This window comes from Giraffa tippelskirchi, chromosome 13, assembly GCF_054371585.1.
Source record: "Giraffa tippelskirchi isolate mGirTip1 chromosome 13, T2T-mGirTip1v1.2.pri, whole genome shotgun sequence".
NCBI lineage: Eukaryota > Metazoa > Chordata > Mammalia > Artiodactyla > Giraffidae > Giraffa > Giraffa tippelskirchi.
The window spans coordinates 88,727,339-88,799,427 of NC_137287.1; the positions used below are offsets into that span (position 1 = coordinate 88,727,339).

The 72,089-nt window shown below is 38.2% G+C and overlaps 1 long non-coding RNA gene across 1 annotated transcript; it reads left to right on the plus strand.

Annotated features, from left to right (window-relative positions):
- The first annotated feature begins 15,685 nt into the window (after nucleotides 1–15,685).
- LOC145531306 (uncharacterized) lies at nucleotides 15,686–54,090 on the plus strand. The gene is made up of 4 exons (XR_014072349.1): nucleotides 15,686–15,934; nucleotides 29,625–29,691; nucleotides 53,392–53,483; nucleotides 53,603–54,090. It is a non-coding gene; the product is annotated as an uncharacterized LOC145531306 (long non-coding RNA).
- Nucleotides 54,091–72,089: the final 17,999 nt, after the last annotated feature.

The following is a 72,089-nucleotide window of genomic DNA, read 5'->3' on the forward strand; positions in this document are numbered from 1 at the left end:
TATGCCCGGTGCGTAAATACAGTGTTCAGGGGAACCTCATGTTCCTACTGCAATCCAACTGCCTCAGACTTCAGACAGCAGTCACCAGATCTGTAATAACAATAACACCATGGCCGCTGCAGCCAAAGCCATGACTCTCCACAGGAGCAACTCATAAAAGGACGAAGTGAGCAGCCACGGGTGGGGAGACGGGCTGTTTTAAAAGATTTTAATAATACTTCTCCAGCTCTTAACATAATTGTACATTACCATTCATGCCACTCTAGTTAAGTAAATGTCACATTTTGTTGGGCTCCTTTTGAAAGCCCAATGGGGCGTTTTATCTCCCCTAATGTAGCACGGCTATCATGGCTATTCTTCATCACTGTTAACACACACAGGAATTGTGAGTTGTACCAGAACTGGAGGTGTTATTACTGAACGAATTATATTAATAACACTCTGATGAAGTTTTCCCAAATAGCAGGGAATCATATGTTTTATAAAGGACACCTCCTAAAACTGAACCCGGCCACGTGGATCCAAACGAATGAAATGTGACAGATAATAGCTCCAGAGGAGTGGTCGAGCCTTTAACACTGTAGTTGGTTCAGACACATAGTGAAAGACTATATTTGATGAATTTGGCATAAATTACATATGAAAACTAATTGAATTTTTAATAATGGAATAATTTCACCCAAATCATCGTGAATATGTCTTGCATTTCATCTTTCTCTTCAATTCCTTCAGACTACTGTTAACAATATTTTAACATTACTGCGTGCGTAAGAATAAAAACCATCAAACAAAGAGAATAAGACAGCAACATGAGGAGGAAATGGAGATGCTGAAAACAAGTCTCATCTTCAACAGCAGCCAAACACACAGTCCTGACCTGGCCTGTGAACACAGTCCTATGAACACAGCAGGAGTGTTTCCAGTTTGAGGCTTCAGCAGCCCACAGGTGCATGTTACCAAAATGGCCACCAGAAGTAAAGACCACAAAATGGAGGCACTTTGTGAGACCTCCACGTTCTCCTGTCTAACACATTATGCATTCTACCACTTCACAGGGGAAGAAAAATGTCTTCAGGGCACGATTAATATTTTTTTCAAAGACCGAGAAAGACTGTCAAGATGGTCTTAACTAAAGACTGGAATTCATGAAACAGGAAAAGGCACATTTGAGGAATGGAAATTCGAGCCTCCTTTTACCATACGTAGTTCAGAGCATCCATCTGGGGCAGAATAATCAGAAAAACATTGGGTTTGAAACAATCATAAATGAAAGGACACCTCTGTTCTTTAGGGAACTAAAATAATGTGTCAGTCAATACGTGCATAGTCAGCTACAGTAACAAAAATCTCCAAATCTCAATGGATTTATACAACACAAGTATATGTATGTTCAATATTTGCTCTCCACTGTCAAGCAAAAGAAAAAAAAAAAAACATGGAAAAATCTTCCTGGTTCTAACCTGACCCCTTGGAAGTGATGTCTTTTATATTTGCTCGTGTTTTCATTGTTCAAGCAACTCACATGGCAGCCCCCAATCTCAAGGGTGACAGGTGTCATGGTAAGACCCGAATTTAAAAAGGAAGAACAATATAGGCATACTTAGCCTTAGTGAGGAGATACCCCACGTCCAAGGTAAGAGAAACTCAAGTAAGATGGTAGGCGCTAAAAGAGGGCATCAGAGGGCAGACAGACTGAAACCACAATCACAGAAAACCAGGCGATCTGATCACATGGACCACAGTCTTGTCTAGCTCAGTGAAACTAGGCCATGCCATGTGGGGCCACCCAAGATGGATGGGTCATGGTGGAGAGGTCTGACAGAATGTGGTACACTGGAGAAGGGAATGGCAAACCACTTCAGTATTCTTGCCTTGAGAACCCCATGAACAGTATGAAAAGGCAAAAAGATAGGACACTGAAAGATGAACTCCCCAGGTCAGTAGGTGCCCAATATGTTACTGGAGATCAGTGGAGAAATAACTCCAGAAAGAATGATGGGATGGAGCCAAAGCAAAAACAACACCCAGTTGTGAATGGGACTGGTTATAGAAGCAAGATCTGATGCTGTAAAGAGCAATATTGCATAGGAACCTGGAATGTTAGGTCCATGAGTCAAGGCAAATTGGAAGTGGTCAAACAGGAGATGGCAAGAGTGAATGTCAACATTCTAAGAATCAGCGAACTAAAATGGACTGGAATGGGTGAATTTAACTCAGATGACCATTATATCTACTACTGTGGGCAGGAATCCCTTAGAAGAAATAGAGTAGCCATCATGGTCAACAAAAGAGTCCGAAATGCAGTACTTGGATGCAATCTCAAAAACGACAGAATTATCTCTGTTCGTTTCCAAGGCAAACCATCAATATCATGGTAATCCATGTCAATGCCCCTACCAGTAATGCTAAGGAAGCTGATGTTGAATGGTTCTATGAAGACCTACAAGACGTTTTAAAACTAACACCCAAAAAATATGTCCTTTTCATTATAGGGGACTGGAATGCAAAAGTAGGAAGTCAAGAAACACCTGGAGTAACAGGTAAATTTGGCCTTGGAGTACAAAAAGAAGCAGGGCAAATGTTAATAGAGTTCTTCCAAGAGAACGCACTGGTCATAGCAAACACCCTCTTCCAACAACACAAGAGAAGACTCTACACATGGACAACACCAGATGGTCAACACTGAAATCAGATTGATTATATTCTCTGCAGCCAAAGATGGAGAAGCTCTATACAGTCGGCAAAAACAAGACCGGGAGCTGACTGTGGCTCGGATCATGAACTTCTTATTGCCAAATTCAGACTTAAATTGAAGAAAATGGGGAAACCACTAAACCATTCAGGTATGACCTAAATCAAATCCCTTATGATTATACAGTGGAAATGAGAAATAGATTTAAGGGACTAGATCTGATAGACAGAGTGCCTGATGAACTATGGACAGAGGTTCATGATATTGCACAGGAGACAGGGATCAAGACCATACTCAAGAAAAAGAAATTCAAAAAGGCAAAATGGCTGTCTGAGGAGGCCTTACAAATAGCTGTGAAAAGAAGAGAAGGGAAATGCAAGGAAGAAAAGGAAAGATATACCCATCTGAATGCAGAGTTCCAAAGAACAGCAAGGAGAGATAAGAAAGCCTTCCTCAGAGACCAATGCAAAGAAATAGAAGAAAACAATAGAATGGGAAAGACTAGAGATCTCTTCAAGAAAATCAGAGATACCAAGAGAACATTTCATGCAAAGATGGGCTTAATAAAGGACAGAAATGGTATGGGCCTAACAGAAGCAGAAGATATTAAGAAGAGGTGGCAAGAATACACAGAAGAACTGTACAAAAAAGATTTTCATGACCCAGATAATCACGATGGTGTGATCACTCACCTAGAGCCAGACATCCTGGAATGTGAAGTCAAGTGGGCCTTAGGAAGCATCACTACGAACAAAGCTAGTGGAGGTGATGGAATTCCAGTTGAGCTATTTCAAATCATAAAAGATGATGCTATGAAAGTGCTGCACTCAATATGCCAGCAAACCTGGAAAACTCAGCAGTGGCCACAGGACTGCAAAAGGCCAGTGTTCATTCCAATCCCAAAGAAAGGAAATGCCAAAGAATGCTCAACTACCACACAATTGCATCATCTCACATGCTAGTAAAGTAATGTTCAAAATTCTCCAAGCCAGGCTTCAACAGTATGTGAACTGTGAACTTCTGTATGTTCAAGCAGATTTTAGAAAAAGCAGAGGAATCAGAGATCAAATTGCCAACATCGGCTGGATCATCAAAAAAGCAAGAGAGTTCCAGAAAAACATCTATTTCTGCCTTATTGCCTATGCCAAAGCCTTTGACTGTGTGGATCACAATAAACTGTGGAAAATTCTTTAATAAATGGAATATCAGCCCACAAGACCTGCTTCTTGAGAAACCTGTATGCAGCTCAGGAAGCAACAGTTAGAACTGGACATGGAACAACAGACTGGTTCCAAATAGGAAAAGGAGTACGTCAAGGCTGTGTATTGTCACCCTGCTTATTTAACTTATATGCAGAGTACATCATGAGAAATGCTGGGATGGATGAAGCATAAGCTGGAATCAAGATTGCCGTGAGAAATATCAATAACCTCAGATATGCAGATGACACCACCCTTATGGCAGAAAGTGAAGAAGAACTAAAGAGCCTCTTGATGAAAGAGAAAGAGGAGAGTGAAAAAGTTGGCTTAAAGTTCAACATTCAGAAAACTAAGATCATGGCATCTGGTCCCATCACTTCATGGGAAATAGATGGGGAAACAGTGGAAACAGTGGCTGACTTTGTTTTGGGGGGCTCCAAAATCACTGCAGATGGTGATTGCAGCTATGAAATTAGAAGACACTTACTCCTTGGAAGGAAAGTTATGACCAACCTAGACAGCATATTAAAAAGCAGAGACATTACTTTGTCAACAAAGGTCCATCTAGTCAAATCTATGGTTTTTCCAGTGGTCATGTATGGATGTGAGAGTTGGAGTATAACGAAAGCTGAGCGCTGAAGAATTGATGTTTTTGAACTGTGGTGTTGGAGAAGACTATTGAGAGTCCCTTGGACTACAAGGAGATCCAACCAGTCCATCCTAAAGGAGATCAGTCCTGGGTGTTCATTGGAAGGACTGATGTTGAAGCTGAAACTCCAGTATTTTGGCCACCTGACGCGAAGAGCTGACTCATTGGAAAAGACCCTGATGCTGGGAAAGATTGAGGGCAGGAGAGGGGGACGACAGAGGATAAGATGGTTGGATTGCATCATCAACTTAATGGACATGAGTTTGGGTAGGCTCCGGAAGTTGGTGATGGACAGGGAGGCCTCTTGTGCTGCAGTTCATGGGGTCGCAAAGAGTTGGACACAACTTTGTGACTGAACTGAACTGAACTGAAGCCATCAAAGGTCTGCAAATTGATCTGAACATGTCTATAAATGCCTAGTGCTGTTTACTTGACTCTGTAACTCACTTGGTGGGTTGATTTTATCACCACCATTCGTTTTGGGTAATTCCTCCCCCAACAATTTCTTGTGACCAGTACTATCTTACTGCACTTATACTTGCAATGGGCAATGGCCACCTACTGCTGCCTCAGGTTCCCTCCTCTATCTGCGCTGAAGATGCCCAGTGAGTCGGGTCCCTCTGAGCCTCTCACTGGTTAGCACCACTCAGTGTCCTGCCAAGTCTCCTCAGAACTGGATTCTCTCTCTTGCTCAAGGCACGTTTACCAGCTAAAACAGTATAAAACTTCTGTTTATGTTCGAATCTGTGATGGTTGCACTAAGCGCATTAACTATATTTAGCATTTGTGGTTGAGGTTCAAAACAATCTAACCTCCATAAAAGTTCAAGACCACAAATCATGCTAAACCACTTACACAGACTCAGAGTGTGGGAGGTTAATTAGAAATAAACTGACAGCATCACATGCCTTCACTAGAAAAGCTGGAAAAGTGTCAGAGATGAAGAGCTTCCCCCCCCCCCTTTCTTCTTCAAAATCTTTGAGGAGAAAAATAAAAATAAAAATAACCCTACTGCTGGCAAAGAGAAGAGTGCTAAGCAGAAAATAATTTCAGTAAGAGTCAAGAGCTGAACCATATGAACTCAAGTTTTGTTTCTTAGTAACTGCACCTAGAAATGCCATGCCATTATGTGTTGACACTGGGACTTTTAAACTGAGCTAGAAACAAGATAAATTATATTGAACAAAATTACAGGTTACAACAAATGTTTTTATTAATGAAGAAGAAAATGGAGAAGAAAGTGGAGATGAATCTAGGCCAGGAGAAGCTTGTGCCCCATCTTTATAAATATTGACTCTGGAGTTGCTGGTGTGTAGATAGCCAAATTCTTCAAATCCTGGAGCCAGGAGTGAGGTAAGAGGGAACATAAAAAGAAGTAATGCACTGATGTGAAAAAATAACTGGTAATAAGTAAATGTAGGTAACAGAATAATAAATGGCATACAGATGGCGAGCTAGAAGGAAACGTTGCCATAGAAACAGAAGTTAAGAAAAGAAACTGCTGATAACTCATCTTGGAAAGTATAGAATGATCAGGCTGAAAAGTGTGGAGGTCACTAAACACAGCCATCTTCATCTCAAGAACTGTATTTCTTACACCTGGTATCACCACAGTTCTCCTACACAGATTTAACACGAGTAAGAACAGACATGAACTATAAGGAAAGAAGAAAAAGGAAGACTCCATGACACACTGACAAGTACAAAGAGAGGAAAACAGAATTTGTTCTGAAATAACTCACTTTATGCTGTACACTTACTTACTCTTAACTGCCACTTAATTTTAAACAGAATGGTAATCTTATTATCTTTGGAGAAAGGAGGTGAACTGTTTTTAGAGATTCAAGCAAGGTATAATATATATATAATATATATATAATGTTTTTAATATATTTATTATATATATTAATATAATGTTTTATATATATAATGAACTGTTTTTAGAGATTCAAGCAAGACATTATGTGTATATATATATATATATATATATATATATATATCCTCTATTATTTCATATATATAAAATAATAGGGGATTCCCTGATGGTTCAGTGGGTAAAGAACCTGCCTGCAATGCAGGAGGCAAAGGAGATGCAGGTTCTATCCCTGGCCTGGGAAAACCCTCTGGGGGAGGAAATGGCAACCCATTCCAGTATTCTTGCCTGAAAAATCCCATGGACAATGAGCCTGGTGGGCTACAGTGCAGTCATATTCAGACATGACTGAGTGACTTATTCAAGCAAGACATAATATATATAAGAAATAATAAATTATCCCCAATTCTAGTACCAGTTTTACAGTTTTTACTGTTATTCAGACACTAAGTTGTTTTCAACACTTTGCAACCCCCATGAACTGCAGCACACCAGGCTTCCCTGTCCTTCACTATCTCCCGGAGTTTGCTGAAATTCATGGCCATCGAGTCAGTGATACCATCCAACCATCTCATCCTCTGTTGCCCCCTTTTCCTCCTGCAATCTTTCCCAGCATCAGGGTCTTTTCCAGTGAGTTGGCTCTTTGCATCAAGTGGCCAAAGTATTGCATCTTCAGCATCAGTTCTTCCAGTGAATATTCAGAGTTGATTTCCTTTAGGATTGATTGGTTTGATCTTCTTGTTGTCAGAGGGACTCTCAAGAGTCTTCTCCAGCATCACAATTCGAAAGCATAAATTCTTCAGTGCTCAGCCTTCTTTATGGTTCAAATTTCACATCTGTACGTGACTACTGGAAAAATCATAGCTTTGACTAGGTGGACCTTTGTTGTCAAAGTAATATCTCTGCTTTTTAATATACTGTCTAGGTTAGTTATAACTTTTCTTCCAAGGAGCAAGAGTCTTTTTAATTTTGTGACTGCAGTCACCATCCACTGTGATTTTGGAGAACAAAAATATAAAATCTGGCACTGCTTCCACTTTTTCCCCATCTATTTGCCATGAAGTGATGGGACTGGATGTCATGATCTTAGTTTTTTCAATGTTGAGTTTTAAGCCAGCTTTTTCACTCTCCTCTTTCACCCTCATCAAAAGACTCTAGGTCATCTTTGCTTTCTTCCGTTAGAGTGGTATCATCTGCATATCTGAGTTGTTGATATTTCTCCCAACAATCTCGATTCCAGTTCATGAGTCATCCAGCCCAGTATTTCGTATGATGTACTTTGCATATAAGTTAAATAAGCATGGTGACAATACACAACCTTGATGTACTCCTTTCCTAATTTTGAACCAGTCCATTGCTCCATGTCCAGTTCTAATTGTTGCTTCTTGACCTACATACAGATTTCTCAGGAGGCAGATAAGGTGGTCTGTATTCCCATCGTTTTAAGAATTTTCCTCAGAATATTGTGATTCACAGTGAAAGGCTTTAGCATAGTCAGCGAAGCAGAAGTAGATTTTTTTTTAGAATTTCCTTGCTTTTTCTATGATACAACAGATTTTGGCAATTTGATATCTGGTTCCTCTGCCTTTTCTAAATCTAGCTTATACAGTAATTGATATTAAAAATATAATATCTGGGGATCTAATTCTGAGAAATGTGCTGTTAATTAGACAGCAAAACACCCAAATCATGGAATGAATGTTTGGGATAACTGTGTTTGGTGGTGGGTATAGCTGTTCTTTTTAGTTTTACTTTTTGAAAAGACTCTACCCTGAGTTAATGTTCAATACAGTATAATAGTTTATCTAGAATTCAAGCTAGTAGTATTTATGTAATATTCAGTCCAGGGGTCACAAAGAGTTGGACACAACTGAGCAACTGAATTGAATTGAGTCTGCATGGAAATATCACTTCCAGTTAGAGTAAAAGATTACAAAGATGGGTGAAGCATTGGATCTGTAATTGCAGAAAGACCAAAGTGATACACATATCTTAGAGAAGATTTCAGTTCTGCTGCAAACATTTTGTTCAGGTAAAGCTTAAGAACCTTCAGGCTGGAATATTTCATTGCTGCTTTTAAAATATGTAGAATGATGACCAACATAATATATAGTGATCAATAATTTAGTCTTGTCTTAGGAAGAAATATACACATAACTGCTTACCAGACAACTTTTAAGTCCCTACAAGTCTAGTATTTCAAAATATAAAAATACTAACTCACTTTCAATTTTCCAGTTATGTATAGACTAACTCAAGAATCAGTGGATGTCCACATAGTTAACCACAAATATTTAAGATTATATGGGACAGCTTGTTCTGGTCTTCTGGGTTGGGCTTGGTGGCACATCTCTGTCCAGCTCTCTGGTCACTAGGAAGAGTTACCTAGGAGGACCCAACTGAGATGATCTAACCATAGCCCATGTGAACACTCACTCTCCAGTGAACCATCTGGAAAGTTTTCCAGGTGAAATCAAAGGAACCGTGCAAGTTGGCTGGCAGAAGGAACAAGACCTGAAGGGCCCCCATGCACCATTCTACCTTCTACACCTGATTCAGGGCTGAGAAAACAGCATCTGGCTTGGGGTGGATGAAATGCTTATGCTGAGAAGGGCATGGAGCCAAGGAGGCCATTCATTGTTGCCATCAATGCAATCAATCTACCATCACCTGCTCTGGCATCAATTATTCACTCTACCTTGTGTAAAATACACTCCTAAGACCTTCTAAAGTCTCATTCAATCACTGTGTCAGGCTTGAAGTTGAAGATGTTATCATCTTTATCAGGTTCAAAAGTGGCTCTTCTTCATCTAGATGTAGTGAGTGGTGTGCTCATAAATATTTAACAACTAATTCTTCTGAGGAAAACAACCCTGATTTGTAGCAACGGTTGATCTCTGTGATGGAAATATTGCTGCCATGGCCAATTTCAAGGCACCCATGTGAAGCTCCTGAAAACAAGGTTGAAAAAAGGTGCCTAGCCCACTGTCTGAAGACAGTCCATGGTTTGGAGAACTGAAAGCTGAAAAAATGATGTATTCTGCCTCCCTCCTCCCAAACACACAGTGAGGAGACAACAACCATGGACAGAGGTCCGACTGAAGACTGCCTGAAGGGGTAGAGGGAGGAGAAAAGAAAAAGCACAAAGCAGTTTCTGGTCCTTAGAAAGTCTGAAATCATGCAGGGCAAATGCTGACATGATTCCCTTTCTGGGAGGGCCTGTGCCTTAGTCAGATCCTGTTTGCCCTGGAAATGGCCCCTTTGCTGCTTGGATTCAGTCTTCGAGACGTCTGTCCTTCCTTCACATCACCTTAAAAGACTCATTCTGCAGAAATGCTTCATGTTGGCAGCTGAGCAGATGCCTCAGTCTGCTTCCTGTCCAAGGAAAGCTGGAGCCCAGAGCTCTTTCTGTATCTGGATAATTTCAGTGCCTTTCAGTCCATGTCTGTGGCCTGTGAAACTCCCATGAAAACCCTGCAGACATCTTTGTACCTGATTCAATTTCAATCCATTTGAAAAAAAGGACAAACTCACAATTCTTTCCTAAACAAACTCTCTCTTTAGTCTTGATCTGTGTTCTCCTGGACCTGTCAGGCTATTGGGGGTCAGCCTTTGAGGTCCTTTGTTTAGTTCAAAGCATCTATTAGGCACTGCCTCACATCTTCCAGCGATCCTAACAAAGGTTCTTACTGCCACACCATTGATTTGATCTGTGCCCCAGGCTACATATTATTTTGAGAGCCCTTTGCTGGCTGGAGAGAGATGAAAGATGAGAAACAGCTTTATTTTCCAAACCCACAAGAGCAGACCTCTATACATCCCCTCTAAATTTGAATTAAAAACTGGCCAGCTTTTTATTTCACTCATTTTTTGCTTTTCAAACCTTCTAATAGTCACGTGAAATCAAGCTCTTTCAATACTTTGGTTGGAGGTCCTGTTAGCCAACTCTAAGAGTTCAATAGTGATATTTTCCATCTTCCACGTTACTGCAAATGGCAGAACAGTAATTATTTCTCAACCACATAACAGGCTCATCATTCTGCAGCCTCCAGTGACACTTTGCTCAGTATCTTTTCCTCAATCATTTCCAACAACTTGTTCATAGCTTTTCTTACACTCCCATCTCCAGCCCAAATGCCAGGCCTGTGCATGAAGGATGTTTGTTGTGTCAACACCTTACTCCTTAGAACCAGCTTCTGTATTAGTTAGTTAGCTAGAGTGTAATGATGCCACACAAGCAGCTACAAACCCCACATTAGTACACAACAATCAACACTCACACTTTCTCCCAAATCTAGGAGGAGGCTGTGTGAGTTTGCTCTTCTGGACTGGGAACAATTTATAGTAAAGCTCAATTTTAACTTGTGAGACAGAGTTTAAGAATTTAAGTATTAAACCACCAAGAAATTTCTCAGTATTTAGGGTGTGGGGTCCTCACCTCCTCCCTCTCTCCCCACTGCAAAAAGACCTGACTTCAGGGTCCGAGTATGTAGGATTCCAAGCATAAGTCCCTCTCTACTCAGCTTCCATGACTCCACAAACACCCAGCAACCTTGGGTTAAGTGGAATGCTTTCAGAAGCAATAAATGCATGTGAGGAAGGAACAAGTGATTAGTAATCGCCAAGTTATTTGCCAGCGAATGAGCTGAGGTGTAGTGAGCTGAGATTGATGGCTGGTGGAAAAAATGACCGCTAGATAAATGTGGGATTCTGGGAAACCCTACTGTTACGGGTTTAATTGTGTCCCATCAAAAGTTGGATGTGAAATTCTAACTCCCAGGAGCTCGGAATGGGACTACGTTTGAAGACCAAGTCTTCAAGAGGTGGCTGAGTTAAGATCAGGTCATTGGGGTGGGGCCCTAATCCCATATCACCTGGGTCCTTATTAGCAGAGATAAGGACACATGAGGACATGCAGAGAGGGGGACCACAGGAGGACACAGAGCGAACATGACCATCTACACACCACAGAGAGAGGCCTCGGGAGATAGCAGCCCCACTATTGGCTTGGCCTCAGTTTTCGGCTGAGGATGGTGAGACAGTACCTTCTGACGTCTAAAGCACCCAGGCTGAGATAGGAGTCACAGCAGCCCTAGGGAACAAACCCTCCTAATCTAAGAAGGATAAAGGCTGAGGGGCACATCCTGTTAGGGCGATTCACAGGTGAAGTCACCATGGTTTACATACTGAGATAAACAGATTGAGTTATCTTGATTTGGGTGCTGGTTTTACTGACCAAACTGTACAGCCTAGACATGTGCAGCCAAACATACTGCAAAATTCCAACTGATGCTGAAGCTGAAGCTCCAATACTTTGGCCACCTGATGCAAAGAGGTGACTCACTGGAAAAGACCCTGATGCTGGGAAAGATGGAAGGCAGGAGAAGAAGAGGGAGGCAGAGAATGACATGGTTGGATGGCATCACTGCCTCAATGGACATGAGTTTGAGCAAACCCCAGGAGATAGTGGAGGATAGAAGAGGAGCCTGGTGTGCTGCAGTCCCTGGGGTCACAAAGAGTTGGACATGGCTTACAGGCTGAACAACAACAACAAAAATTGCATACAAATAAGAATAAAATAGACTTTATTTCATATCCTAGTGAGGTAAAACAAAATACTAATAATATTTTGTACTATTGTCTTTGATACATAAATTAAAAGATAATTACATCCTTACATGGAATACTCATATTATAAATCCTATTTCTTTACTTAAAAAAATTCTCTTTGTAAAATATTTTTGTACTAGGACTTATTCATGGCATATTTTATATATATATTTTTAACATTTCTTCATCATTTTCTTTATCTTGCTTTGACTGAGTTGTTGAATGTCTCCATAAATGGTCTCTACTATTTTTATTTCACTATTGGACTGCTTTATGAGTGAAGCATAATTAAACAAAATATTCCCTGGCGGCTCAGATGGTAAAGACCCGATCCCTGTGTTGGGAAGATCCCCTGGAGAAGGACATGGCAACCTGCTCCAGTATTCTTGACTGGAGAATCCCATGGACGGAGGAACCTAGCGGGCTATGGTCCATGGGATAGCAAAGAGTCAGATACAACTAACGGACTAACACTTTCACTTTTTTCACTTTATAATTACAAACTCAAGAAATACATAATATCTCGTCGTGAGACCTTCAGTAAGAGGTTATACTGTTACTCTCTCATACCTATATACCTATTTTATTAACTTATCCAGACTTTCAGTGCTAGATGATGGCTCATTTTAATAATATATTTATTATGAAAATGCCATAGCACATTACTAACAGCTTCATTATGCCTAAAATTACTGTTATCAATTTTTCTAAATTTAACATCAAAAATGTACTTGTTTCATCACTCTTATTCTGTCATGTCAGCCGTTGCCTTTGGCTCTTTTTCCCGATTCAATTTTACTTTGACAGATTTCAGATGCTTATTTCACAAGTATCTTCAGTTCTAAAAGTGTGTCTGTTTAATGTTCATCTGAAATGTCTTTTTTTTCCCCTGAAAGACATGAAGAACACTGTAACCCGTCCTAAAATGCTCAGACCACAACTCAGTAATCTCCTGTTGGTACAAACACTATTTTACTCTACTGTGGCAATTACCGTTTGTTAATGACAGTAATAAATACAAAACTTACAGCCTTTTTTTTTTAACCAATGAATGAACTAGGATATTTATATAAATTCAACCTTCATAGTTTCCTGCGAGGTAAGTGCTAACCATTATCAGAGTTAATAATTACGAAGACTGATGCTAGTTTGATCTTCTTCCCTTTGTACATAATGTATTTTCTCTGTTTGGAAATAGAGATTGTTGATTCTCTCTTCATCCTTAAAATTACACATTTTAACAGAATATGTTTATCTTATTTTATTTTCAAATCTCCCCTATACTCAGTGAGACATTTCAACTTGGAAAACTGAGTATACTTTCACCTCAGAAGAGTGTTTTTTTCATTGTGTCTTTGATTACCATGTCTCTGTTTTCATCTGGACTTCTTGTAGAGATTTACATGCCTTGGTTTACACTATTCCATGGCCCTCACATTTTTTCTCATAACCTTCATTTTTCTTAATCATTTTATTCCATGTCATAGAGCAGTCTCCCAATATGGTCTCCTAATTCAGTATTTAAAAATCTTATCACGGTCCTTACGTTAATCACTCTCTTGGATGAACTTTTAAAGTTTAATTATTTTCACTTCCAATTATTCATGTTTTACAGTTTTCCTTTTTTTCCCATAGTTTTCTATAGGAAGATTTTTTTTACCAAATGGAAAATATGTATGACAGGATTCCCTTCATGGATTGAGGGCAGCAGCAAGAGATGGAGTAGTTAGGTCTCACTGCTTCCAGCTGCTTATTCATGTAAATGTCCAGAGTTTTCATCAAGCGCTCAGTATTAACAGCAAAGTTACAGAATGGATGCATCTGCACGGTGTTAGCAGACAAGAGGACAGTCGGCTACAAGTCAGCCTGCGGAAAACAAATGGGAGGAAATGATTCTCATTTGAGTTACACCCATAGTAAATTGGCTTGTAAGTCCGCTCTTTCAGTGAAATGAAAGCCCACTGGGTTCCCGTCTTCTCCCAGACATGGCACAGGGCTAACGCCAGGCTTTTCTGAGGGACTTGGGGATACTCGTTGGCTACTCAGTCTGGTCACCTATCAAGGGCTGTAGCTGAGAGAACAAGGGCCCAGCTGCAGAACCAGCAGGCAGAGGGAAACTTCATAGAGCTGTTGCTAACTCAGGACTAGACATGCTGTGCCTCACAGAGCTCTTGGTAATGCCATCTCCACGGGGGACCACAGCTTCCTGCATGTGCAGAGCGGCCTTGCTGCATAAGGAGTCTCGAGGGGCGGAGGATGAAGTGAGAGCCACAGGGGTGCACTACCATCCTGGGGGACCCTACACGAGACACTGGAGTGTCTTCTCAGCACTGTTCCAGGACAGAGAGCCCTGCATGAAGGCATCTGAAGGGGATGCCGTGTAGGATAAAGGAGATAAAGAAAGTGTATGTGTGTGCTAAGTTGCTTCAAATGTGTCCGACTGTGCGATCCCATGGACTGAAGCTTGTCAGGCTCCTCTGTCCATGGGATATTCCAGGCAAGAATACTGGAGTGGGTTGCCATGCCCTCCTCCGGGGGATCTTCCTGACCCAGGGATAGAACCGACGTCTCTTATGTTTCCTGCAGGCAGGTTCTTTAGCAGTACCACCACCTGGGAAGCCTGAAAGAAGGCATATAAATAGCAATTAATTTCAAAGCAAAACTTCACAATTTTCTGGATGCTTCACCTTCTCCATGTGAGTATCCGTGAAAAGGACATGAGCATGGATGATGAGGATATCACGACGTTTTCTGGTGGTATTTGCTTCTTCAGTCTGGGTCACAGCACCTTAATCAACATCTGAGAATCTGCCTGCAATGCCGAAGACCCCTATTTGATTCCTGGGTCAGGAAGATCTGCTGGAGAAGGGATAGGCTACCCACTCCAGTATTTTTTGGCTTCCCTGGTGGCTCAGCTGGTAAAGAAGCCGCCTGCAATGCGGGAGACCTGGGTTAGATCCCTGGGTTGGGAAGGTCCCCTGGAGAAGAGAAAGGCTACCCACTCCAGTATTCTGGCCTGAAGAATTCCATGGACTGTATAATCTGCAGGGTCACAAAGAGTCGGACACAACTGAGCGACTTTCACTGTCACTTTTCACTGTGACTTTCCAGATCCCAGATTTGAACTCCTGAGGTTGCTATCAAGGTTTGAGACCAGGCTTATTCCTGAGTCATACAGACACTGAGGTCTTTGACACACCGAAGTTTCAGCAGGACACAGAGTGAAAAGGTGCCCACTCTGCAGATCCCTAAAGGACTTTCCTGGAAAGGTTCGGGGACAGAAGCGGGGCACACCCGGAGGGCTCCAGGAAAGAGGGCACAAGCCCCTGCTTTTCTCTTTATGGGCCTTCTCTGAATGCCAGTTACTGCTCAGAAGTTGTTGAGGAATGAAAGAGGGCATTGATTTCAAACATTTGCTGTTGGTTGGCATGGATATGTATAATTTTTGGCTTGCATTACTTTGAGTCATTCTTAAATTTTAGCCCTAAACAAAGTACTTTCACCAAGCTATTTCTATGAGAATTGAAATAGCTATCTAAATGTGGCATCTCATTTTGCATTCTGTATGGACTTATTTCTTATTGAATTTGGCAATTCGATGACATCATAGTACCTATTTGACTGCTAAGTTCAAAGCTTAGAATTTCACATGCTTAAAGCACAATGACAAGAATGGTAAGGGTGTGTTTTAGTCCTTACAGCAGGATTCTGTATGTTTCAACCTAATCATATTTAATTCCTTCTATGCAGTATTATATAGTGCAGGACATTTGGAGATATCAGAAACCTAGGATAAAATGTGCTTTAAATGTAGACAGTGACATAACTGAGCTAAAAATGAAGAGTTTGGGTCTGTTCTGTGTCCACAGACAGAAGAACTGAAGCTGGCAGAAACAGCATGGTTTCAAAATGTAAGCTAAATACTCATTTGTGTCATGGATTTTTCATCTCTTCCTCCTCTCCCTCCCCCTAATCTCCTCTCACAGCATGCTCAAGCAGAAGATAATAATTAAGCTCATCTGCTTTGTCTTTCACTGTCTTTGGGAATTTATGAAACGAAACAGAAGAATAGGCCCCCAAACGCTCTTTCGAAAATGTGATATGATATTTATGTCTTGTGAATTTAAATACATCTGCTGACATCTCTACCCCAAGATGGAACTTTTTGTTTGCAGTATCAAACTTGTGTTTCGATCTTTCCAGGTGGGCAGGATAGAGCTGGGAGGTGATAATGCTCAGGAATTTAATTTACAAGGCTGGTGACACACGCTGTCACACAAAAGGACCCCAGTTCCATCTCAGGGCATTTCTAGAAAGAAAGTCAGAAACTTGGAAGTTTTGAATCTCCACAGTATGGCTTCAACAATGCAAATGCTCTCAATCTAAAGTCACCTGACTCTCAATCTATTTATTTGACTCAGACTGATAGAAACCTGGGCAAAAGAGAATGATGATCTCTGTCCATGTAGGTATCAACTCTTTCCCTGGCTAGAAAATACACTCCTAAACCAGAAAAGAGATCTGTATGACCACATGCCTTTGTAAAGACAGCTTCTTTAGGACTGTATTAGGACATGTATTAGAACGGATTATCAAGTCTTGCTTCTATAATAAATTCATTACCACTTAAGCCAACATGTATATGCCTTAGAACCTTGATAGGTTCTTCTTTCCCTGTAACAAGTCAATGTCTGCTAATGGAAACATGCTTAAATACATAAGGTCTCACTAGGTTTTACTATATCACTTCATTAATTCAATGAAGAGAAAATTCATTAGGAAACTGACATAATGTATCATCAGCTTAGTTTCAAATGTGAACCAAAAAACACAAATATAAAAAATCATAAACTAAGCTTTGATCCTTAGAAAAATTTAAATAATTTTTTTAATTATATGGAAAAGATTTTGTTAAATTTGAAAAATATAAAAACAAATTCAAATATTTCTATTGCTAGAATTAGCAAGTTAATATTTGTTTCTAGTCATTTTTATAAAAAGAAATGTGAGGAAGTGAAAGATCTATACACTGAAAATTACAAGACACTGATGCAAGAAGTTTAAAATGACACAATAAACGGAAAGATATCTCCTATTCATGGAATGGAAAAATTAATATTATTAAAATGCTGATACTACCCAAAGTCTTCAACTGATTCAATGCAGAAAAGTGAGAATGTCTCAAATATGCGCAAATATGTGAAAATTCAAACTAAATGGAGATATTCTTAGAGAAGGCCACAATTTATTGTTTGGTGTACAGAGAGGGTAGAGATGGAATCAGGATGGTTATTTAATAAGTGGATTATCTGCAGAAGGGCTGTAGAAATTCTCTTTTACTAATACACTCATGACTATCAGTCCTCAAATTCAAGCAGCTTGTACACACATGAAGAAGATGAGTGTTCAAAATGCACTGGCTAATGTGCTGTGGAGGCTCTGCTCCCAGCAGAATGGTTGGCACACCAGGTAGACCACACCTTACTTTGGCATGAGAGAGGAGTCTCAACCAATTTACCAACCCCCAATGCCGCCAACTTGAACAAAAGCTTAGCAATCCACACGGCAATCTCCCTACAGAGAGAGTTCCCACAGCCTCCATATTTATTATAAACAACTGATTTACCAGAATGGGTAGAAAAGGAAAAAAATGTCATTATTATATATCAATCAATTTTTTTCACGTTAAGGTATAATCACACATCTATCATCAGAATTTTAGGGTAATAAGCATCACAAAGATAAATATGAAAACAACAACAAAAAATACTGAAGTCGAAAAACCTGTCACTAAGGAACCAAGAGAATTCTTCAAAATTTAATTTAATATTTCATGGAAAACTTGAGGAAGATAAACATACAATAAATAAAAATGATTGCTCTAAGAAAGGAAATATGCAGAGATTTTAATAATCAGTGAGAAAGCAAAATGTACACTGTTACCTAAAATAGAATTATTAAAATTAAAAATCAATAGAATATCAAATTATAAACTTAAAAACAACCATAGAATTGGTACAAATTAAACATAGAAAACAGGTGAGAAAAATCTTAGGAAGGAAAACAATTAACTGAAGAATGGCAATACACATTTTGTAGGAGAAGCAGAGAGAGAGGGAGAAAATATAATAGAGAATAAACTATGGTTAAACTATTTTTTAAAATAAAAATTACATTTTTAAATACTGAAGAAACATGAGTTTTCAGTATGCTGAGTATGTTGAGTACAACAACAAGCATCATGAATTAATAAGCTATATTTAGAATGTCAATGACAAAATGATGCTCTTAAAAACTCAGAAAGAAAAAAAAAACTCACCTTCAAAAGAGTAAGGGTGTCCTTGGTGGCTCAGATGGTAAAGAATCTGCCTCAAATGCAAAAGACTCAGGTTCAATCCCTGGGTCCAAAAGGCCCCCTGGAGAGGAATAGCAATCCACTCCAGTATTCTTGCCTGGAGAATTCCATGGACAGGGGAGCCTGGTGGGCTACAGTCCTTGGGGTCACAAAGAGTCAGACACGACTAAGCAACTTTCACAAGCTATACTCAGAATGTACATGACACAGTGATGCTCTTAAAAACTTCTCAGAAAGGAAAAAAAACACAAACTCACCTTCAAAGAGTAAAAAAGGGGCTGACAACACTGACAATACTCATTCTTTAAGGCAAAGAAACATTATCTCAATTTCAGAAGGAGGGTAATTTTCAAGATAGAATTCCATATCAAACCAAATTATCATCCATAAGAAACACAATTTCAGACATAAAAGGCTTCAGAAAATGCATTCATTATGGAAAGTGGGGTATTGAAGTTTCCTACTATTATTGTATTGCTTTCTATTTCTCCTTTCAGTTCTGTCAATGTTTGTTTGATATATTGAGAAGCTCTGATCTTAGATGCATATATATTTAGAATTATCATATCTTTCTGGTAGAGTGATCCTTTTATCATTATATATTGTCCTTTCTTGTCTCTTAATGGATAGAACATCAAAACATAAGATCAATAAAGAAACAGAAGACAACACTATAACTCAGTGGACCCAATAGACATACACAGAACAGTCCACTTAACAGCAGAAGAATATATGCTTTTTTCAAATGAACAGATAATTTTTCCAGTATAGATCACATGTTAGGTCAAGAAACAAGTGTTAACAAATTTAAGGAAATTAAAATCACCCCAAGCATCTCCTCTAAACACAATGGAGTGAAAGTGGAAATCAAAAAAGACAAATTGGAAAATTTACAAGTGTGGGAATTAAATAGCAAACTCTTGAAGAGCCAGAAGGTCAAAGAATAAATTAAAGAAACAATTAGAATAAAGTAAAAACCTTAAGAAAATGAAAATGATAACACAATATACCAAAATCGATGGCATGCAACAAAAGCAATACTCAAAGTTTCTTGTGATAAAAGCCTACATTAAAAAAGAAGAAATATATCCAACAAACAACCTGACTTCACACCTCAAGGCAATAGTAAAGGAAGACCAAACTAACACCAAAGAAGCAGAAGGAAGGAAATAACAAAGATTAGAGTAGAAATAAAAGACAAAGAGAATAGACAAGCAATAGAAAAAAATCAACAAAACTGACTTGTTTTTTTTTTTTTTGAAAAAATAAACTGACTTTCAACCCCTTAAGTGGACTAAGTAAAACAGAGAGAAGACTCAAATAAAACTGGAAATGAAAGAACTGATATTACAACTTATACCAAAGAAAAAGAAAAGATCCATAAGAGACAACTATAAACAATTGTATACCAACAAATTGGACAACCCAAAAGCAATGAATAAATTCCTAGAAACATACAACCTACCTAGACTGAATCATGAAAATAAAAGTCTGAACAAATCTACAGACAGTATAGAAATTGAATCAGTAATCAAAATTTTCCAAACACAGATAAGCCCAGGACCATCTGGCTTTACTGGTGAATTCTAATGAACTTTTAAAGAAAATTAACAACAAAACTTCTGAAACACTTCCAAAAATTGAAAAGAAGGGAACACTTCCAAAATCCTTTCATGAGGCCATCATTACCCTAATACCAAAGCTGGAGAAAGACACCACAAGAAAAGAAAGCTCCAGGCCAGTTTCCATGATGAACAGATGCAAAATCCTCAACAAAATACTAGCAAACTGAATCCAAGAGCACATTAAAAGGACAATCAACTTAAAATTTATCCCTGTGATGCAAGGATAGCTCAACATATGCAAATAAATGAACACAATACACTACATAAACAGAATCAAGGATAAAAATATCTCAGTAGATGGAGAAAAGACATCTGATGAAATTCAACATCCTTTCATGATAAAAACGCTTGACAAATTGTTTGAGGAAAGCAAATATATCAACATAATAAACACCATACATGACAAGCCCAGAGCTAACATCTTACTCAACAGTGGAAAAAAATAAGAGCTTTCCCTCCAAGATCAGGAGAAATGCCAGGAAGTATATTCTCATCATTTCTATTCACTATAATATGTGGAATTTTATGCAGAGCAATTAGGCAAGAAGAAGAAATAAAAATCATCCAAATCAGAAAGGAAGAAATAAAACTGTCCCTGTTTACACAGTGTGATGTTGTAGGTAGAAAATCCCAAAGACTCCACACAAAAAAAGGACACCTGTTAGAACTAATTAAAAATTCAGTTAAGTTTCACCACACAAAATTAATTTACAAAAATCAGTAGCCTTTCTACATACCTATAAAAATTATCTGAAAAGAAAATTAGGAAAACAATCTATTTACAACAGCATTAAAAAGAATTAAGTAGAAATAAACTTACTAGTAAAAATTACTTTTAAAAAATGATATAAAGTCTTGGAAAATGTTCTAAGGGAGCCACTGTCCCCACCCCAGCTCAGATCAATGGCTCATAGGTTTTGCCCAGGAAGAGGCAAGCAATAGCCTAAAGAACTCACAAAGAAATTGACCTTACTGACAACAGAGACTGGAAAACTATGCAGAAATAGAATTAACTCTCACTCCTCTCCAAAGCCTATCCTGTGCTAAATGAATACTTATTCCTATAGGCTGCATGTTATTGCCACCCCACCACGAGTGCTGTTGTGTTGAAGCCCTACCATCCTTTGTAATGGTACTAGGAGGTCAGGTCTTTGGGAACAGGATTGGATGAGGTCATAGGGTGGGTCCCTAACAATGAGATCATGGACCTTATGAAAAAAAGACACCAGAGAGTTCACTTGCTCTCTCTCCTCCCTGTGGGAGCACAGCAAGAAGGCAAACCAGGAAGAAAGCTCTCACCAGAAGCTGACCTCATTAACACCTTGATGTTGGACATCCAGCCTATAGGATTGTGAGAAATAAATATCTGTTGTTTAAGGCTTATGGCTGCCTAAGCTATTACGCCTATATATTCATATATCAGAATAAAGCTTAAAATCTCAGATGAAAAGTTTAATAGCATTAGAGAAATGTGGAAAATAAGAATCCATGATCATTTTGAAATAAACATTAATTTTGTTAAGTTCTTTTCTGCTCAAATGTAGCACAACAGAAATATAAAAAGGGAGCCTCCCCCCAAAAAGGCTAGGGTATTAAGAGATAATCTATCACAAAAAAGCATGATGAAATATATCATACTGTTGTTCAATATTTACATTAAACATGTGGATAGCACCTCTCTGTACTCTCTTAGGAAGGAGAGTGGGCTCAATGAAACCAGAAAGGACAGGTTAGCTGTAACAGCAATAGGCTGCGGTGAAGAGAGATATGGTGGTCTTGAAAGAATGAAGGGAAAATATGCAGCAAAGACTGAAATGGCATCAAAGATGAAAAGAGATTAATCCACATTGAAGATGCTCAAATCAGTGACAGGAATATCAACATCATAACTTTTTTAGACTAGACGAAGCAAAATGAAAAAATTGTAATAAAATAACAAAGAAAACTTTCTTGAACTGAAAAACAACCTGAACCTATAAAACAAGACATCTGAAAAAACAGATCTCCTTGAAATTTGGAGTATCACTGAATGGGAAAATTGACCCCTTTTCAAAGCAGAATAAACTAGGAAGCAACTATACCCATACACGCAGATCATAAATTATTTTTAATTATGCAGGTTATACTTTTATGAAGATGTTTTAACAAACTTGCTTTATAAAATCAATTACTTCAATTGGAAAGTTGAGGTTAATCCTATCAAATTTTAGACACACAAATCCACTTTGTAAAGCAGGAATTTCAATTAAAAACAATTTAAAGCTAAACTACCTTGTGTTTAGTCACTCAATCATGTCCAACTCTTTGTGACCCCATGGACTGTAGCTCGCCAGGCTCCTCTGTCCATGGGGATTCTCCAGGCAAGCGTACTGGAGAGGGTTGCCATGCCCTTCTCCAGGGGATCTTCTCAATCCAGGGATTGAACCCAGGTCTCCCCAGTTGCAGGTGGATTCTTTACCATCCGAGCCACCAGGCAAGAATACTGGAGTGAGTAGCCTATCCCTTCTCCAGGGGATCTAAACGACCTTCCAATGCCAAAAAACCCTGTCTTTATGTACATGTAAGTTTTGCTCACTCTAGACGTCTTTTCTAGTCTTCTCACTGCCAGGTCACCAGTACTGTATGTTTTATATTTTCTTTCAAAATCTGTGCCAGTTGTTAGGATAAGTACAAATCCACTCAGTCGTAGCAGCTGTGTTCCACGTACAGAAGCTTTTGTTTCACGGTAATCGAGACTGGTTCCAGATGGCAGTATTAATTACTGATTTCAATTGCATTTTGACTAATAGCTGTTCACATTATACAAGTCTCATTGCCTAATGAATCGACAGACAAATACATTCAGTCCATGTTGTGGAATTGTGCTCTCTTAACTAAAGCTGTATTACAAAACCAAAAGAGAAACCCTCATTTTTCTTTGTTATTTTAAGACTTTGGATAGTTATTAATACCCTAGAGAAAAAAAAAGGAAGTTTAGCCTCAGTTTTTTTGCACATTTTTAGATGATAGGATACCATGGAATAATATCTATAGAATCATGAGAAATAATTGTGACTGCTGAAGTAAATAAGGAATTCATAGCTCATTACATCAATTATAATAACAAAAATTATACCATGTAAAACCGTATGAAACTATAAACATTTTAATATCTTCATTTTAATTAACTTTTTATTGTATAAAATATAGTATAAAATACATTTTTAAAGCTATAAAAAGAACTATTCAAACTATATATTAAACAGTATAAACAACACCAGGCTTCATTTGTCTGCTATGCTTAAACTTACTCTGGAAAACTTATCAGAAGTCATTCTCCAGTAAGCTGAGGGATAAACAGGGAGCTTATTATTGTTGTTGTTCTTATTGTTTGTTAACTGGTTGGCTGATTTTTAGTGGCATTATGAAACTAAGTTACTGATAGTGAAAAGTGTAAACAAATTCCACATATGTTTATTAATAATAGTTGTCAACATCTATTGAGTTTCTGCCCTGGAAAGCTCTTGTTGTAAGTATTTAATGAAGATCAACTTACTTGCTCTTCAAACCAGCTCTTTATAACAACATAAATGTTTAAAAATAAAAACTTAAGTATATAATGCCACTATGAACAATTTCATAATTAAAATAATTGAGGAAAATTCAGATCAGTTCAGGTTCAGTCGCTCAGTCATGTCCGACTCTTTGCAACCCCATGGACTGCAGCATGCCAGGCTTCAGTCCTGAGGAAAGGCTTGAGAAAAATTACAGTACATATTAACAGGAGGTAGGCTGGCTATAAGTGTTAGTATGAAAGCATCTCCATATTTGATAGGAATTTAATAGCTACAATTTTATTTCCTATATTGAACTTAGAGTAATATAAATATTAACATATATTAATATTATAATACTATAACACTATATATTTATAGTATTTGAATTCCCAACTATAACTCCTTGAAAATTATTGGAGAAAAAATACAAAGCAAAAGTATGTCAGACAAAAAAAGAAGATATTAAAATATAAAATATGAGGTAAGTTTACAAATTACAACCCAATATTTCTTGCACTGCAATGGATAGTAATGGGTTTGACTCACTGAAGAATAATCTAAGATTATTTTTTAAAATTCCCAGATATGGAATATTGTGTTTTTATGTATTAGCAATGAACAAGTGAGAATCAAATTTAAAAACACAACACTACTACAGTCACTCAAAAAAGAATGAAATATTTAAGTGTAAATCTAACAGAACATGTTAAGGATTAATATGAAGAAAATGCAAAATGCTAATGAAAGAAAGGCAGAAGATGAAATTAAAAGATGCTTACTCCTTGGAAGGAAGGTTATGGCCAACCTAGATAGCATATTGAAAAGCAGAGACGTTACTTTGCCAACAAAAGAACGTCTAGTCAAGGCTATAGTTTTTCCAGTGGTCATGTATGGATGTGAGAGTTGGACGGTGAAGAAAGCTGAGCACCAAAGAATTGATGCTTTTGAACTGTGGTGTTGGAGAAGACTCTTGAGAGTCCCTTGGACTGCAAGGAGATCCAATCAATCCATCCTAAAGGAGATCAATCCTGGGTGTTCATTGGAAGGACTGATGTTGAAGCTGAAACTCCAACACTTTGGCCACCTGATGCGAAGAGCTGACTCATTGGAAAAGACCCTAATGCTGGGTAGGATTGGGGGCGGGAGGAGAAGGGGACGACAGAGGATGAGATGGTTGGATGGCATCACCGACTCGATGGACATGGGTTTGGGTGGACTCCAGGAGTTGGTGGTGGAGAGAGAGGCCTGGCATGCTGCAATTCATGGGGTCAAAAAGAATCGGACACGACTGAGCGACTGAACTGAACTGAGTGAAAGAAACTGAAGAACATCATAGAGAGGACCACTACATTCACAGTTAGAAGACTCAGAACAGTAAAGACACCAGTCCTCTCCAAACTGAGACACAGTTTCAATGTAGCCCTATTAAATTCCAACCACAATTACTGCAGACATAGATAAAGCTTATTCTGAAGTTTGTATGAAAAGACAAAGGGACTAGAGTAGACAAAACAATTTTGCAAAATAATAAAATAGGAGATTTCACATCACCCACTTTTAAGACTTCCTACCTAGATACAGTAATCAACATATTTTTGCATTACAGAAGAATTGCAGCATAGATCACAAGAATATAATGGAGAAATCAAAGATAGACAGTTATGACTAACAGATTTTTTTAACCAATTGACTTTTGGCAAATGTGCAAAAGCATTTCAATGTAGAAAAATAACCTTTTTACAAATACTAAAAATTGGACTGCAGATGGTGATTTGCAGCCATGAAATTAAAAGACACTTACTCCTTGGAAGGAAAGTTATAACCAACCTAGACAGCATATTGAAAAGCAGAGACATTACTTTGTCAACAAAGGTCCGTCTAGTCTAGTTTTTCCTGTAGTCATGTATGGATGTGAGAGTTGTACTATAAAGAAAGCTGAGCACCAAAGAATTGATGCTTTTGAACTGTGGTGTTGGAGAAGACTCTTGAGAGCCCCTTGGACTGCAAGGAGATCCAACCAGTCCATCCTAAAGGAAATCAGTCTTGAGCGTTCATTGGAAGGACTGATGTTGAAGCTGAAACTCCAGTATTTTGGCCACCTGACGCGAAGAACTGACTCATTTGAAAAGAGCCTGATGCTGTGAAAAATTGAAGGCAGGAGGAGATGGGGACGACAGAGGATGAGATGGTTGGATGGCATCACTGACTCAATGGACATGAGTTTGTGTGAACTCTGGGAGTTTGTTATGGACAGGGAGGCCTGGCGTGCTGCGGTTCATGGGGTCGCAAAGAGTCGGACATGACTGAGCGACTGAACTGAACTGAACTGAACAGGCACAAAATAAGCATGAACCCTATACCTTACACTTTGAAGGAAAAAAAAGAGCTTAAAATAGATCATAGATTTAAAATAAAACTTTAAAATTTGGGGAAAAAAACATAGGAGAAACTCTTCAGGATTTTGAAACTAGTGAAGCATTCTTAAACATGGCACCAATAACATCATCCATAAAAGAAAAATATCAGTAAATCGTTTAAGATCCCAGTCCATGATATTTTATTCCAGTAGCTGAAGCTAAGACACAAAGATATCTACATTTAAGAATCACATAGTTTTTCCTCCTGAATTCATTCTGTATGTGTACAATTACTACTCTTTAGGGTTTAAATTGATAACATTACTGCTTTCTTTCTATTAACACTATATATGTGTTGTTTCCTTTTCTTTCTTTCCTTCCACTTTTCCATTAATTATTAATTATTTACTATAATTTTATTTTTTCTTCATTGGCCTGCCTTTTTCACGTATTTTTTTCGTGGACATCTTGACAAGATATGCACTCTTGCCTTAGGAAAGTCTAATGAAAAATATAATTTTTAGTACAATCAGAACAATATCCATAGGACATTCAACTCCAACTGCATCGACCCAACTTCTGAAATTCTAAGTATGGTGGTCATATATTTTACTTTACATGCATATATCCCATCAAATATTAATATTATTGTTTTAAGTGCACAATTGGCCAAAAGGGAAATCCAAATACTTCCCTTTTCAAAGATTTTTTAAGCTTTCCCATATGTTCATATATCCTCTGCCTCCTCCAGGGAAAATTTTGGTTCTGTCTTAATAATACACTTTTTAAACCTCTTTTTGAGTAGTTTTTCTGTTGACAAACTCTATCCACTTTCATTTGTTTGAAAATGCTGTAACTTAGACTTCATTTTTAAAATGCATTTCTACTTAGCATATATTTTCAGTTAAAACAACTCTGCCTTGACTGGTTGATCTTGTTTTACAGAAATATAATGTGCTTAGGTATGGTTTTCTTTGTACTATTCTTTTCACTACTAAGAAGGCTATTTTACTCTGACAATTCTGAATTGGGTATCTGTGGAAAGTACAAAATTTTAATTTGCTGCATATTTACTTTGCAAAATAGTCATTCAAAATATCAGTATTAAATCTAATATAGTTAAATTTAATTTACTTGGTTTTATAAACAGAAAGTTAATGTATCATATAATACTAAATTTAAAATAATTTTCTTCTCAGAAATGCATCTTTATAATTTTTATTGTTATGTATTTTTAAGGGGTAGGACAATATTGAAAAAAATACTGCATATCTCTGTTTTGTTCTATGTTCTTTCATTTCATGATAGATTGCCAGAGAATTGTGTATTTTATTGCAATAACAATCTCTTAATACTATAAATGAACTCATCCCCAAATTTCTGCTTTTTCTCTTAAATTAATTCCATTCACTTTTTGCTGTTATTATTTTCTTAAGTTTACTTTTCTTATTATTTTGAATATTTCTGGTCTTTGATTTCTAGGTTTTTTTATTTTATGTTTACTTCAAGATTTTTAAACAGAAATTTATTAAAATATATTCAACATGTTTTTGGATTTATTATTACATTTTATTCTTCATATGTAGGGCTTCCCAGGTAGCGCAGTGGTAAAGAACCCACCTGCCAATACCAGAGACAGAGATTTGGGTTTGATCCCTGGATCAGGAAGGTCCCCTGGAGAAGGAAATGGCAGCCCCATTTTCCCATGCCTGGGAAATCCCATGGACATAAGAGACTGGCAGGCTACAGTCCATGGGGTCACAAAGAGTCAGACACAACTGAGCACACACGCATGCATGCATTGATAGTTAATATAATTATTATCAGAGTTACAAATGAGTCTATTTTCTACTTTGATTAATTATTTTATATTTTCTTTGCAGTCTAGTATAGAACATATTTCAAAAAGTTAAAATTCCCTTTAATTACCATCTAATCTGGGCTTCCTTGGTAGATCAGCTGGTAAAGAATCCACTTGCAATGCGGGAGACCTGGGTTCTACCCCTGGGTTGGGAAGATCTCCTGGAGGAGGGCATGACAACCCACTACAGTATTCTTGCCTGGAGAATACCATAGACAGGAGCCTGGCGGGCTGCAGTCCATAGGGTCCCAAAGAGTCAGACGCGACACAGCACAGCACCATCTAATGTATTTTGACATAAACTCGACATTGTTGTTAATCTTTATGTTTTAAAAAATATAACATCAATATAAAGAAAAAAGCACAGGGAAATATTACAAAAATATCTTGAGTTTACAATTTAGAAAATCAATTTTTGCCTATATATAATGATAACTGTACTTCAACCAGCCCAATATTTATTTTATTTTACCTTCTATTTGCACTGTCCAGTATTTTCAAATGAAAGTAAAGTCAGTGAGATAGAAAGTATTTTTGTTTTTTTATTTTTTTCCCCAAGATTTAATGGTAATACATCCAGTACAGCATTTTCCAAACAGGATTCCTTAAATCACTAGTCCCTTGAGATGCTACTCAAGTAAACATTCCAGGACAACCCAGCTGGATGCTTTAGTAAGGTCCCACTTCTCTCTCCTCACTCTTCCCTTCTCTATCATGGTATGTGTTATTTTCCCTAGGGATGAGATGAATATGTACCTAGGTTTCCATATCTCAAGTTTCATATCTATAATTGTAATTCCTTTATCATTTACATGGATGACTTATCCAACAGGCTGGGTTTTCAGTTTCTTGATCAACTTGCCTCTGAGATTTTCCTTCACCCATTCAGTTAACTGTTGTAAGTTCACAAGAGCAGCTCAGAGCTGGACATACTAAGGGCTGTAAGTGTTTGTGATGCAGGTGGAGGTGCTGAGTAGAGGAAATGGTTTCCTTTCTTGGCTTGTTTTGTCCTCGGTCTGACTCCAGGCTCTGCCTCTGGTCTGTGTTTGCAGTTCAGCCAGGTTTCAAGACTGACCAGCTCTCCCCAGGCATCCCAGACAAGCTCTGCCGCTTCTCCCAAAATGCTCAGTTCCTGGCCACCCATGGATTCACACAATGAAGCTGAGCCTAGTAATGTCCTTACATTGTCTCCTTTTTCCTTTAAGTGAATCATTTTCTAGGTTTTCTGAATTCAACATTAAGGCTGAAATGACAAGATGGAAGGAGCAGAAACCCTCATACTACAGTATATATTTCATTGGTTCTTATAATTAATATTTTACAAGTAATTTTCTATGATTTAGAGTATTTTGTCTAAACTATTACAAGCATGTTTATAATATTTTCTTTTTCCTTTTTGAGAAAGTTTTAATTTGGAATTAAAGAACTGCTATTAATCATACAGGTCTTCAAACTTTATAGTAAAATACAAATACAAAACGCAAAAACATTCTTGTTTTTTCATTTTTTCATTGTGGTTAAATACACATAACATAAAATTTATCATTTTAACCATTTTCAGGTGTACAGTTTTGTGTAGATACAAGCAACCTGTTGTCTGACTAAACTGTTTCATTCTTGAACGTGGCATTGAATATAAACAATCAAGTTGAAAAATATTAACTATCATTTAATAAACTGCTTTTAAAATAACTTGATACTAAATGTAATTGACTAAAATTTTTTCACTAATGATGATAGTGACAACTCATCTTCACCAAATTACTCTTAACTTACCAAGACCACCTCAAAGGGGAAAAATGATTTTAAAATAAATGGAACAAATAGCCATTATTACACTACCTTAATTTTAGTTTTTTATTTACAGAAAAGAATGTTAAAATGTTGAGAGTATTCTGTGTGAGATCTTCTAATATCAGTCCTTCAACTTGCAGGTAAGACCCTTATATATATCTATGTTTTCTTCTCTTGCTGATATTTATTTTTGTCTGGAATGAATTTTTTCATTTGGTTTTATTTTAGGTCAAACATAACAGTAATATTCAGAAATCAATTTTATTTCAATAGGGAAAACCTGTGAAGAAGATAACTGCCATATTCAGATTATTCATGAATCATAATTTAATCTCAGGATCTATCACTGATCTTAGACCTCTTTTTGTCCCCATCACTTGGCGACTTCTTTGCTGTTCCTTCCCCTCATGGCTTCGGGTTATTTCTACTTTGTAATTTATGCATCCTCTAAATGTTCTCTGGTACCCACACTGCTATTTTGTTTTTCCTTTTTTAAAGTGCAGATGTATTAATCATACCATCCCTCCCCAAACTCACAGGGACTGAAATATTTACATATCAACAACTCCTCCAGTCATGATTATGTATTATGTCTAAGAATTTATATATCTACTTAAACATTTGAGACAAAACAAATAATTAAAATTTTTTGGAATCTTACAGTTTACAAAGCTTTTTTACTTGCACTAGTTTATGTAGTTTTCAATACAGTCCCTTAAACAATGTGCTACCAATAGTCTCCATTAGACAGAGAGACTAGGAATGGCCTCTTCAGACAGAAAACGAAGGGTCTGTGGATTAGTAAATTTGTCGAAGACATGTCAACTACAACACTATGAAATAAAGGCTCAAATATTTTTCAGACAAGTGTTTTCTCTTTCCACTGTGAGATGGTAAAGGAAGTTAAGGGCAAAATACAACTGAGTGAGAAAAGTAGGTCAAATCTTTCATCTCTATCATACAGTTGCCATCAGCATCATCATGGCTACTGGTGCTGGCCAACAGGTGGTGGGTATTTACCTGTGCCAGGCTCTGTGCCATGGAGTCTGCAAGCATTCCTGGTGCAATGGGTACAACCACACTTTAAGATAATGAGTGAGGATCAGAGAAGGAAAGGAGACAATGCAAGAATGAAAGTGAAAGTCATTCAGTGGTGTCTGACTCTTTGCAACCATGGTTCATGCAAGCTCTTTTGAACTCTATACAATCCATGGAGTTCTCCAGGCCAGAATACTGGGGTGGGTAGCCTTTCCCTTCTCCAGGGGATCTTCCCAACCCAGGGATTGAACCCAGGTATCCTGCATTGCAAGCGTATGCTTTACCAGATGAGCCACAAGGGAAGCCCCAAGAACACACAGGCAGTAAACAAAAGAGTAGGGACTTGAGTGAGGGTATTTGCTGCCATAATTCTTGTTCCTAATCTATATGTCTCAATGCTACAGAGTCATAAATCAATAGTAATTGCAAAATTAAAATAATAGTTTAACAATTTAATAACCTCGCCTGATCATAAGTTCCAATCAATAGACTATCTGTTTAGTTTTTGTTGTTGCTGTTCAGTTGCTAAGTCATATCCAACTCTTTGTGACCCCATGGACTGCAGCACGCCAGGCCCTTCTGTCCTCCACTATCTTCTGGAGTTTGCTCAGATTCAAGTCCATTGAGTCAGTGATACTATCTAACCATCTCATCCTCTGCTGCCCTCTATCTCCTTTTGCCTTCAATCTTTCCCAGCATCAAGATCTTTCCCAATGAGTATCTGTTTATAGAGATAAAGAGAGTGAAACCAAAGGTGATGGGGTGGAGAAGGGGAGAGAAAATTCAGATGGATTACCAAAATAAATAAATGTATATAAGTCATCAATTGCTTAGGATATTTTAACAAATTCCATTATTTTAATTTTCCAAAGTTTTGTAATTATGCACGTATTTGTGTGTGTTTCCTAATTTTACAAGTGGGCTATTATCCATCACTCTTGATAGCATTCTTATTCCTTTGGTAGATCTTTTCCCTGCCTCATATTTGAGAATACTAAAACATTAAATGCATTGCCGCATCACTCCCTCTACACCACAGAAAAGAGGTATTTCCTACTAAAATCAACAGATAACCAGCAGAATATAAGTGTTCCTGAAGTTATGGAAAATCTGAAACATAGGCATTTTGTTTTCCAACATTCTGAAATGGGTGCACATGACCCAGTACACACACTGAGGTTATGCAGAAATATATTTCAGGACAGAATAAGGGGAGTTAGAGAACACTGTACGGTAATTCTATTGTCTGAAAAGACTTAAATTCTGAAAGAACCCCAGACACTTCTAAAGGTGGAACATGGTTTTAATCTAAAGTCTTCTGTGCCCATAGCAATGTTGTTCCATAATTTAATATTTTTTACTCTCTTTACAGAGAGAATTAGAAATAAAGCCCTCATATATTTCTTCATCAAAATTAATTACAAGAGAACATGTTGTGACTCTAGATGACCATAATTTTCATTATGATTTCACCATGTTGCTCAATTCTCCACTGGGAAATAGTCCTTGTACTGTAGGCAAACCTTCAAGTTCCAAAAATGAGGATGAAATAGCAGAGTTGTGTGCATGTATGTTTGTATAATTGAATAATGATTTCAGACAAGACCAAGGAATTAATTCTTATGTATGTTCAAACATATTTCTGAGTTCCACCATTAGCCTGTGATGATTTATTTATTGAGAACAGATATGCATGTATGTACATTCATAGCTATACCCACATCCATATAATCTGAAATACTTAGAGCAAAAACATGATGTACATGGCTATGTAATTTAAATGTTCTGATTGTGGCATCAATAAAGAGGCCTGGGAGAATCTTCTGCAGCTAAATACTGGACAGAAGGCTTCTGAGAAATCCAGGGCTTGCTGTCAGAAAGCAATTAAGCTGAAGAAATTACATTAGCGGAGAGCAGATGCCATATTCAACGCAGTCGCCTATTTTTCATGCAGTTGGGGCTCTCTGGTCCTTTATTTCCCAGTAAACAAAAGACTGACAAACACCTGTCCCTTCTACAGTCAGGTGAAGTTGTTTATTTGAAGAGCAGGTAGAACACCACAGACAATGTCACCCAGCTCTTTCCAAGTCTGAGTTCGTTCCTGATTAAGGAAGAGAAAATCAAGGAACTTGGAATGCTTATCTCTTTTTAGACTGAGCTTCACTGACATCCTCAAACAATTTTTACATGGTCTTTTTTATTTTAAAATCATTCCAGAGTAGCACATGCTTTGGCAACTAACACTGTTCAATGGTGACAACCAAATTTTCTAGCCCACTTGTGCTTCCTGTCAATGAAACAAGCTGTGTTTTCTTTTCTTTCCACTTTGAAGAAGTCATAACATGAGCAAAACACGAACAGAACCAGACAGAATTATGCTTTTAGTTATGACAGAAATCATATTTTTCTAAAACAAAAAAAAATGGCTGACATAACTTTCTTAATAAATCTATGAAAGCCAAATGGAAAGTACATTTTCTTAAGTTTTGAATTTTACCATCATCAGGGTTCTGAATTTTTAATTTTTTTTCACCAAGCCATATTTTCACTTTTCAGATTTGTCATTCTTGCACTTTCTCTACAGAAATGTGTGGATGACTTTATCTCCTCTTTGACACTTTAAAAATGCCTTTCTGTTTTTCAATTTAAGGATTCATTTCACCATATGGTCTGTTTAGCCTGATAAACCCTCCTGCACATTATGAGGTGAGGTGGCCATGAAACACCATTCATGCTGCTGTAGTGAAGGTTATGCGAGTGTTTTTATGTGTGCTGACCCCTCCTCCAATTCCAGGAATTTATCACTTGAGCCGTCAATTTGTTTCAAACCTGCAACCTGGCACAGATGAACTCTGCCATTATGCCTGTAGCCCAAGAGATTATTTTAGGTCACAAATGTGATGGTTTTATTCAAATTCATTCTTGGGGGAAGTTGAAATAAAGCAAACATCAATGTTACTTATTCATGGTGTCACAAGTAAAAGCAGTGATACTTCCTCTAATTAAAATGGAATTAAGCATAAAATATTTCCAAGAGTCCCACTGGTTGTGTATAAATTCAATGCAACAACACACACACACACAGAGGGCAGACTCTGAGGTTGACGGCTGGGTGGAGACATCGCTGCCTACAAAGAAAATACTTCATTTTTGTGTGTATTTAATTTCCAGCAGAGTTTTTCTGCTATTGCATTGCTAGATTTGCACCTCTTGTAGGATTTTGTTTTTACTCAAGTTCATGTGACTTAAGTCATAAACACACATCATCTAAAAATGTTGTAAAATGTGGTACACAATGAGAAGAAAAGCAATAAAATGCTTTTGAAAATATTCTGCCAACCACCTCACTCTCAGTATCCTGGTCCCCTTTTAAGGTATTTCTTCTCTTCTCTTTTAACACAGACACACATTCCTTCCAACCTCCGCCAAACAGTATATTCTGCCACCTGGAAAAGTTCCATCATCCTGTTTACTGATTCTCCCTGGTTTTTAGAGCCCAGCACTTTATGAAGATGGATCACCTATGAGTTATAATCACTCACTTATTCTCTAGTCTATTGACCGTTATTTCACACTAGTATACGCCAGACCTTCTTCTAGGTGATCCCTCAATAATCATATGTTCTGGTGTTGAGGAAAGGAGGAAAAAATGCAAAAGTAATAGCTTATCTGAAATATTTTCTGTTTTTGCTTCATTAAACACAGTGACAAATAAAACATAAATTAGTATTTCCCCATCTGAAATAAAAATTTGGAAGACTTAAGCAAAAGCTGTGTTCCAATGTGAGAAGCAGCATTATTCTATCCGTTACAACTATGTCCGCTTTTATAATTTCTCATTAGTTGATTTCTTTTTGTTTGTGGCACTTTCTGCATAAGATTGAAATAAATCAACAGGTTGCATAAGATTTAACTCAGAAACTCAAAATATGCATTCAAGGAAGCAAGGTATACTTTGCTGAATATTTAAAATATATAAAACTGCACTTCAATATAAAGCAAACAGATCCTGAGAATTTAAAAATTACTATTTCCAGTTTTGACTACTTCCAAGTGTCCCACAGATACATGGTAGATAGCTTTTTGTAAATTAAAATGAATATAATCTTTTATGATTAGCTAACCACTCTGACCCTGGTGGCTCAGATGATAAAGAACACACCTGTTCAATCCTGGGCTTAGGAAGATCCCCTGGAGAATGGAATGGCTACCCATACCGTATTCTTGCCTGGAGAATTCCATGGACAGAGAAGCCTGGCGGGCTACAGTCCATGGGGTTGCAAAGAGCCAGACACGACTGAGTGACAAACACTACTAAGACTAACCACTCCAACCATCTAGCTTTTGCATTCTAACCTCCCCTCTGCTGGTCATTCACAGGCACCCATATACAATATGTTTGTGAGTAAGTGACAAAAATGGCACAAAGAATCCAGCTGCTAGAGATGGTGACAAAGACAATATCACAGATTTTAGGCAACTGATGGTCCTTCCATGGAACATAGGGAGTTTCAAAGAAATTATGGAATAAAATTTGAAATAACTCATTGCTGAACAGAAATTATTCAAAGTTGAAAAAGCAGTTAAGTCTGGATTGAGGACACAGAGAAGCTCAGAGCAGATGGATGTGTGCTCAGGGCAAGCGGGTTACACTTGGGACTTTCCCAAAATACTTTTAAAAAGAGGAACAGGTTGGTTGTTTGGAAATGTTAAGGAACACTTTTCTTTGCATAATAAATGTGCCAAACCATAGTTCAGTTCAGTTCAGTTCAGTCGCTCAGTCGTGTCCGACTCTTTGCAACCCCATGAACCGCAGCACGCCAGGCGCCCCTGTCCATCACAAACTCCCAGAGTCCACCCAAAGCCATGTCCATTGAATCGGTGATGCCATCCAACCATCTCATCCTCTGTTACCCCCTTCCCCTTCAGCCTTCAATCTTTCCCAGCATCAGGGTCTTTTCCAATGAGTCAGCTCTTCGCATCAGGTGGCCAAAGTATTGGAGTTTCAGCTTCAACATCAGTCCTTCCAATGAACACCCAGGACTGATCTCCCTTAGGATGGACTGGTTGGATCTCCTTGCAGTCCAAGGGACTCCCAAGAATCTTCTCCAACACCACAGTTCAAAAGCATCAATTCTTCTGCGCTTCTGCCAAAACATAGTAAAAAATAATAAAAGCAGTAACAATGAAAACAGTAATAGCAGAAAGTATACTGACAGCAGCACCTTGCATACAGCACTTACTCTGTGCCAGTCGCCACTTTAAGCACCTTGCAGAGATGAATTCATAAAATCATTCATGATTAAGAAAAGACTTGTTATTGTTATTTGAGCTCTGAACATCCAGGAAGGTTTCTATTTAATATAAGCTGTTATCATCAGAAGTGGAAGAAAAGCTGTGACAAACCTAGACAGTATATTAAAAAGCAGAGACATTACTTTGGCAACAAAGGTCCATCTAGTCAAAACGATGGTTTTTCCAGTAGTCATGTATGGATGTGAGAGTTGGACTATAAAGAAAGCTGAATGCCGAGGAATTGATGCTTTTGAACTGTGGTGTTGGAGAAGACTGTTGAGAGTCCCTTGGGCTGCATGGAGATCAAACCAGTGAATAAAGAAAACCAACTCTGAATATTCATTAGAAGGACTGATGCTGAAGCTGAAGCTCCAATACTTTGGCCGCCTGATGAGAAGAGCTGACTCATTTGAAAAGACCCTGATGCTGGGAAAGACTGAAGGCAGGAGGAGAAGGGAACAACAGAGGACAAGATGGCTGGATGGCACCACCAACTCAATGGACAAGAATTTGAGCAGACTTCGGGAGATAGTGAAGGACAGGGAAGCCTGGCATGTTGCAGTCCATGGGGCTGCAGAGAGGAAGATACTGAGCAATTGAACAACAACAACATTTTAATATACTAGTTATTAACATTTGTTGCGAAAAAAATGCCAGATAAGCAAAGAAAAAAGTCACCTCTAATCAGGACATCTGGAGATAAAATCTGTTAACATTTTTAGGTGTGAATATGTGTTTATGTGTGCGAAAAGTTTTTATTACCATTAAATATATTTCCTAAATCTGATTTCAATAGCTATTTAATGTTCCATTATACATCATAAAAAATAATTCATTTATTGAGTTATTTACTCCTACTTGGAGCATTTGAGTTGTATGTAATTATCACCAACTTTAAATAATGCCATAATGAATACTATCATAGAAAAATACAAATGAAATCAAAATTATTTTGCCAAGGAAAATAAGCCAATTTGGAATTTAACTGAAACAACATGTAAACTCTAGTGTAACATTGGAAAGACCTGCTCCAGTAGGACTAATGAATTTTCCTTTCCTGTAGGACTAATGAATTTTCCTTTCCCTTTATGTTTATCAGAGAATTTTTTACTGTACAAATCTCCCATCCTTCACATCAGCACATTTCTTTTCTTTTACTAGAATTTAGGTAATTTATTTTTTCATTTATTGGCAAACATCATCAAAGCAACAAATTGTAAACACTGCCCTCTCTCTCTCTTTCTTCTCATCCACCTCCCTCAAGAATTTTCCTCCCGAGCTCAGCTGGTGAGCTCAGCAACAATTACAAACTATATAATTTACATATTTTCTAAAATTAAATGGTATTATGTAGTAGATATGTTCAGCAATTGTACTGAAAGTGAAGCTAACAAATGTCTTTTGTTTTTAATTTTTTATGGGAGTATAGCTGATTTACAATGTAGTGTTAGTTTCAGGTATACAGCAAAGTGAATCAGTTATTTAGATACATATATCCAAGTCTATTTTTAAGATTCTTTTCTCATATAGGCCATTATTGAGCACTGAGTAGAGTTCCCTCTGCTGTACAAAATCTGTACATTTGAGTCTCTTTCTCTCTGTACACACCTCTAGCTGTATCAATACTACAGTTGTCATACTGAAGAATTAAGAATGAATGTCAAGTATATAGTCCCTTGCCCCTGGTCTTTCTGTATCAAAATTTTGTAGTTATTCTTGGCACTGATTTTTAACTTGCTAAATTAAACACATGTGCTCACACATCTTATAAGCACATTGGGATTCTGATTGAGATTTTACTGAATCTATAGATAAGTGGATAAAGTTGAATATTTTTACAAATTTGAGCTTTTCAAACTATGAACATCATGTATTTTTCCATTTATTTCACCTGGTTTTGTTTTCTCGCCTCCTTTCAAATGACTGTTCATCTGACTGTCTCAACCCACTGAGTGAGTGACAGCACTGACCTCTGTTTGCGCCATGTGGTGCTTTCAAGGGGTAGTCAGGTCTACAGGATTTCGTTCCTTCTTTCTTTCCTTCTTCAGTCAGCTACTCAACATGAACTGGTCCTGTTAGCAACAATTGCATGAACTAAGTCTTGTGTTTATTGTTGCTTCAAAATATCACTGGGGATTTTACAAAAATGAAAGAATTCAATAGCTTTTCACACAAAGGAAACAACCAATTAAAGCACATCAGACAACTCATTTACAAAAGAAATAAAATGAATGGGCTAGCTAGGAATAACTTCGGCAAGCTATGGCAAGAACCATGCAAAAATACTACACGATGTGACTTAATTGAAATTTATAAAATAATACACAAATTAAGTATCATCAATGTTTAAATTCAGAAAGATCAACTATTTTAAAGAGGACCTTTCCTCTCAAATTTTATGTATATGTGTATATATATATTTGAAAAAGAAAACCTTATTCTGACAAATAGAACAAAATAAAAGTATGAAAAAAGTTTAAAATCTTAAAATATTATATTGTTAAAGCAAACACAGCAGAGAAAGAAGTGGAAAAATATGTAACAAAATCTTTTCAATTTTGTGTTACAATAAAAGTGAAAGTCAGTCAGTCATGTCCAACTCTTTGTGACCCCATGGACTATAGCCCAGTAGGCTCCTCTGTTCATGGGATTCTCCAGGCAAGAATACTGGAGTGGGTAGCTATTCCCTTCTCCAGGGTATCTTCCCAACAAAGAGATTGAACCTGGGTTTCCTGCATTGCAGGCTGATTCTTTACCGTATGAACCACCAGGGAAGCCCCATTTATATATAGACCTTACTTTAAATATGAATTCCATTTCAGACATAAACTGCAGCAGCACAAACCAGTGCAGGGCTTGAATGATTTAATAAATGTGGCTAGAATATTAGCTTTATGAAAAAATAGGTACTCACACCATTCACAATCTAATTCTAGATAGACTAAGGAGATAAAGGGAAATCAAACCATAAAAGAGAAGGAAATGTTGCTTAATGTTTATCTGATTTCTTCCTGGGAGAGCCCGCTAAGTATGAAGGAGGAAATCTGACCCAGGGCAGGTTTCAGGGGAGGTTATCCTGGCCTCTCCGGAAGAGCAGAGCCTGGGCCTGGGCTGGGGGATGGGGAGGGCAGACACCTGCGGCGCAAGGGCGGCTCTCCCCCTGGAACTGTCGGAGGTGTGTGCAGCCCCTCCGCAAAGTTCTAATTGCTGAACGAAGAAATGCACAATATAACTTCCCACAGGCATCACTTTTAAGTAGCAGATTAGCAAAGATTGGTTTTTAAAAACATATGATGCAAATGATGTGAAGAGGAATTGAGTAGAATCGATGGCAAAGAATTCTGATAGATTTGATAACATTAATCCGGGAAAGCAACACATTCAAAATGCAGTTTGTCTCTGTGTGATTTAGGGTCATTCTTTTGCACCCAAAAAATTATCAGCTAAAACATATGTATCTTGAGGCAGGTCATTTCTTTTGTCTAAGTCTGCAGAGGCTTTAAAATAGAATCCCTTATTATTTCTGAAAGTGAAAGATTAGTGGTCAGATATGTAGCAGCTGTTTTTTCCACCAATATTGCCAAGGTAACTTTCTACCATGGGAAATTTGAGGAAAACATTTTATTTATTGCTGTCCCTAATAAGGATACACTAAAGTAAAGGTGTTTAGGTATCTTTTTTTTTTCCTTTTGGAGGAGGAGGTAACAAAGAATAAAACTATTTTTCAAAAACCATGTGCCCCACACTGGATGTATATACTGCTGCTGCTAAGTCGCTTCAGTTGTGTCCAACTCTGTGCGACCCCCTAGATGGCAGCCCACCAGGCTCCCCCGTCCCTGGGATTCTCCAGGCAAGAACACTGCAATGGGTTGCCATTTCCTTCTCCAATGCATGAAAGTGAAGTCACCCAGTCATGTCTGATTCTTAGCAACCCCGTGGACTGTAGCCTACCAGGCTCCTCCGTCCATAGGATTTTCCAAGCAAGAGTACTGGAGTGGGTTGCCATTGCCTTCTCCGCTGGATGTATGTACAGAAACACGAAGTCAGAAACAATGCCACAGACTTTAAACCACGGACCTTAAACTTAATTCCTGGTAGAAGAGCCCAAAGACTAGCCTTGTCATGTGAGGACCAAGAGTAAGATCTGGACAGTGTGGTCACATACTTAGTTCAAACCTCATGACCCTCAAAGACACTGAGAATCCCTTTTTAATGAGATATTTTATATGCCTTCATTTGCAAAGGTGGGATAGAAGTCACTTTCAGCCTAGGGAAATCAGGCATTTAATGCTAACAGCAGGGGTAATCCAAGTGTCACCTCCACCATTGGTCTCACTGGAATTGCTTTTATTTCAGAAGTGAAACAGGGACTAAGAGTTAACCACCCCACATTTCCTTCATGTTTTTAAATTGAGGTATAACTGACAACTAAAAGTTGTATATTTTAATGTATAATATTTGATGAGTTGATACACTGACACACACACACACACATTATGAAACAATCACTACAGTAAGCTAAACAAGTCTATCATTTCACAATTATTTTTAGGGGGAGGTGAGAACACTCAAGACCAACCCTATCAGCCAACACCTAGGATGGTAACAGCCCCTCCCAGATGCAGGAGGAAGACTAGGGTTATTGTTCCTGGTACAAGCTGCCCCTCGACCAGAGCTTGCAAGTGAGCGCAGGTCCCTGCAGGTCCACAGCCCCGGCCCTGGCCTGGTCCTGCCTCTCACCCACATCACCCCATCATATGCCCTCAAAGGCAGAGCCTGTGCCTACCCGTTCAGTCTTGACCCCCTGCTTTCTGGCCACTGGCCTCTGCTGAGTCAGCCCTGACCCCAGCCCACACCACAGCAGCCTTCATCTTTCACCTCCTTTGAATCTGATCCAAGATCCTGGTGGCTTCTCCCTCTTCGTCTCCATAACTGTCCCTGTCCACTGCTCTAACTCAGACTGCTCTCATGCATTATTTATTGATTGGGTGGTCTTACATCATTCCCAAATTATTCCAGACAAATTATTGTATTTGTCTTGCCTTTGAGAAGGAGGACATGTTACATGTTTATCTGAATTCTCTTCTGCATGTAACAGAGGTTAAGCAAAAGTTTGCAGGCAAGTATTCAGAATGAACATCATTTGTCTTGCATAACTGTTACCTATAAGTTTTCCCCTTCCTTCCCTACCCGAAGGGTCCAGCATCCTATGGGTTCTCCCCTAGATCAGCCATATACAATTCATTTCTGTGAGTCAAATGGTCTTGGTTTTCCAGCTTCTGAGTCAAAACTGCCTCTTTTCTAATTTCCAGTGAAAGCTCCTTGTAAATCATTTAATGCCATTTTTTCTGTAGGTAGCATCCTTTCCTTTCCCCTAGTTTCATGGGTCTTCACCATTTGCAAGTATCCACACCATGACAAGGAAAGGACGCACAACATGAAGCGGGTAACCTTTCCTAGTTCTGTGCCCTTGACTCCCCATAATCTGTCAGGGTCCAGCCCATTTCTGAATTCTACTTGAATAAGCACTTGGGTGCTCCACTTAGGTTCCAAGACAATCCACCCCCACTCTAACTGCTATAAAATGTTAGCGGCATGAATCTAGTAACAATGAAACAAGTGCTATTGCGAGGAATGCTGATGGGTTTTGAGTAAGATTAAATAAGAATATAAACCTAATGGAAAACTTTGAAGAACTTAGCACACTGAAGACACTCAATGAATATCCCTTTTCATTCTGTAATAATAATTATAATAATTCTGCATGCATCCTGAAAATACACACAAATATTTAGCCTATGCATTTGCCTAAGTAACAGATGATTTAAATGCACAACTTTTACATATATAAATTATACAAATACTCACCATACCTCTGCAGGAAACATTTTTTCTGAGATTTTTCTCCAAAAAACAGAATGATACTCTAAGCAAATTAACATAAGCCAAAGCAAGTCTTATGATTGATATGTATTAATTTCAAGCTTTAATTTCTCTTCCCTTATGCAGCAGTGGACTCTTGAATCTATAAATAAAATGCTTATGATGATTTATCTTATTTTCACCTTCAAATATCATTGAATGGCAGATAAAGCCAAAATTCTTAATCATGAGAGTTAAGACTCACCAAAGGCACTATCTTATTTGTCTAAAGTAACATAACTTTACAGTGAAAATAAATGCCTTAAGATCTACTCAATTTAGAATTTATATGAAATAATAGGTGTTACAGGAATTTTCATGCATTAGTGAATCAGCAGTTGCCTTTGGTCCTGGCCATTAATAATAATTAGTATAACTCAGAGCACACCCCCAAAGATTCTGTGGTAAAGGATAGTCTATCATATTGAATCTGCTCATTCCAGATCTTAATGTCTTCTCCAAAATGTCAAATTAGTGTTATATAATCTAGGTATTTGCAAGCATCCACACCATGACAAGGGAGCAACAAGGCTTCCCTTGTAGCTCAGTCGGTAAAGAATCTGCCTGCAGTGCAGGAGACCCGGGTTCCATCCCTGGGATGGGAAGATGCCCTGGAGAAGGAAATGGCAACCCACTCCAGTATCCTTGCCTGGAAAATCTCATGGACAGAGGAGCCTGGTGGGCTGCAGTCTATGGGGTCGCAAAGAGTCGGGCATGACTGAGCAACTAGCACTTACTTAATCTAGGTATTAATATATACTCTATAAGATAACTACTTGCTCTTATAAGGGCATTTTCTCCATTTTGCATTTTTTGTATTTTCTAAATATCTTACAACTGACAAAATTATTTAAGCTGCTCAATTTTTAAAATTTCTCTAAAGGAATACAATGTAAAGATAGCTGAATTCTCATTTCATAGACCCAAGAGGCCACCTATGTGGATTCTTCCTATTATATCCTATGTGCCTTTCTTAAAACTTTACTTAGGTAAAATGAACAACTAAACTGTGAGATATGTACAGTGTACACTGTGATGATTTGCTATGCCTACACATTGTGAGAATTCCACTGAGTTAATGAATACATCCATCACTTCACACATCTACATTTTTTATAAGAAAATTTAATTTTTATTTCTTAGAAAATTTCAGTTCTACATTATCAACTATAGTTCAGCATTATCAACTATAGACAGATCTATTCATCATGTTTTTCACTAGATCCTCAGATCATAATCAGCTTATAAATGAAATTGTGTATCCTTTTACAAGTCTTTCCCTATTTGCCCCACACCTCTAGCCTCTAGCAGCCACTTTTCTATTCTCTGTTTTCTTCAATTATGCTTTTTGTTTTTAGATTTCACATATATGATACCATGCAGTATTTATCCTTCTTTGCCTGGCTTACTTCAGTGAGCATAATGCCCTCAAGGTCCATCCTGCTGTCATAAACATCAGGACTTCCTTCATTTCATAGCCAACTATTATTATTCCATTGTACATATATTCCAAATTTTCTCTATCAGCTTATTTATTGATGACACTTAGGTTGCTCCCATACCTTGACTAAGGTGAATAATGCTGCATGAACATGGGGGTACATGTATCTCTTCAAGTTCCTTGAATATTTGGATTATAAGTTCACAGCAAACATATTGTTTATGATTATTTTCTTCCATTTGGAGGTCACTCTTTCATTTATTGATGGTTGCCTTGTATCAATTTTAAGTCTTACATTCAGGTCTTTAATCCATTTAGAGTTGACTTTTTATATGATGTAAGATAAGGGCCTAGTTTTCCCAGTACCATTTATTGAAGACACTGTTCCCCACTGAGTAATTTTGGTTCATCATGAAATAATTAACCACATATGCATGGGTTTATTTCTCAGCTCTCTGTTCTGTTCCATTGATGTGCACATCTGTTTTTAAGCCAACATCATGCTGGTTTGATTACTATAGCTTGTATACAGTTTTGAATCAGGAAATGTGATGCCTCCAGCTTTGTCTTTCTTTCTCAAGATTTCTTTGGCTACTTAGAGCTTTTCAGTCGGTGCTAGTAGTAAAGAACTCACCTAACAATGCAGGTAGGGCTTCCCTGGTGGCTCAGATGGTAGAGAATCTGCCTGCAATGTGGGAGACCAGAGTTTGATCCCTGGTTCAGGAAGATGCCCTGGAGAAGGAACTGGCAATCGACTCAAATACTCTTGCCTGGAGAATCCCATGGACAGAGGAGCCTAGCGGGCTAAAGTCCATGGGATTGCAAAGAGTTGGACACGAAGGAGCAACTAACACACACACACACACACACACACATACACATACCAGTGCAGGAGGTGCAGACTCAGTCCCTGGGTCAGGAAGATCCCCTGGAGAGGGCATGGCAATCCACTCCAGTATTCTTGCCTGCAGAATTCTATGGGCAGAGGAGCCTGGCAGGTTACAGTTCATAAGGTTGTAAAGAGTCAGACATGACTGAAGCAACTTAGCACGTGGCTACTTAAAAGTTTTTAGGATTGTTTTTCTATCTCTGTAAAAAAAAAAAAAAGCCATTTAAAATTTTGATAGAGACTGCATAGAATCTTCCAAGTGCTTTGGGTAGATGGACATTTTAACAAAATTAATTCTAATATATGAACATGATGTATCTTTCCACTTATTTTATATTCTTCAATTTCTCTCATCAACATCTTCTAGTTTTCAGTTTACAGATCCATCATCTTTTTGGTTAAATTTCATGGGTTTCAAGAAGGTCTGATTGTCAGGCACTCTGCCTTCTCACATCAACACATCTTAAGAATCTAATAGGAGATTAGCCTCCAGAAAGGTTCGAATCTCAAAAGCTGGCTCCAATCCTCAAAAGCTTCAATCCTCTTGGTTAGTCTGTGCCCTACAAGTCCATCTTGGTAGATCACAACAACCTGGAAGAACAATGCCAGAAGAACCACCCCCTATCACGGTGCCCTAAAGGTATTTTCCTAACCCTTTGCCTTGTAAGACTTTAGGGTTTTTGTTTTTTGTTTTTTTTTTTTAAATCAGAGCACTATACAGATGGTTCTTCTATCTCGCCTGGGTCCCCCGATCTTGAGAATGTTGGATTGTTCGACTTAAGTCCTCTGGACCTCATGTTACTCCCTCTTTTCTAATAAGAAGGACTTTGATGAAGTAACATCCCTGGCCTGTGAATCTATGGGAAAGATGTGAATGGAAGCAAATGGAAGTAAAAGAACCCAGGGTGTCTCTTCTCTGATACTAACTTCAAATGATAGTTGACACCTGTGGGGTCAACCTCTGTCTTCTTCAACTGCTTTCACTCAGAAAATCCAATTCTCTGGACTCCTATTAGATTCGTAAGATGTTGAACAATATCGGATAACGAACAGCCAGGAGAAAGTTATGCTGAGCACAGACTTGACTATTTCCCTGCACAAAATAACAGCTTCTAAAAACGTTGACCTCTTCAAAATCTCTGCCACACCTACAACTCACTTGTCACAGAATGATTTTTAAGAAAAATAAAGTTTCTGAACCACTGCTCTGATGGGACCTCTTCCAGCTACTCTTAGACATGGCAGCCATCTTACAAAAGCCATGAAGTCGGAAGCTGGCCTTACCAGCACTCGGAGAACTAGCAAGGTGGCTGGTATTTACTTAAACATTTGCTGTGGTACAAAAGGGGACTTCTGTGTAGTAATGAGAGCATCAAGTAACAGTGGAAATGGATAACTGACAAGAAAAGCATGACATAATTCTATTATTTAAGCATTTCAGATCCTGTTTGAAGCTTAAATAAATAATACAGTTAACTACAGGACTTCTATCATTAAGAATTTAATTTGCACTCACTTGCTATTCTAATGTTAAAACTCATCTATGGAAAGAAAAATTGTAATAACAGAGTTTACTCTGGAGCAATTAAAAGTATAAATTCTGAAGCGCTATTCTACTAGAAAAGTTCTAGGGATGGTTATTGGTTTCTCAGTCAATAGTGACCTCAAACTGGACGATACTAACATATTAGCCAAAGTGCATTTATTACAGCTTTTTACCAACCCATGCGACTCTGATTTAAAGTCATGCATTCTAATGTGTTTTGACAAGTAAATTGCTTGCCTTTTTTCCATGATAGCCAACCACATAAATAATGCATGCATGGTAATAGCTAGAGCAATAATGTAAAAGTCAAGCATGAAGCACAGGCAGCATGTTAATGATAAAGGTGCTTCAGCCTCTGAAGAAGCAAGGCACAACCCAGAGAAGGCCAATGCACCTGAAGCTGTGTAGCTTTTCCCCACAAAATATAAGTGACTAAGCTCACTGACTCACTTTTTTCTCCCTCCTCTAACTCTCCTCTAAGAAAAGGGATACTTTTTTCTTAGGAAGTATTAAGATCCATGGTATAATCATTCAGATTTTCACAAAATACTTGATTTTGCTTGAAGTTAATATCTGAATATAACAACAGAACAACATCCTACAAATAATAAGTTTATAGGACAGGAAAAATAATTTTATCCTAAACTGAGTTATTTTCCCAGCAAATCTACTGCAGTCAAGTCTTCTAAAGGCCAAACCATAATGTGATATGAAAATGAAAATTGTCAAATCATCCTCCTGTATCTCCTGTTGGGTAGATTACAATGCACATATCTTACTTGTCTTTAGTTCAACACTCTGGATCTAACTTACATCACAAGAATTATGCACATACTCATGCTCAACACTATCATTTATCACCATCAGCAGCACCATCACGGTTATCAGCACCATCATTGCAAAATTAGAAAATATTCATTAAGAAAGGAAAAGGGTTAGAGAAAGACTAAATGAAGGCCAAATAAAATAATTTTTCATATTACTGTGTTCTAAACAATAAAACAATGTATTTGATTATTACAGAATATGGATAAGTGAAATAAAGGACAGCAATGGTAGAAGGGATATTACCTTCTAGCAAGGACTATTCCTTCATTATAAGGTATTTGCACCACTCATGAAGACATACATTATTGTTTGAAAGCAGACTTGGATTAGTTGAAATGCATATGTAAATTCTAGTGTAATCATTAATAAAAATAAAAACAGAAATATAACTGCTGTGAATAAAAAAATGAAATCATATAAAATGCTCAATTGAAGTCATAGAAGATAGAAAATAAGTTAAAGACAGTAAAAGAAAGAACAAAGGCAGCAAACAAAAACTAACAAATATGGTAGATATTACCTTTAAACATCAATGGTCTAAACACACTAATTAAAATACAGAGCCTGTTAGAGAGTATCAAAACTGTTGTTTACAAGAAATTACTTTAAATAGATATATATAGATTAAAACTTAACTGGATGAAGAAAAACACACCATGATAACACTAATCTAAAGAAACACAATATTATAAAGCAATCATACTTTAATTAAAAATAAATTTTAAAAAAGAAAGGTATATAATTTGCAACAGAGCAGATGTCAAAGTAAAAAAAAAAGAAAAAAAGAAGAAGAAGAAGACAGGCATTACATGATAAAGGAGTCAATTATCCAAGAAGACATACCAATCTTTAACGTGTAAAAATGTGCCTAAAATCAAGAATTAAAACACAGAGGCAAAAACTAATAGAACTGCAAAGCTAAATAGATGCACCCATTATCATAGCTGGAGATTTTTAACACCCCTCTATCAATAATGGAAATATAAATTCAGAGGTCAGAAGGTTAGTAAGGACATAGTTAAGCTGAACAGTATAATCAATGAACTAGATATAATTAATATCTACAGATTACTTCATCAAATGACAGCAGAGTGTACATTTTTCTCAAGCTCATATTTAACTTTTACTAAGATAGATTACATTTTGGTCCAAAAAATACCTTTTATCAAGTTAAAAATAATAATAACACATTGTATGATAGTGTGTGTGCATTCAGATATCAATGGATTAAATAGTAAATTAACTACAGAATGTAGTTAAAAGTCCCAATGCTTGCAGATTAAACAATACACTTCTAAATAGCACATGGATAAAAGAATAAATCTCAAGAGAAGCTTCAATTAAATGACATATTTTGAACTAAATGAAAATTAAAATATAGCCTATGAAAATAGGTGGGATTCAGCAAAAGCAGTGCTTAGAGGAAAATTAATAGCACTGACTGTATAATTAGTAAAGAGAAAAATCTATAATCAATCATTAAAATTGTACCTTAGGAAACTGAAAATGGAAAAGTAACTTAAAACCAAAATAAACAGGAAAAAGAAATTTAAAAATCAGAGCATGAATCAATAAAACTGAAAGCAGGAAACCAGTTGAGAAAATTAATAAAATCAAAAGCTAGCTCTTTGAGAAGGATAATAAAACTGATAAACCTCTAGCCAGGTGACTAATATTAAAAGAGAAATAACACAACTGATCTCTGAAATCAAAGAGAATACAACACTACTCACCCTGTGGATATTAAAGTAATCATAAAGGAATATTATAAATAACTCTTTCCCCACAAATTTGACAACTTAGATAGAATGAATCAGTTCCTTGAAAGACATGATCTTCTACAATTCACACAAGAACAAAAAGGAATAAGTCAATACATACTAAAGAAAATGAATTATTAATATCACCCTGAAATAGAAATTTCCACTCCCAGATGAGTTCACTGGTGAATTTTTCCAAGGACTTAAGGAAGAAATCATACAAATTCTCTACAGTATGTTTCAGAAGATAGAAGTAGAGAAAATATATATATATATATTTATTTAAGTCACTCCAGTGGTGTCCAGCTTTTTTCGACCTTATGGACTGTAATCCACCAGGCTCCATTGTCCATGGGATTCTCCAGGCAATAATACTGGAGTGGGTTGCCATGTCTTCCTCCAGGGGATCTTCCCAATCTAGGGATGGAACCCACATCTCTTATGTCTCCTACACTGGCAGGCAGATTCTTTACCAGAATTACCTAATATCAAGCAAGACAAAGACATTACAAAAAAGGAAAACTATAGATTAATACCTCTTATAAACACAGATGCAAACAACTTTAACACATATGAGCATATCAAACGAAAAAATGTCCAACTGAGATTTATCCCAGGAATGCAAGGCTGGCTCAACATTTAAAAATCAATTAATTAGTGTAATAAGGAATTATAGCGGTGTTTCAGGATATGAGGTTAGCACAAAAGTCAATTGCTTCCTTATATACCAGCAAAGAACAGTTGGAATTTGACATTAAAACCACAGTACATTAGCATCAAAAGAACGAAATATTTAGGTATAGTTAACAAAATGCATATAAAAGCTATATGAGGAAAACTAAAAAGCTCTGATAAAAAAACAGAAGAACTAAGTAAATCAAGAGATATTCTGCATTCATGAATAAGAAGATTCAGTTTCACTCAACTTGATTTAATGTAATTGAAATTCTAGAAAGTTACTTTGTGGATATTAACAAATTGATTCTAAAGTTTACATGGCAAGGCAAAAGACCCAGAACACTCCACACAATACTGCAAAAGATAACAGTTGGAGGACTCACACTACCCAACTTCAAGACTTATTTTCATGATGCTGTAATCATGACAGTGTGATACCGGCAAAAAGAATAGACAAATAGATCAGTGGAACAGAATATAAAGCCAAGAAATAAACTCACACAAATATAGTCAACTAGTCTTTCACAAAAGAGCAGACAATCCAATGAAACAAAGACAGTCTTTTTAACAAATGGTGCTGAGATAACTAACAATTGAATTAGGATGGCCAAAATTTGGAACTTTGACATGACCAAATGCTGGCAAGGTTGTGGAGCAAAAAAAAATCCCAGTAATTGGCTGGTGGTACAAAATGGTGCAACCACTTTGGCAGACAGTTTGCTGATTTCTTACAAACTAAACATAATCTTACCATATGATCCAGCAATGTGCTCCTTGGTATTTACCCAAAGAGTTTAAAACATGTCCACACAAAACCCTGCCATGGATGTTTATATTTATAGCAGCTTTATTCATAATTGTCAAATGTGGAAGAGACCAAAATGTCCTTCAGTTGTTGTTGTTATTTAGTCACTAAGTCGTGCTAGACCCTTTTGAGACCCCATGGACTGTAGCCCACCAGGCTCCTCTGTACGTGATTCTATAAATAAATTGTGCTACATCCAAACGATGAAATATTATTTAGTGCTAAAAAAAAAGAGCCATCAAGCCATAATAAGACACGGAAGAATCTTAAATGCATATCTGAAGGCTGCATACTGTTTCATTCCACCTCTATGACATCTGGAAAAGGCACAACTACAGAGGCAGTAGAAAGATCAATGGTTGCCAAGAGATAAACAGGTGAAGCACAGGATTTTCAGGGCAATGAATCTACACTGTATGATGTGTGTCATTATACATGTGTCCAAACCCACAGAATGTACACCGGCAAGAGTGGACTCTTACAAACTCTAAGTGATGGATGCAGCAATGCCGTTTCCTCACCTGCAGCAGAACAGTGCTCGGGTGCGTGACAGCTGATCACGTATGGGAAGGGGTACGTGGGTACCACTTGCGCTTTGTGCTCAAATTTTCTGTGAACCAAAAACTTTGCCAAAAATTAAACTCTATAAAAAAAAAGGAAAGGTAACATAGAACGCTTCAGCAGATCTACCTATTTTTTTAAAGCAATGAACAAAACACATGTAACAAACTTAGAATACACTGTTCTATTAGAAAAGCGATACATTTGATAACAGCTGTGTTTTTCAGAATCTAAAATGCACTTTTGATGAGTAACTTTGACTTTTGTCTTTTTTCTAGCTTTGGTTATGGTTTATAAGATCTAGCTGTAAGACTGTACTTTCCATCATTTGCACAGCATGCTTTGCTATGTTATGTAATGATACTGCACTTAAATCTGTCTAAAATCTGCTGTCTTAATAACAAAACCACATTAAGCAAATGGACTGAAATGGAATTGCTGTTGCAGATGCTCGTTTCCACAGCCTTTTGTTTTGTATTTTTCGTAAGAGATCAGGTGGTCAGTGCTCGTCTGATCAGCTTTATCAACTAGTGATTATGAGAATGTACTGAGGCCAGGGTGAGTGGGAAAAATGAGGGAAGGAAGTCAAAAGGTACAAATTTCCAGTTATTAAATAAGTAAGTCATGGGAATATAATGTATATAACTATATATACCATAAAGAATGTTAATATATATTAAATATATATTTACTGTATTATACACATCATATAGTTATAATATGAATATGCTATAATACATTGATATTAACAATATTATATAATTGTGTGTGTGTATTCAGTACTGAAGAATGTATAACCCTCACAAATAGAATGACCTCAATGTTTATTATAAGGAAATAACAACTGAAGTGACTACCAGGTACATTTAGAGTATGACATATTTCTACAGCTTAGTTTTGAGAGTTATGAGTTTTAAAATTTCAATATCAGAAAATAATTTTCTTTAAAATATATAATCAATCCAAGTAAGAATTATTCATCTAATTATTAAGATTATCAGTGTTTGTACATCATCAATTCAAAAAATTCTGTTATAAGGCATGATACAAGCATCATCAAATATAAAGTTTCTGAGAGATTGTGCCATACATAATCAATATGTAATACAATACATGAGACGTGAACTTCCAGATGTTCAAGCTGGTTTTAGAAAAGGCACAGGAACCAGAGATCGAATTGCCAACATACACTGGATCATCAACAAAGCAGTAGAGTTCCAGAAAAACATCTACTTCTGCTTTATTGACTATGCCAAAGCCTTTGACTGTGTGGATCACAATAAACTGTAGAAAATTCTTCAAGAGATGGGAATACCAGACCACCTGACCTGCCTCTTGAGAAACCTGTATACAGGTCAGAAAGCAACAGTTAGAACTGGACGTGGAACAACAGACTGATTCCAAACAGGAAAAGGAGTACGTCAAGACTGTATATTGTCACCCTGCTTATTTAATTTATATGCAGAGTACATCATGAGAAACGCTGGGCTGGAGGAAGCACAAGCTGAAATCAAGATCACCAGGAGAAATATCAATAACCTCAGATATGCGGATGATGCCACCCTTATGGCAGAAAGTGAAGAACTAAAGAGTCTCTTGATGAAAGTGAAAGAGGAGAGTGAAAAATTTGGTTTAAAGCTCAACATTCAGGAAACTGAGATCATGGCATCCAGTCCCATCACTTCATGGCAAATATATGGGGAAACAGTTGAAACAGTGGCAGACTTTATTATCTCGGGCTCCAAAATCACTGCAGATGGTGATTGCAGCCATGAAATTAAAAGACGCTTACTCCTTGGAAGGAAAGTTATGACCAACCTAGACAGCATATTAAAAAGCAGAGACATTATTTTGCCAACTAAAGTCCGTCTAGTCAAGGCTATGTTTTTTCCTGTGGTCATATATGGATGTGAGAGTTGGACTATAAAGAAAGCTGAGCACTGAATAACTGGTGCTTTTTAACTGTGGTGTTGGAGAAGACTATTGAGAGTCCCTTGGACAGCAAGGAGATCCAACCAGTCCATCCTAAAGGAGATCGGTCCTGGGTGTTCATTGGAAGGACTGATGTTGAAGCTGAAACTCCAATACTTTGGCCACTTGATGTGAAGAACTGACTCATTTGAAAAGACCCGGATGCTGGGAAAGATTGAAGTGGGGAAGAGAAGGGGACATCAGAGGATGAGATGGTTGGATGGCATCACCGACTCAATGGACATAAGTTTGAATAAACTCTGGGAATTGGTGATGGACAGGGAGGCCTGGCGTGCTGCAGTCCGTGGGGTTGCAAAGAGTCAGACACGACTGAGCAACTGAACTGAACTGAACGGATGACATACATACTTTCTCTATGGAAGATACATTTAAGAACTGAGCAGATAATGATTAAGGTTGATGAGTTAGAAGATGGTTGAAATGTTCTTGATGACAAAATAATAAGGTAAAAAATTAGACAAGGTTTACTAAATTTCTCATTACTAAATGTTTCCCTTTGATAATGAATTCTCACATTCTCTTTAGCTCCAAAGTCATAAAATAATGCCATTGTACTAGTATATTCATTTACTCACCAACTATACAAGCCATTATTTATGCCCTACAATGTGCCAGGCTGTGTGCAAGGATCTAAGAATATAAATGCAGACATATTAATAATTTTTAGTTACCTGTGTACATAACACATGAATCCAGCCTCAGAAAAAAATAGGAATACATAACACTGAAGAATAAAATGGATTTCAAGTAACTCAAAATTGAGAGAAATTTCATAGCTCACTTTTAGCAATGACTTAACTATTTTTGAAATGTATATTCTCTGATCTTAGGAACATTTATCATCCCTCCTACATATCTGGCAAGAACAATTAGTTTGAAGTGAGTGGCAGTGTACACTCATATAAATAGAGGCCTTCATGCTTCATTTTTAAAAAGTGCTACTGTAGTTTGCAATGACATCATTTTAATTTTGACATCTTAATACTGTCTCCATAGGTTTGCTTTGACAATGTTTTGTTGTGTTTTGACACTGTTTGTAGTTTTATCCCAAAGCCTTAAAATTTTAATTCTTTGTTTCACACCAGAGGCACCATGGAACTCAATTAAGACTTTTTCTTGCTTTTGGAATGGAAAGAAATGCTCAGAGATTTAATTGATGATTTTATTGCCATATGAGGTAAATGTAACTTACATGTATGATCTTAAAAGCTGATTTTTTTTGTCCCACTTAGATGTAACTTAAAATTAAAGATGAAGAAAATAATACTGAAGTATTAAATTTCATTTCATTTTTAGGTTTGGAAATATGAGCTCTCTAAAAGGTGAATTTGGTGAGTAATGGTTTCTACTTGTCCAAAGATCTGTGAATGAGATCCTACAAATGGACAGACGACATATTTATAAGTGTCCAAAGGCATCTTGTCAGCTCAGAGTGTTTGCCACTAAACTAGCCTCAGAACAAGCAGATGGGCATGAACACTGCCTGGTGACCCACCTTGGAACCGTCAGCCATAGGATGACTCCCCTCTGGATGTGTTTATAGCACTGACTGATCAAGCTGGATTCTCTCATGATTGAAAGGGACCTTAAGATTAATGACTCGGTGTTTAAATCTTATCCATAAACAGATTTCAGTCCTGCTAAGCTAGACAAGGGGCCACAGCTCATCTCAAGACCATGTGTATTAAAAAGCATGAGCCTGTACATGCTGACTTTAAATTACCCTCCCTCCATGGAAACATGTGAAATAAAATCTACTGCTGTTTCATACACAGTCCAAATGAGACAGCTGTCCTGGCATGCACATGTTCTCTTATCCAGGCAAAATAATGCACATGTTTTTCAGTTCTTGGTGTGATATGTTTGTGTGCATGGAATATTTTAAGGTCTCCTATCACCCTTAAAGCTCTTCTCTAAACTTTTTGCTTAAATCATCACATTTTAATATTTTAAAATATCTAATTTTATAATGTATTTATTTCTATAAAATATTGTTTAATAAATTTCATTGAGCTCATTGAACTAGATTGGCAAAACCTTTTTGAATATTTACAACTGACTGGCTCAAAATTAGGAAAGGAGTAGGACAAGGTTGTATATTGTCACCCTGATTATTTAACTTATATGCAGAGTACATCATGAGAAATGCCAGACTGGGTGAATCACAAGCTGGAATCAAGATTGCTGGGAGAAATATAAACAACCTCATATATGCAGATGCTGCTGCTGCTGCTAAGTCGCTTCAGTCGTGTCCAACTCTGTGCGACCCCATGGACAGCAGCCCACCAGGCTCCTCCATCCATGGGATTTTCCACGCAAGAGTACTGGAGTGGGTTGCCATTGCCTTCTCCGATATGCAGATGATACCACTCTAATTGCAGAAAGTGAAGAGGAACTAAAGAGCATATTGATGAAGGTGTAAGAGAGTGAAAAAGCTGGCTTAGAATTAAACATTCAAAAAACTAAGATCATGGCATCCGATCCCATCACTTCATGGCAAATAGAAGGGGGAAAAGTGGAAGCAGTGACAGATTTTATTTTCCTGGGCTCCAAAATCACTGTGAACAATGACTGTAGCCATGAAACTAAAAGATGCTTGCTCCCTGAAAGAAAAGCTATGACAAGACTAGATGCCATATTAAAAAGCAAAGACATCACTTTGCTGACAAAGCTCCATATAGTCAAAAGTATGGTTTTTCCAGTAGTCATATACAGATATGAGAGTAGGACCATGAAGGAGGCTGAGTGTACAAGAACTGATACTTTCAAATTGTGGTGCTGGAAAAGGCTCTTGAGAGTCTTCTTGGACTGCAAGGAGATCAACCAGTCAATCCTTAAGGAAATCAACCCTGAATATTCTTTGGAAAGACTGATGCTGAAGCTGAAGCTCCAATACTTTGGCCACCTGAGGTGAAGGGCTGACTCACTGGAAAAGACCGTGATGCTGGGAAAGATTGAGGACAGGCGGAGAAGGGGTTGGCAAAGGATGAGATGGTTAAATAGCATCACTGACTCAACAGACATGAATCTGAGCAAACTCCAGGAAATAATGAAGGACAGGGAAGCCTCAGTCCATGGGTGTCACAAAGAGTCAGATATGACTTAGCGACTGGACACACATTCCTCATTAGAGGTTCTGACATCAAAAGCATGCTTAGGAATTTTCTTAAGCCCGATTATGTTTTATATGTGTTTATGAATTTTTATACCAGACACTGAAATAATAATTATTTATTTTCTACCACTCATATATTCATTCGAAACACATTTGGCTTCTAAAGTAAGCAGAGTGCTAATCATGTGTTTTTCAAGGAGTAATAATCTCCCAATCCAAAAGAAATATATTATGACAACATAAATCATTTCTATTTGGGAAACACCAATATGTGAAGGCATCATAAAAAGTGTTACTCCCTAGTTCTTGCTTAATAAAGATTATACACACATATGTTATTCAAGATGGGCCAATTTAAAAAGAAACGACTTCTGAAGCATTTAGACATATGGTTTACTTGCTTTTGTTTCAAGAAGAAATAATAATATTTAGGCTAGTAGACAGATATATTTTTATATAATCCAACTAATTTGAAAAACATAACTTACAGCCATAAAACATAGGTCAGATGAATAAGGAAATGCTCAGAGGAAGGCTCCCAGTCGCTCAGCCTCTGACTGCATTCAGGCTGCAAAACTCCAGACCCACCACAGAGGAGGCAGGTGGAGGCAAGACCAGCATCCACAGGACACTGGAGAAGGAGGCCCCAGCCTTGTCCCCACACGGAGACACCAGTTTAACAGCAGAACACGGACAGAACCCAGAGTCAGCGAGTGAAGTAACTGGAACCCTGTGTACTCTTGAGCAGATTATAAAATGCTGCCTCTTCTATGGTAAACAGTATGGCGATCCCACAAAATATTAAAAGTAAACTATCATCATCCAGCAATCCCCCTTCCAGGCAGACATGTAGCAAAAGAATTGGAACCAGGATCTCAAAGAGATATCTGCACCCCTGTGTTCACTGCAGCACTATTCACAATAGCTGAGATGCAGAAGCAGCCCAACTTCATAGTGGATGGCTGAAGCTGAACTGATGGAGAAAATGGGTTGTACACACACACTGAACTACTTCTTTACTAAAGTATAGTTGTTTTACAATGTTGTGTCAGTTTCTGGTATACAACAAAGTGACAGTTATACTAATACACATAAACTATACTGAAAAGAATCTGACATATATATATATACATATATATATGTATATATATATATATATATACACACATATCAGATAGTATATTTGTATAGCTTATTACAAGACATTGAATGCAGTTCACTGTGCTATACTGTAGGACCTTGTTTATCTCTATAGTACTCTGTATCCACGAATCTCAAACCCCTAATTTATCCCTCCCCCACCACTTTCAGGGGACTTCCCTGGTGACTCAGACAGTAAAGAGTCCAATGTACTATTATTCAGCCTCAAAAGAAGGAAGGAATTCTCTTCACATGTGAGGACATGAAGACACTACAATGGCGGACACTATGCTCAGTGGAATAAGCCAGTTACTGAAGGCCAAACAGTGCCTGATTTCACTTATATGAGCAACCTAAAGTAGGCAAACTCATAGAGGCAGAGGATGGAATGACTGTGGCCAGAGGCTGGGAGAGGGGAGATGGGGAGTTGATGTCAAGGGACACATCGGGTGTGCAGATGAGTGAGTCCTGATTCCTGCGGTTCAGCACCTAAGTTGTTACCTCAAGGTCCCTTTCACAAGGACAAATGCCTTCTAAGATTTCTGGCTCCTGCCCTGTTCTCCAGGTGGAATCTCATCCACTGAGCACAGAGGACAACTCAAGATATGGAGACCACTGAGGGGAGACTTCCTCCACTCCTAAAGCCCTCTGGCTGTGCAGAAATGTTTGTAGGCAAGTTCACATCTAAGTATTTATACCACAAGGTCCTGGGTCACACAGACACACACACACACACACACACTGAATTAGAGAGGTTCCATAAAAAAATTACAAGCAAGAAAAAAATATACTAGTCTGTCTTAACAGTTCACAAAATAACATTACTGAATGCACAGCAGAACACTTCTAATAAATATTGTGAACAAATGAATGAAGTAATTTTTTTAGATGAACCTGTTCAGAGTCAATGAAGTTCAATCTCTTTGGAGTCTGTAAAATGCAATTTGCACAGAAAGAAGACTTTTTAATATAAACATGATCTTCAGTTCTCCTTATGTTCTATGTCTGGATGTTTTCCACATGTAGACTGTTCTTGACTGTGAAGTTTCAGAGGTGTGTGCGCCCTGCTTGGTCGGCATTCTGAAGTATGTGCATGACTCCTATGAACACACCCTCAGCAGCACAGAGTGACCCAATGTGTGTGGATGACAGCCTGCCTCAGTCCAGGTTCTGTGAGGGGCTTATCTTTCTATGTCCATAAAGATTTGCAAATAATAACTCAGTATTTTAATGGTTTAATATGACAATGCAATTATCCAGAGGCACAATTCAACACATCTATATCATTATCTATTTTTGTATAATCACTCAGCAAAACTTGACAGTTAGAATTACTGAGGGAAGTTGTAATAATAAGAATAATAATTCTTCAACATTATGCATGTTGGCATTGCCTGTGGTATGTGCACCTGCCAACAATTACTTTTCAGCCCAGAGAAGAGCTTCACGCTAATTACACGATCTATGGTTTAGAGCGGGCTCCTTGCCATTTCTCCCTGCCTATCAGATCAAACTACTCCCAAATTCACAGGCAAAGGTCCAGGAGTGCAGGTTTGGTTATCGATTTTACTACAATCCAAGGTTTGCAGAGCATCACACAGAGTAGGCACTCAAGAAAGGATCACTGAATTATTTAATTACACTTTAATCCATTGTGCTCAGTTTACTAAAATGAGAGAAAAATCATTTGAATACAAAACAACTCAATTTTGTGGCAGAATCCTCGCTCGGGGTTTGGGATTTTCTTTGCTCTCAGTCCCAGCAGCCCTTTGCTGCCTGAGGTTCGGGGAGCTCTGCCTCCATTGGACACAGATTCTTCCCAGGTCAGGAGGGACGAGCAACTCTCTCAGTCATACTCAGCTGAAACAATGGGATCACGCTTTTAAGAATCAGCTGGGGTATAATTTTGTTGTGATGTGGTGGTGGTGGCGGCCTTCTTTCTGGTAAATATGTCCTTCCTTTTTATAACAGTCACACCGCTAATGCCCTGACACTTGTGTTGTTCTCAGTCACTCAGTTGTGTCCGACTCTTTGCAACCGCATGGACTGTAGTCCACCAGGCTCCTCTGTCCATGGGGATTCTCTGGGCAAGAATACTGAAGTTGGTTGCCATGCCCTCCTCTAGGGGAATCTTCCCAACCCAGGGCTTGAACCCAGGTCTCCCACATTGCAGATGAATTCTTTACCTTCTGAGCCACCAGGAAGCCCCACTACCTTGGGTGAATTTCCAGTGATGACTCATTAGACTAAACTGGAAAGGAAAACAAACCTATCATCAGAAATCCCTAGACCCAGTTTCCACTATCTGTGATCACCACACCCTGGTAGTGTGGCCAACACTTACCAGTTGAGAACATTATAGAAGTGCATCAAACATAGGAAATAACTCAATTTTTAACAGCTGAAAGCTTAGCTTTTTGAGGTTTTTATTTTTCCCTGAGTCTAATTTCATCACTATAGTGAATGTACAATCAGCTTCTATAATCCATGAGCACTTGCTGAATCCATAAATAAACCTGGCACCAAAACTGGCTTGAGTTCAATTTTTCATTCATTGATCCATCCTTTGAGAAGAATGTCATACTTGTCATAGGGTCTGAGGATATAAAAGTGAACAAATGATTTTCTTTCCTCAGGGAACTCTATACCCTAGAGGAGAGCTCCATGTGAAAATAATCACAAACCCTCGTCATGTGTAACAGCACAAGAGGAGACTAGCCTCTTTATCCTCAATCTTGTAAATTTTACCTGTCCTGACCTCGGACCACCTGTCCAGACCACACCTGGCTTCCTTGGAGCCCATGTACACTCTTACTGCAGAGGAATTTCCCCAAACACACAATGTTGGGGGCCAGAGATACCCCTGACAGCTCTTCTCACTGCTTCTCACTTGCTTTTCAAGGTCACCTCTGAGAAGGTATACGATCACAGCTGCTCATGTCTGTCTTCCACCAGTACATGTCTGTATCATGATTTTTAAAAACACAAGAACTCTGGAGGACAACTTGGGGAAGAGGGCAAATTTCAAAGAAAAGTTTAATTCAGAGCTTTGTGAACAGCCAAAGAGAAAGATGATCCTGCCCAGGGTGTCTACTGGCTCCCCTCAGAGTTCAAGTGAAAAACTCATGGGTTGCACGGCCATAACTTCTCAATAAACCATGTGACTAGCTGCATTCATCTTGCTCTGACTCAAAAATGATTTCAGTGAGCTAAAATTAAATGTTCCCTTAGTTCTAATGCTGAAGTCCTTCTGATTATTTTAATAACATGCAAATTGCATCTTTACAACTCAAAGTACATAATCACCTGAGAGTGCCAGTAAGAATCCAGCTTATTAATTACATTAAAATTTATTCTATTAATTAAAGCCAACTCATTGCAATTATAAACCTGCAAATAAAGCTTCCATTAGAAAAACGAAGACATGATTGAAAAGAGGGACACTTTAGTTGCCTTTAAGTTTATTTATTAAGTCATTAATATACCCAGATTGTTTCACAAGATGTCTCACGTGACTTATTAGTGTGGACTGATCTGAGTCAATTGGTGATGGAATGAGGTATAGGAAGTTGTGATAACAATAAAGAATAAAATTTCTCCCCACCATTGTGTCTGTGCCAGTCTTAATTTTATTAGGAAAAAGCTGCAAGAGGATGAAAAATGTCACTCAGGTGTCCAGAGTCAGGTGTCTGAGTAAATCTGACCTGGAAGGCACCGGTCAATATCGGAGGAATGGACAGTACTCCAAGGTCCAGGTGAGCACTTTGACTTTTTTAAAGTTTTTTTCTGTGTGTCAACACAAGTAAGCACATCTGTTAGGAAAAAAAAGGGGGGAGGGTGTTACAATCCAGGAGGAAAACTCATACACCAAGAGAATGGACACGACTGGCAAAAAAGTATAGTTATACGCAAATATAATGATTTCCCAACTTATTTTTCACTAACCTCCACTTATGTAACTACGAGCGTAACAATGGAAAGAGGTGACCATTAAGGCCACTTGCTGTAGCTATGAGAAAGACAATAGAACCTGGAGCTGATTATTGAGGGTATTTTAAAAATGTACAGACTGCTTCAATATAGATCCCTCATTTATTAACTTAGTATTCAATGGTCAATAATTTATCACTAATTGTATAAGCACATCTAACTGAAATAAAACGCATATGTTTTGAGTGTCTACATAAACATTCAGGTAGGTTTAAAACTTCATGGGAATTCATTCCTGCCAGATCAGCACTAACACACAAACAGTAAGGGGAAACCAAGACGATGCAAATTCTGGTAGAAACAGAGAATGTGGCACAAGAATAAAATATACCCTATTTCTCAAAACTAAATAAAAAATGAAGGATGATCCACTAAGAGAGAAAAACAGCTAGAGTTCTACTAAAGATCTTTGCTCCTTGGACTCACTTATGGTCAGTTAGGGGTGGTCTCCTTTTATGACCTGTTTGCATGCCCCTCACACAGGGGGTGTAGCTGAGGGGAGAGGTGTTCACCGGCAATGTCAAGGGAAGACTGGAGAGAAGGCGTGGGGAAGCCAATTAGAGAGGAGACAGAACTTCTGATGGTTTGGGGAGCATCCTTCCCTGCTCCTTCCAGCTTCTGGGGTCTCCCGGCATCCCAGCTCATGGCTGCAGCACTCTGGTCCCCGCTCTGTGCTCACACAGCCTGTGTGTCTCCATGTCTTCACATGACCTTCCCTCTGTGCACGTCAGCTTCTGTCTCCAAATATCTCTGTGAAGACCTTATTTCCAATAAGGTCACATTCTGAGATACCGGGGACTAGGACTTGCCATGTACTTTTGGAAGCAACACAATCTGAATTAGTTTGCCAGAGCCGCAAAGCACCACAGACTGGGAGCTGAACAGCAGACATAGTCCTTCAGCCGAGAGGCTGGAAGTCCGAGACCAAGGACTCGGCAGGGCTGCTTTCCTCCGAGGCCTCTCTCCTCAGGTGTAAACACCATCTTCTCCCCGTGCCCTTGTGAGGTCGTCCCTCTGTGTGTGTGTGTGTGAGTCCCCATCTCCCTTCTGAAGGACCTCAGCCAGATTGGACTAAGGGCAACCCTAGTGATCTTTCTAACAGAGTCCATGCTGTTGGCCATTACTCACTCAAATCCAAAGCTGTAATCTAACATATATAGGTAAAAATGTAAATCAAGGCTGAATGAGAGACTACTTATTATCCTTGCCTTGAAACTGCCAAAACAGCACAAGAGATGAAAGCTCATGAAGCTATACAAGGATTTCAATTCTCAAATAAAATTATTCATTCCTTCTTTTCATAGACATCTTCCATCTGCCTTTTCTAAATGCATGCCTATGTATCTTTTCTTTTCAACAATAGTTTAGGTCAAAAGAACTGATGCTCTATTTTGTTTTTTTTACAAACTGAGCATCATTTGAACTTGTATACATTCATACCAGGGAAAGTATTTAAATACTCAGTAAGAATCACATCAGGTGACAACTAACCAAACTATATAATGGGAAGTGAGTGAAACACTGTAATCATCTATGATATGATATAACATGAAATGATAAATCTACATCCACACCAAATTACTCCTTTTGAGTTACAAACACCCTGCAAGAGTCTGAAGCTTTCTCAGACAATGCATTTGTTCTTTAGAAATTTACATCCAGATATGATAACTATCTTTTACAGAGACATTCCTAATTGGATACAAGTTACATCACCATAGTTTCTGAAGTCAAAATAATTGCTCCTGTCTCTTTGGATCAGAACACCAATATTTTAAAATCATGATCAGGAAACACACTGATGGTGTGTATTTCAGTATTTTTTTTAAAAAACTGTTTCAATTCTACAATAACTTTTTGTTTCCTTAATCTTCATATGAACAAGCATCATTTTACCACATTTTGTTTTCAAATAGAGCTGCTAATCAGAGCATGTCAGCTTCAGTGTTGACTCTAGAACTAAGGATTTGTCATTTTCAAGTTCTGCCTTTAATCAACAACCATCTTGCCCCTCAGTACTTAGTGCCAATGGCCTAATAAGATCTAGCTTAGTTCTTCTCTAAATTCACCCACCTGAAGTGGGGTATCTGGTCTACCTGCAGATTTCCCCTCCAGCCACAGCATTCCTTTCCCAGCTTCTAGAAATAATGCAAAAATAGCTGCAGACAAGATTCTCTCTAGTTCCTCCTCCGCTGAAGATAGTCAGCTTGCCCAAGGAGCATCACCTTCCCAGGGCATCATGGCTATTCATCTTAGAGAGGAATAAAGTTAGGCCCCATGCTCCAGGCAGCAGAGCTCCCAGGAGGAACATCTGGGCCTCTTGTGACTCTGTGTCTCCTTCCATTTCTCCCTCCGCCCAACCCTGCTTCCTCCACTTCTCCAAAGATGCCTTCACTCCCCATAAACTGCACACAAAGTCCTGTCCCAGATCTGCTTCTCAGGAAACTGATCTGTGACGATGCCTCTAAATCCAGGGAGATTGGTGATGAGAGTGGGCATAATGCTGAATGAGCAATCGTGTATGGCTTATTTTATAGGAAAGGAAAGAAAGATATTATTTGAAACACATTTCAGTCCTATTAGCATTTTTTATATCTTTGAAAAATTTCCTGCTGAAATAGCCATGGATGAGGAACTGCCATATAAGGAGGAAATAAAGATAGCTCTCATAAAATGAAGGGCATACTGTTGGAAATAATCATGTTAAGACTGATATCACTTAACTGAGAATTATGTTCCCTCATCATCTCTAAAAATGCCTGATTAATTCTAGTGTGTATGAAAACTGTGAGTGTCGAGGCAGCTTTAAACTCTCCCCACCCCCACCACACTGCTGCAAACATTCAGTTTCCGTCCTGTCAAAGAGGATGCACTGAACTCTTATGATGTTAGGCCTCTCAGATTGGAACTGAGCTGTCAAAAGTTCATTTAGATTTCCCTGATTCTGTTGTTTCCTATCTATCTTCTGTTTTGTTTTTGTTTGTTTCTTCAAATGCTGGGAAACAGGATGGTTGCTTCCTGTTTTTTTTATCAAATAATGATCCTTCTTAGAAATTTTCATAGCATTTGTTCAAGTTCAGTATTGGATGCTTTTGATCAAGAACAGGAAAAACAAAACATGCAATCCTGCATCTGATTAAAATATGTGGGGAAAGAGTTTTGTAGCAACAGTATAGTAGCAAAGCTCCAATGTTAAAGTGACACATAATTACCAGTGAAGCCTGATACATGAGTAAGAGGATGGAGACATGGAGATGATCTGGGAAGCTGGAAGGCCTCCACGCTATTACCAGCAAGGGCGAGTCCCCCCAGCGGGTCCTTGACCACTGGGGCTGTGGGCTGAATATGGCTGCAGGTTCACCCCACGTTGACATCCATCCTTCATATGGGGATGGAGGTATCATTTGGGGTATACTGCTCAATACAGTAGCCATGTAAGTGACTACTTAAATTTGAATTTGTTAGACAAAAATGAAGTCAAAATAAGTAAAATTTAGTTTCATAGTTGCTACATTTCAAAGGCCTCATGTGGCTAGCTAGTGACTACTGGGGTGGGTAGTAATAGAGAACACAGTCATCATCACAAAAGGTTCTATGGGACACTGCTGTCCTGTGGGATCAAAGCTGAGCCAAGATTAGACTCAGACCCTTTCTTGTGAATCTCAAATCTATTCAACAGGTTTGGGGAGCAACAGTGTCTCCAGCTGATATCGATGCCAGGAAGGTGCTGGAAAGACACCTCTTAGGCAGTGGGGTATCCTGGTGAGTGGGGCTGCACCTGTGGCTTGAAGAGCTACACCAGTAGGAGATCTGCTCTGCTCTTCATGTCTGAGAAGTGATGAGGTGGGGCCCTGACCTCTGGCAGCCATGCTACAGCCCCCACTCCTGGGACACACCTTACCAGGCCCTGGTAGTATACAAGGTTTCAAATCGCCAGACTTCAACCTGGCAGTCGGCAATGTGGTGGGGGGTGGCAGGGGATGCAGGGGAGAAGGGGCAGGGCAAAGCAGACAGTAGAGGTCAGCCACCTCTGAAGACCAGACTTTAAAACTTAGGCTGAAAAATAAAGCAGTGTCCTATTAAAATTACTCTCTGCATTTACATGGGCCAGAAAGAGCTCACTGACACTTTGTTTTTAGGCCATTATTAAACCCCAGGAAGACATGGTGCTGGCTCATACAAAAATATGACAGCCATACTTCCTCTATGTGACATCCAGGCCAGTAAATATATCTGTAATTACCTGAACCAGGAGAGAATCCAATTGACCAGGAGTACCAGACTCAGGTACACACATTCCCATATGCTAAGCTGCAGAATGACTTTAAAAATGATACCTGAAAATAGATTTATCAGCACTTTATAGCTCTATCTTCTCATTTAAAATCAGGATGGAAAAGTAGATTATTGATTAAGCAACACTGAAACTTCTAGGTTGAGATATTAAATATATATATAAATTGAAATGTATCAAGATAAATAACTACCATAAACCTAGAACCTCAGGGCTTACACAACAAAAGGCGGACATATAGGGTGCTCGGTCACCTGGGGATCCAGCCTGTCAGAAGCTCTGCTGTTTTCACTGCCTGGCTTCCAAAATGGCCATGGAAGGAGAAACCCAGCCAGCAGACTGGGAAGTCAGGGCTGCACAGGAAACATGCGGGCTGCGCCTGGAACTGTGGTGCATCCTTTCTGCCTGCATCTTGCTGGGATAACTCTAACCCAGCAAGGATTCAGCTCCAGAGGCAACACTAGAGGATGTTTACACTGTGACGAGACACAGAACAAATTCAGGGAAATGTACATGTAATGCCCTTTCTGCTACAGAGAGCAACACCTGAGATCAAATCAACTCCTGATGGGAAAAAGGATTCCTGCAAATCAAAGCCATCGATACAACATGGAGAGATACTTGAGATTTTAATAATCTAAATATGAAAAAGACTTTTAAGACTAGCAAAATACTGAAAGGCAAGAAAGAATATTGACTGTCCAGATATATAAAAATCCAAACTTTCCATGTAGGAAAGAAACCACTTTGAGCAAAGTTAAAAATGAATGACAACCTCGGGTAAATTATTTACAACTCATGTTACTGATGTGAGCATGTGTGTATGAATGTGCATATGTTCACGTGTGTGCAGACGTGTGAGTGCAAGTGTGTGGTGTGCATAGATAAAATATCTGAAGGTGACAAGTGAAGAGGCAGAATGTGAGGGAGACCAAGGACCCAAATAGCGCTACTTTGATCTGCCATAAATTGGTTGACAAGGATTTGTTTTCATAGATCTCTAAGAAGAGAAGCACAAAGATTATGACATCAAGGGAAGACACGTGGACATTTCTAAACTGTTCGTGGCTACAGACAAAAAGCCACAGGTCCTCTGTATTTATATAACTCTATTGAACATTTCAGAGATGATGCTGTGTCACAAGACTTCTGCTTCATAAGTTTAAGATAAACACAAAGGTGTCAGAGTATCAGCAGAGGTCCAGTGCCTCTAATTCATCACATTTACCGGCTTGAAATATGACACTGATCTCAGGTTTTTAATCAGGGTCATGGAATGGCATAAGCAAGGACGGGTTTTTACAAAGATGTTTGTTTTCTAGACCCTAACATAATATGTAGAATGCAAATTGAAAATCTTGATAATAGAACAAAATACTAACTTGATCTAGATTTGCTGAAAATTTGCTGAAATTTTGACTTTGAAAGGATTTAATTTTTTTCCATTTTCAACTTGAGAGGGGGGAATATTGTGTGAAAAATATGTGTATTGTAGAAAATAAGCAAACAGGACATAGTAACCATTTGGTGATGTGCTACAGTTTCTGATAAGCCCCGCTGATAAGCCCTAGAAACATGTTTACCATTAATTCAGATTAACCCAGTCTTAACTACAGGACAACCTACTGTCCAGTGTTCTCTGTTCTCTGGGTCGACAGTGAGAGATGCTGGCTAATGAGGAGACAGTCACTCTTCGTCTTGTGGAATGTTAAAAAGTTTCAGAGTTTGAAAAACAGACACCAATTTCAATCTAACTAGATCAGTTAACAAAAATACTCTCCTGTCTTTCAGGACTAGCTGACCCATGTCGGAGCTGTTGTTAACTGCTAAATTTCACAAAAGATGTGAAATGGTAAATGAGTAAAATATTGATCAGCAGCTTCCACAGAGAACACTTAATGATGCTGCACAGAGAGAGGCAGAAAAATCCATGTTTATGCTCATTTAGGGAAGTCATTGGAAGTCTGACTCCAAATGGAAAGTGCCGATACAGTGACAAGGGACTAAACACAATCTTTACTGACACTACAGACTATGCAGAAAGCAAAAGGGCAGAACTTCACCACTGGGACAGCAATCAGGGAAAATCAGTTAGGTCAAGGAGAGACAGCACTGCTACAGAATGCCCACTGGGATCTGGAGGGAAGACGTCACACTAAAGATTGAATGACAAGGGGAAAAAGGGAGATTCGAAATTTGAACATAAGACCCAGAGTTGATTGAAAGTTTCTGCAAATGAATACGAACATGGCAAGTTGTGTATAATGATGAAAGCTGTTCTAAAAGTAATACTATTTGGTACCAATTACCAAGTCCCCAGAGCAGCTAAATTGTAATTCAGAGACTGAAAACAGGCATAAAGAATTTCAAGAGCATTTGAATGCGACTGGATAAAGAGGAGTCACTATCAATACACAGGCTCCCTCTTTTCCTTCAACCTATCAAATGTTCGCAATTTCATTTTACATTCATTTCCCCTTGAATGTCAGTAAAATACAAGAGCAAGTGCTGGTTTTCCTTTCAGCTGCTTCCCACATGGGCAACTCTGTGTGGTCAATGGAACGTATAATACTAAGATAGTTTATCCTCTTTGCTGAATTTGACTTTATTAAAACTGTATTATCATAATTACTTAAACTCCAATGATCACTGTAAATTGTTTCTGTTAGGTTGCAGTTAACAATGATAAATAGCACACCTAAATAACAGGAAGTGATGTTTATAGTAAAATTGTATAGATCCAGTACATTCCAAATAATTGCCACACTCTTAAATAAAATCATAGACTAATTTCAGCTACTTTGGTTTAGAATCCTCAAAACTAAACATACATTAATCTTTAGAGTGATGTTTAAAGGTAACATTTATGTGTACAAGTACTATCTGAAATAAAAGGCTACACTTTTAAAGTGTTTCTTTTTTTTTTTAAGAAACAGTGATTCAAATATTTGTGTTAAGTGAAAAATACATTTATGTATGAAAGCACATAATCCAGTTGAAATTACATAGATAAAATTCAATTAATTATGTGTTAAACTTTAACAAAGATATCTCTCTTGACTATATCACTCAATTAATGCTTAAAGACAATACTGAATTTTATAGATCAACTAACCAAACCTTCTGTACTCAAACTTTTCCATACAATTTAATGAAATGCAATTCAACCTGTCATAATGAAATGTTTTGTAATTAGCACTAAAAATAAGATATGGCATTCTAAAGCGCACTTCATTTACTACATATTTTTTCAAATATGGCTTATGGTGCCTTCTACCCCATGTGCCCACGATATAAGTACTAGGCACTAAGGATGAAAGTGCATTTATGTCTTTTTAAAAATTGCACTGGAAGTGCATCAAGAAAGTGTACATATAAACAACCGCTAAACCCAGTAGGCTTATTATCATTTCTCAAGACTAGGATCATCACCTGTCTCCTTTATTTCCAGTATTCCAGCTTTCTGTAGAGAAAACTTAAAAAAAAAAAAAAAAGAAGTGCCAGTGCTCATGAGGCTTGCTCTGCACCACTGTACATGCACACTACCCCTGCGGCACTCTTCACTCTCTGGCACTCGGTAGAGTCGGGCAAGGCTCAGCCAGGGTGGTTGCCCTCTCCCTCCTGATCTCTGACAATCATGGTACCCAAATGCCTGAAAAGAAGGAAAGCTTGCAAGTAACTCCTTCATCTGTCCTCATTACATGGCAGGTGCCATTCTTCAAGTGGCACTAAGGAGAAAGGCTGCACAAGGTGTTTCCAGACAGCCTACAAGGCTGCGACCATGCAGAGTGGGATGTTAGAGCCCTCGACGTCCACAACCTGGCAGGCCTCCGCTGGGACAGAAGCTGGACCCTCATCCAGCCACAGCTTCTGCGAAAAACTGAGAAGGTTCCTCTTCACCCCAAGTCTTATAGCTCCTGCAGTGCCTTTTGAGGATATATCCTCTGTGTTTATTGCAGTGAAATCTTCCTTTGGTGAGATTTGTGTTTAAGCATCCCTATGGAGCATCCAGTCCACTAAGTCACTACTTCAAAGTTGCGTCCCCTTTAGAACACACGCAGTCCATACTGAATGAGTAGAAGAATCTTCAAAACTTCTCCTGAGGCTTACTCTGTACTCAGAGTTGAGCTAAGCTTTGTGACTGCTTTAACAACTTACAGTATGGTCTCCTCAAGGAGTCAGCAGTGTATTTAGGGAGAGGATTATAATGCATGGCAGAGATGTGACTGTAAGGCAGCATGTGACCAAGAGCTGGACTGTGTGGGACATTCAGGCCACATGGCCACAGTGGGCAAGACACAAGCGAGAGAGCCAGAACGGGCAGGAAAGACTGTGCAGAGGACTGCCCTCTGTCCTCACGAACAGGGTGAGGGTGGAGTCTGTCAACCACAGGGACTCTGGACTCAGGCATTAACAGAACAAGAAACCCACTCATCCAACAAGCTGACTAAGAGGCTATTCTCTGGAAAGTGCTGGTTCAGCGCCAAGGGGAATTCAAAGATAAATGATACATCAAAGCATTTAAAATACCCGGCAGGTCTCGGTGATCACTTGGGGAAGGCATGGTTCCAGATGACTCACAAGTAGGACCTTCTTTCCTTCTCACAAACCACTATGGATGGTACTGGGTGCTATTATTGCTCCACTTTAGAGACAGGAGGTGACACAGAGAAAGACTGAATAAACTGTCCAAGGTCATTCAGTGGGTAAACTGGGGTGATGGGGTCTGACCTTGTAAGAATGCACACAGCACAGAAGAAAGAGGGGAGCAGAGTCAGCAAAGAGAACAGAAAGTGGGCAGTAAGGAGGAAGGGCCAGTTACATCTCATCAGATTCAAACAGGCTCTTGTAGGATAGTATAAAAGGCAAGTGTCATCATTACACATTGCCTACCACTTTGGGGAAGGAATTAAAGGAGTAAAGAAAAGAAGGACAAAAGGAAGGGAGGGACAGAAGGAGGAAACCGCATTTATATGGAAGGTTACAGTATAAAGTAATGATTAGATACACAAGACATTCAAGGAAAGAAGAAGAGATGGAGGTGCACTACCGAAATTTGGGAGTGATGGCTGACACTGAAACTACATCTGTAGGAACTACACCCAGTGGCCAGCGTGAACCTGGACCAGTCACACATGACTGGGAGCACTGGTAGGAATGTGCAGGCCATAAAGAGTACTCTGAGTGTGAGGAAAGAGAGACAATTTACAGAAGTTTCTGTGTTGCTGCTTGTTTGAGGGCATATAAGCAAAAGGATCCTTTCCTCACTGAGAGAAATCTAATGGTCTCTCAATCGAACAATGGTTGGAAATGGGTGAGAATGTGCTTGGGTTCACTCTGCCTTGTTTCTGTTGTAATTACTGAATAAAGTTAATGCTATTTATTGCTAGAAACCAGGGGTCTGAGCATCATGTAGTACATGGTGGTGTGGTGTGGTCTGTGGTTAGTTGCTAAATTGTATCTGACTCTTTGCGACCCCATGGACTATAGCTCACCAAACTCCTCTGTCAATGGGATTTTCCAGCCAAGAATACTGGAGTGAGTAACCATTTCCTTCTCCAGGGGATCTTCCTGACCCAGGGGTTGAACTTGCGTCTCCTGCATTGCAGGCAGTCTCCTGCATTGTAGGTGGATTCTTTACCTCAGCCAGTGGGGAAGCCAACAGTAGTATGTGATATACACCCACAAGATGAAGACCCATCCAGCCAATTGCCTGCAGTCTGTCTCTGCACCCCAAGAAATAATATGCTGCATAAGACTGCGAGGGCATTTCTCTGGAATAAAGTGTCATTTCAGTAACAAAAGAATCCATTAAGGAGGGAAACAACAGGAAGGTAAATTTCTTGAAAAAATTAAATCCTAAATATTGTTTTTCTTTATCGTTGATAGTTCTTAAAATATCCTCTGCAAGGTTTGTAACTAGATGAAAGGCTTCATTCCATTGTACCAGAAACAAGAGTAACTATTACACTACTACTTATTCGCTGCTCCTTACAGCTTAATGAGGATAAAAACTTCTGTTTAGATTTGAAGGTCATGCATCTTATGCAACAGGCAGATGAACAAGTGGTCATTTAAGATATCTTTGCCACTTTGTTCAGATGTTCACAGGAACCATTAAAGATAATGAGTGCTAAACAAGCAATGCTGAAATGGAATAATGATGTGTTTCATTTGTTTCTAGAATTTAGCTGTTTCCCCACTTTTTATAAAGCTATGGCTCATCATGTCCCAAGACTAAGCAATTCTTTAAGTTATAAATTCTGCTCTTTCTATGGTCCAGACCCAGAAACTCTTCTTGATAAATGATGACAATCCACATCACGGTCATGACTTTTTGTGTGAGTGATAATGTGACTGACTCTTTTTATTATAGATTTGTTCACAAGAATTATTCCAGCGTATGAACCAAGAGTCCTATTTTTCTTCATGTTACTATGCTTTCTTACTGAAGACTCACCCATTCACAGCTGAGCACGTTTAGAAACAGTATTAATATAAAAATTGCTTTGAGGATTTCATTCGGAGTGTCGGTAGCCTTGGAGCTGGTCTGGTTGACTGCCACAATACATGGCTGCCTTTTGTTATCACGACCTCATTACACCATGTACAGAAACACATAATGTACACATTTTTCCTCTACATTTTCTTCTGCCTTGTTTAAGTAATAGAGAAAATTACTTATTGACATAATTTCTAGAAAATGTATATCCTCAGTTTTCTACTTGATTTTAAATATGAAAATTCAAATTACAAAAGTACTGAATCATACCATACTAAAGTGAGAAATGGATTTCTTTACACCTCCTCCATGTGATAATCTGTTAATGGTAGTTTCGTCTAGAGAAGAGCAACTAGAGAGAGCTACTGAAAAAAAGCTTAAAATGTACTGATAAGATAAAAATTCCCTAGTGTTATTTTTGAATAGACTCTCCTTGGGCTATTCATGGTGATCACACTTAGATATCTATATGACTTCCTATTTTTAAATTCCTGCCTTATATTCCCAAAGTTAAATTTTTTAAAAGAGACATCTTTGATGTCTATTAAATTAAAAATTTAATTACTATTGAATTTTCCTTTAGACTATTCTTATGCTCAAATCTTATGACAATCTAAAATAATTAGGTCTAGATAATAAGCACACTTTAAAATATTTTGTATTTTTTTAAAGTGAAGGTGATTGAAGATGATTCTATAATTCTCGGCAGGACTTGCTTCCCTAAGTAAGGGAAGGAGTGGAG